General features: G+C 41.4%; 2 protein-coding genes across 2 annotated transcripts; one reads left to right on the top strand and one right to left on the bottom strand.

The window, feature by feature from the left end:
- Positions 1-401: 401 nt before the first annotated feature.
- slc35f2 (solute carrier family 35 member F2) lies at positions 402-22,825 on the bottom strand (the record flags this gene model as incomplete). The annotated part of the gene is given in 8 exon segments (NM_001126571.1): positions 402-431; positions 3,808-3,962; positions 5,994-6,046; positions 6,650-6,806; positions 11,347-11,506; positions 15,213-15,340; positions 18,607-18,782; positions 22,607-22,825. Coding segments are annotated over 8 exon segments (957 nt in total), but the record flags the coding sequence as incomplete, so codon positions are not given.
- An 18,081-nt stretch (positions 22,826-40,906) lies between these two features.
- cul5 (cullin 5) lies at positions 40,907-69,238 on the top strand. Its single transcript, NM_001079368.1, has 19 exons — positions 40,907-40,954; positions 50,075-50,184; positions 52,084-52,183; positions 53,690-53,866; positions 53,954-54,095; positions 55,321-55,466; positions 55,550-55,630; positions 56,314-56,407; positions 57,320-57,450; positions 59,163-59,270; positions 60,072-60,136; positions 60,461-60,593; positions 61,199-61,330; positions 61,529-61,652; positions 62,531-62,706; positions 63,254-63,415; positions 63,674-63,792; positions 64,607-64,730; positions 68,636-69,238. The coding sequence occupies exons 1-19, from the start codon at positions 40,931-40,933 to the stop codon at positions 68,828-68,830; spliced, it is 2,343 nt and encodes a 780-aa protein (NP_001072836.1). The 5' UTR covers positions 40,907-40,930; the 3' UTR covers positions 68,831-69,238.
- The last annotated feature ends 2,851 nt before the right edge of the window (positions 69,239-72,089 follow it).

Here is a 72,089-nt window from a genome sequence, read left to right as displayed (position 1 = left end):
AGCAACTGGATTTTTTTTTACAATAAAAAATGTGTAATTTCTATAAAGGCATTATCTGTATTGAAACAATAAAAAGAGTCTGTATTAAAAATAAATGGAATATGTTGTAAAACTGGGGGATATCTTCTAAAACTTCTTCATATAAAATAGTGTCTTGTGACTCCCTTATAGAAGGCAGCACAAAATAAAGGTGCTGCTGAACTTTAAAACAAGCTGCAGGCCTAGTGGGCGCTCACTGCAGAGGGTTCCCCGGGAATGTACTGTAAGTTATGGGCTGGCTCCTCCTGCGCCTCATCCTCTTTCTCTGGGCCGTCAGCGTTGTGGGCGTCTGGCTGCTCCGCCGGCGTTTCGGCGCTGTAAGTGGAAGTACTGCAGTACATTATGAATCCAACCATGATAACGACAAATGCCAGGATGTACAGTATAGAGAACTGGGAGGGAAGAAACAAGAGAAATTAGACAAAAGGGCAATTGCAGAAGTCTTAAAGGGGATGAAATGTATCAAGGTAATTGCCAGTGGCCCTGCACTGGTAAAAGTTGTGTATTTGTTTCAGAAAATCTACTATAGTTTATATAAATAAACGGATGTGTAGCCATGGGGGCAGCCATTCAAACTGAAATAGGGCACAGGTTTCATAGCAGATAACTGATAAACGTGGAGATAGATTTGTCGGATTTTCCACCAAATTCACAAACCTCTATCTCCACTTTTGTGAATTTGTCTTTTAAACAGACAGTTTTCAGATTGTCATTTTCCAAACATTTTTTTATGAATTTGAATTTGCCTTTAGCTGTTAGTAAATCTGTCGGTGCCATCAAACCCAGTCCCACAGCTACAGGAGCCTTGGAATAAGGATTTTACCCGCAGGATTTTGCATTTCATTTGACATTTGTCATTTCACTTTGGGGGCATTTCCTGAGGGGTAATTTTAGTTTGCCCAGGGAAACTATACATCATTTTTTTCAGAACAATCTGGGCTTTCTAGTGTTTTCTATATTTCTGTGTAATTCCACTTCCCAACATACCCGGTGAATAGAGGTCCAACAGGGCTAGGGCCCAGCGGGTTTTTATCCAGTGCCCTGTTGGGCCAGTCCAACCCTGTACCCCAATATCCCAGTTTGGGTGCCAGTGTGTATGTGCTGTTTGCTGATCACCAAGATGGCTGCTGGGAACAGGTGGGGGCCAATGCTGTTAGGCAGCTCTGTAGTTCTGGACATGCTATGGGGGCACAGATAAGTTGGGGCAAATGTCAGTGAAGTGATTAAAGAGGGGGCACTGTTGCTCAACTAAAAATGTGCCTGGGAGGCTTTACTTTTCCTTTTAATAAAAATGTTCACAATATATTCACTGAAAATGTTATTATGGCCTCACTAATTAAGCTAAAACTAGCATAATCATGCAAATGTGAGGTAAAAACTTATTATATATGATATAAATTAAACTTTTTTTAATCAGTGTTTTACTTGTTTATAAAATTTTAATGAGGCTTTTTGCACCTATTGTTCTAGGGTTAGACAGAAACTAGGCTGCTAATCCCCATTAATATGTTAACGATCCCCCACCTACCTTAGGTGTGAAATGGAGACTGGATGAAACAAAACAGAAGAGTTTAGAATTGGTCTGACAGAGTTACACTAAAAATGTCAGGGAAAAATGTCGTTAAAACGTCAAATTCACAAAAGCGTCTGTAAACTGTCTTTCTTTCACCAAAAACGGAAAAGTGGCGGTTGAGTCGGAATTTAGGCGGATTTCTGTTTGTGACTCTGGAGAAAGTGTTTTCCACCAGTTTTTCCACCACTTTTACTCCAAAAAAGGGCTCTCTCCATTTTTGTGAATTCTCCCCATAGGGACCATCCAAAAGCCAAGAACAGCCTTCATTTGGCACCTTTAGGAACCTTTTATATGCCTATGTAGCTCCCTTAACTCTTTTTACATTTGAATGTGGCACAAAAGTAAAAAAAAGGTTGGGGTTCCCAGATATAAAGTATAGTAGTCCTTCTGGAGCAACAGTACATTCTAATTACTTTCATTTCTTGGTATTACTGTTCCTTTCATCTTTACTGTGCATTTCCCTCATGTTATTGGCTGATGTGATTCAGCCTATTGGATCAATGATTAGCAAAAGAAAGGCAAAAAAGGGGGCATGCACACTACTGAGCATAGCCTGCGCCTCCCTGCTATGTATGATTTCTAAGCTGCGGGGCCAGGAGGCCCCCTGGCTTGCAAAGTGAATTAAAAAAAAACCAAGAATCTCTGCATTGCTACATTTTTGCAACCAATTTGCAAATATTGTTTAAAGACAAGATCTATTTTTTTTTCCCAAACTGTTACAAAAAAAAATGTGAACATTCCCTTTAGATAGTCCTATAGCACATAACAATTAAGTGCATCTTCCATATCCCCTTTACCCCACTGCTCCTACCATTGGAAACAACTGTAACAAAGAAAATCCCATGCACCTTTGGCTCGATAGGGTCATTGGCCTCACTCATTGTCATTGTTTGCCAGTCAGCAAATCATCACTCCCGATAACATGCAATGATTCCGGCCTCAGTAGGGGCCACAGTAAATAAAGAGCCCTACCCCCCCCCCCCCCCAGAGAGAACTAATTTAGAATCAGCACTAAGAAAGCAAAGAATGTTTATTATTAAGGAATTATTGTTATCTTGAGGAATGAAGGATCACGCAGGATGTTCCCTCTTATCTGTTGTACTTGGAAACCATTCAACAGGGCCATAGTATTACAAGTGTTGGGTCTTCCTGGAAGATAAGGTTCCAAATGAAAATAAACTGCTAAAGTTCAAACTATGAAGCGCAGTGCCAGGGTTTAAGGCTATGATTTGCAGATGTGGCGGATTTGCTTCACAAGCAGAAAGCCAGAGCGCTGGGGAAACAACTATCCTGTAGTATGGGGCCAATGGTCGCAGCAATAAAATGCAGTGGGCCCAAAGCTGGCAAGCTCTAATTACCCAACATATATAATAAAGGGCACTAAGTTTACACAGGAGTAGTAACCCATAGCAACCAATAAGATGTTTGTTTGCTTTTTAAACAGGTGGCTATTAAATGCTACCTGCTGATTGGTTGCTGTGGGTTACTGTACCTGGGCAAACGTAGTGTTAGAGACTAATGGGGTTATGGAATAAAAGGCACAAAAAGAAAAAAGCAAGATGGACCTGTGTGTGTACATTAGCAGTGACCTACCTGAAACACTATGACAATTTCCAGCCGGATGCAGGCATAGGGGAATTGGGGCACCAAAACATACAAATATGCATTTCAGAGCCAAAATACGCTGTGGCTCCGGGGTTGGGCTGGCCACTTGGCCAAGGGCAGTATTGTGAATTTACTAGCAATGTACTTGCCGGTAAACTTGTAAAATCTAGTCCTTCACCCTGGCCCACGTCTGGCTCACCCAAATCCTGTGTGAGCTCCTCCTGTAACACACTGGTCGCCTGCTCTGCCCTGCCACAGCTCTGCCCCATACGTCACGCCTCTGCCCCATACGTCACGCCTCTGCCCCATACGTCACGCCTCTGCCCCATACGTCACGCCTCTGCCCCATACGTCACGCCTCTGCCCCCTCACTGACCTACCCTCATCTGCCTGGTACTGTAAGTTTGAAAATGTGGCAACCCTAGGCTTGGTCCCCCTGCAGACCTGACTTCACCCACATCCACTTACCTTTCCTTTAACCCTAGAGTGTAGGTTTACGTCATTTCAATTTTTGGGGTGTAGATATTTTATCCCAAGCATTTACATTCCTTAAAGGCATTAGATCTCGTTATAAACTATATTTGACTTACACTGTACCCAAACAAAAAGAGGCCAAACAGGAGGCTGTACATATCAGCGGTCAAGATGCCCAGGTTTACAGAGGTAGCGCTTGAAATCCTTATGACCACTGGCATCACACTATAGAGACTGAACATGCAGAGGGCGAATGCAGCAAAGAGCAGGCCTGCAAAATAAAAGGGTACAGTTGTAACTCATGAAACCGTGTTTTTGGAACTATGGACTATGCAATGTGCCTTCCCACCAACCTGTCAGTAATGATTTTGCTGCCCCCACTGGTCTCCTTTATAGGATTCCATGGATGAAGAAGCTGAATGTTGTGGTGAGGGCACCCCCCATGAGGGTGGAAGTACAACGCTTCCTTTCTGTTACAGCCAAACGACTGCCCCACCACTGACCAGAGTGTGTTTCACTTTAACATGGCCTCAATGTTTATTTTTTTATTTTTAACATTACAGGGGTTGTTCACCATTGAGTTAACTTTTAGTATGATGTAGTGAGCAATATTCAAATACAATTTGCAGTTGATTTTTTATTATTTTTATTCTTTACCACAGTTATCTGGTTGCTAGGGTTTAAATTACCTTAGCAACCAGGGAGTGGTTTGAATGAGCATCTGGAATATGAATAGGAGATGGCCTGAATAGAAAAAAAAATAATAAAAGTAACAATAAAAATAAAATAGTAGCTTCACAGAGCAATTTTACGGTTGCTGGGGTCAGCGACCCCCAATTTAAGAGTTGGAGTCAGAAGAAGCTGGCTAATAATGAAAAAACTTTAAAAAATAATTAAAATTGGGTGAAAAGTTGCTTAGAATTGGCTATTCTGTAACATACTAAAAGTTAACATAAAGGTGAACAACCCATTTAAAAAAGCATGGTAACGTTTCAAAGCACAGTTCACATTAAGCAATTATACAACCAGCCAATAGAATTGAAAAGGGGAAATGCCACCAAAAACTGTAATTCTAAGCAATTTTCCACTGTATATTAATGAAACATTTTCAATTGTTTGAAATTGTTTGCAAATGGAATAGCTATTGAAATCAGTATTGATGTGGCTGTTTATATTCTCTGCACTGCTGGCTCTAACTCCTGAAGCAATGTAGCAGAGGTCACTGGAGAACTGACTGCTACATGGGTTCAAGAGTCTGAAAGCAGCATTCATTTACCTATTTCTGTTTGCAGGTTCCGAGTACATGGTTTGGAATTTCTTTGGGGGGGGGGGGTTAAAAAAAACAAAACAACAAAAACAAAAAACAACCGTTTGTGGGTTGAGGTCCTAAAACAAAATTTTACTTTATTACTGTGCTTTGATTACCCTTGAGGACAGCTGATCCCGGCCCCTAAGCCTTCCCGAGATGCAATTTCACAGGCTATTATTGTCACTGTCATTAAATGAAAGATTGTTCATATGATTCCCCCTCACATGCTACATTTCTGGGATTATTACCTGGCAAAGCATGGGAAGCAGAAGAATCTCAAGAGGCTGGAGTTTAACTGTGCACTCACATGCTATATATCTACATTATATATCTCCACTGACAGCAGTGCACCTACAGAATGCTGTAGCACATATTAAATTAAATGGCTAACCATTCCAGCAGCTTTATCATCTGTGTCAGAGGGCTGCTGTATGTGCCCAGAGGTACAGCAGCTGTACGGTGCCCTCCACTCCTGCCCTTTACTGCCAAACCCCTCACCAATGTTGCTATTCGTGCATGTGTACAGTACCCAGGGCATCAGCAGCCATCAAATAAAAGAATAACTTGCAGAGGTCTTAAAGGGGTAGATCTTCTTTTCAGCTTTCAAATAGGGGTAATTGATCCCCAGCAACCAAAAAACTATTGCTCTGCGAGGAAACAACTTTATTGCTATTGTGACAGATTATAATAATTTATCTTACTATTCAGGGCCTCTCCTAGTCATCTGTCTGGTTGCTATGTTAAATTGGGCCCTAGCCACCAGATAGCATCTGTGCAAAATCATTAAACAAAGACACAAAAATGTCTCAAATGGTCTCAGTCTGAATCAATCTAAAGTTATTTTAAAGGTGATCTGCTTCTTTAATAACTGTGGGGCAGCAAAGAGAAAGAATCAGGAGTGGAAGTGGATCCTACCAGGCTTACTACATAAGGTACAGCTATCTTGTTGTTTAATGCTCCGCATGCCTTTAAAATATTGTGTTAAAAACGTACCCACTTTCCAGTCCCACTGTATATTGCCAATGGCATTGTACTCCACGATCATGCTGGGAGAGAGGGAGAAAGCACAGAGTAAGAGCTATTGTACCCTTTAGAACATACACCCATGTCTCTAACAAGTTAGCTGACCCCTCAATAAGCATGCCCAATCCCGTAGCAGAACATCAGCTAATTACCCTGGGTATCCACACACTGAAGAAATGCAGCGGAATCACTCAGACAATGTGTTTATTTTCCACATTAGTACAGATATCTATGTTTCAGTCTATATTGGACGTATGCACATTGGACGTATGAAGCATTCATATAGTTTGCTCTTTCTGGCTGCGCCTTATCGTCCCACTATGGAATGTAATAATTATACTTCAAGGGATTCGGTCATGATTATTATGGAGTACTTTTTATTTCTAAATTACACTGTTTACATAACAAATATTGACAAATAGGATTTGTGCTGAAATTACATTCTGCCAATTATTTAAATATTTTTAAAAAATACATATTTTCCTATTCTTTTGCCATTATAAAGCACTAATTTTAAAGTTGGGCTATTTTCACTGACCTTACCACCACCCTCCTTCATAAACAGGGCAATTGTTTAAAGACAGTTAGTAATGAAAGAAATAAACAAACACCATACAGATACTTACAGTTGGATCCCACTAACAAAGGTTCCAAAGAGGCCCAGCATCCCAAGGAACTCCTCTCTGGTCAGGTTCTTCACAACATACTCCTCACACACATTGGAAACCGCATACAAAGCGGCACCCAAAATAACCAAGACATCCCCAATTAGCATGTCACTGGCTGCAGGAGAAAAACCAATAAGAGAATTCAGTAACTGGCACACATTCATTTTCTCTACACCCAAGGCTAAATCACAGGTGTCCAACCTTGGCACTGCAGTGTATCCCACACATTAAACAGCAACTATTTTTAAATAAGGTTTATTTTTCTCATCCAATTTGCTGTAACATACACTATAAAACAGCCCTTCCCAGACTGTGTGGCCAACGTTAAATGTAAAGTTGCCTTGAAATTCTAGGGAGAGGGCACGCCTTGCTCCCTGTAATACTTCACACATTATAAGCATTCTAAAAAAGGTATTTTGGTAAAACATAGCAGTCATATTTACATTTCCTTTTCAGGGTCTAACTTGCTGTGTAGGCAATGTAAGAGAGAAAAAATATTTGCAGAAAACTGTAACCCTAGTATAGGTAGTGTTGTTTCAACCATATGAAAGCCTAAAGTAAACATTTGGGCAGTTTGACCACCAAAAATTATTTGCCTCCTTTATGAATTCCCCCCCCCCTATTTTTAAGTCTTTATTTTAATGAAGCTATTGAAAGAACATGCAATAAACATGGTTCACAATTATGAATATGAATAGTCATGAATATGTGGTGTCTCTGTGATACATTGCAAAAATCTCAAGACAATATCAAGCCACGGGCTCCATATTTTAGCAAATTTATCTGGGCATCCTCGAGCTACTGCTCCCTCTATCAAGTCGAATGCCTTGTTGGCATACAGCGACATGAGCCAGCATTTCAGTGGTTTGATTAGGGATGTGTAAAGACTCTCCTAAGGTTAATAGCCATAGATTTGCCAGGCATAAAACCTGTCTGATCCATATTATGGAGAGGGCAATCTTAGCTAGCCTAGAGGCAAAAATCTTTGCTAGTATTTTTGTGCCCGTATCAATGAGCGATATTGGCCTATCAGGTTCACATAGCTCAGGGTCTTTGTCTATGAATTCCCCTTTTAATGCATATTTAATGGTTTCTGCCAAGTGCCAAATATAATTTGATAATTAAGATAATCTGATTCTGGGACTCAGCACAGTGCCACAGAGCCATTATCTCCAAGGTTTTGGGACTCAGCACAGTGCCACAGAGCCATTATCTCCAAGGTTCTGGGACTCAGCACAGTGCCACAGAGCCATTCTCTCCAATGTTTTGGGACTCAGCACAGAGCCATTATCGCCAAGGTTCTGGGGCTCGGCACAGTGCCACAGAGCCATTATCTCCAATGTTTTGGGACTCAGCACAGTGCCACAGAGCCATTATCTCCAAGGTTCTGGGACTCAGCACAGTGCCACAGAGCCATTATCTCCAAGGTTCTGGGACTCAGCACAGTGCCACAGAGCCATTATCTCCAATGTTTTGGGACTCAGCACAGTGCCACAGAGCCATTATCTCCAAGGTTCTGGGACTCAGCACAGTGCCACAGAGCCATTATCGCCAAGGTTCTGGGACTCCGCACAGAGCCATTATCGCCAAGGTTCTGGGGCTCGGCACAGTGCCACAGAGCAATTACCGCCAAAGTTCTGGGACTCAGTACAGTGCCACAGGGCCATTATCTCCAAGGTTCTGGGACTCAGCACAGTGCAACAGGGCCATTATCTCCAAGGTTCTGGGACGCAGCACAGTGCCACAGAGCCATTATCTCCAAGGTTCTGGGACTCAGCACAGTGCCACAGAGCCATTATCTCCAAACAGAAAAGATTTGGAACAGTGGTGAAGGATTGGCAAAACTAATGAAATGACTCCAAATAAAAACCCATGGGCCTCTACAATAAGAAAGACTAGGCAAAAATAAGATTTATGGGAGAGTTATATAGTTAAAGGGGTTGTTCACCGTCAATGTCCAAATCTTATTAAACCACTAACAATGTCAGAAGCATGTCAGAAAATCCAAATATTAGGCACCCCCCAGTGACTGTGTTCACTTGCCTGATTCTCTAGGCCGGTGCTCCTATTGGCAGAAACCTGCAATAGAGTGAAAAAGCTGGATTTTTTGTCAAAGTTCGGTTTCTCACTCTACTGCGCATGGGCAGCCGGCACAAAGTAACAAGAAGGAAGAGGATCGCTCACCTCCCTGTTCCCTGGGCCGGTTCAGTTTTCTGCTAACAGGAGCACTGGTCCAGGGTATACACTGAATACAATCACTGGGGGGGTGCCTAATATTTTGGCACCCCAAATGATGCAATCTTTCCTGCTCCTTTAAAAGGTAAGCAGGCAGCTTGAAGATCTAAGTTTTGCATAACTCTGTCTCTTAAAAAATGTATTGACGTAAAATCTGTGCTTACTCGTGTTCCCTTTGTACAATATTTCATTTTGTGTATCTTCAAATTACTTAGGGGAGGGTATTATGAGTAATGTATCAATGTTTGCAGATGACACAAAACTCTGCAGACCAGATCTTGACCAACTGGCAATCTGGGCAGCTAAGTGGCAGATGAGATTTAATGTGGATAAATGTGAGGTCATGCACCTGGGATGTAAAAATATGCAAGCCCCGTATACCCTTAATGGGACTGCACTAGGCAAATCCATAATGGAGAAGGACCTTGGAGTCCTTGTAGATAATAAACTTGGCTGTAGCAAGCAATGCCAGGCAGCAGCTGCAAAGGCAAACAAGGTTTTGAGCTGTATTAAAAGGAGTATAGATTCACGGGAGGAGGGGGTTATTCTTCCCCTTTACAGAGCGCTGGTAAGGCCCCATCTAGAATATGCTGTTCAGTTTTGGTCTCCAGTGCTCAAACGGGACATTACTGAGTTAGAGAGGGTCCAGAGAAGGGCAACTAAGCTGGTAAAGGGTATGGAAAGTCTCAGTTATGAAGAAAGACTGGCCAAGTTGGGTCTGTTTATACTGGAGAAGAGACGCTTAAGAGGTGACATGATAACTATGTATAAATATATAAAGGGATCATATAATAACCTCTCTAATGTTTTATTTACCAGTAGGTCCTTCCAACGGACTCGAGGGCACCCACTTCGTTTAGAAGAAGGGAGGTTCCATTTAAATATTCGGAAAGGATTTTTTACTGTGAGAGCTGTGAGGTTCTGGAATTCCCTCCCCGAATCAGTCGTGCTGGCTGATACATTATATAACTTTAAGAAGGGGCTGGATGGATTCTTAGCAAGTGAGGGAATACAGGGGTATGGGAGATAGCTCTCAGTACAAGTGAGGGAATACAGGGGTAGGGGGGATAGCTCGCAGTACAAGTGAGGGAATACAGAGGTAGGGGAGATAGCTCTCAGTACAAGTGAGGGAATACAGGGGTAGGGGAGATAGTTCTCAGTACAAGTGAGGGAATACAGGTGTATGGGAGATAGCTCTCAGTACAAGTGAGGGAATACAGGGGTATGGGAGATAGCTCTCAGTACAAGTGAGGGAATACAGGGGTAGGGGGGATAGCTCTCAGTACAAGTGAGGGAATACAGGGGTATGGGAGATAGCTCTCAGTACAAGTGAGGGGATACAGAGTTATGGGAGATAGCTCTTAGTACTAGTTGATCCAGGGACTGGTCCGATTGCCATCTTGGAGTCAGGAAGGAATTTTTTCCCCTCTGCGGCAAATTAGAGAGGCTTCAGATGGGGTTTTTTGCCTTCCTCTGGATCAACTAGTAGTTAGGCAGGTTATATAGAGGCATTATGGTTGAACTTGATGGACATATGTCTTTTTTCAACCCAACTTACTATGTGTAAAGATCAGAAACCATTCAGTGTAACAAAAATGCAATAAGAGAGGAAATCAGGAGGGTGGACAGTACTTTTCACATCACTGCACACTTATGGGAACCCCTGCAGTCAGTCCGTGACAACTGAAAATCTCAGCAGATGCCTCTACATGAACAGCCAAATCAGACAATATCTGACTGTTTGACCTGTTGCAGCTGGTGGGAAACCTAAAATTTGCAGCATTTATGAAAAGAATAATTAATACCAACAGTTTATATCATATTGAGAGGCCTATTAAAGAATCTCGCCAAACTGGGATATATATATATCAGTAAATATTGCCCATTTACATCTTTTCCCTTGAGCCGCCATTTAGTGATGGGCTGTGTGCTCCCTCAGAGACCAGAGAAAATAATTTAGTTCTAACTGTAACAAGAAGTAGTGTGAGAGTAAGAGAAATTGGTCCATTAATTGGCTTATTTGGCTGATGTGGCCTAACATGTATGTGTGGACTGTGAATCATATGATCCCAGGGGGCGGCCGTTAGTACTAAAAATGGCAATTTTCTATTTAGGAATAGCAAACGGCACATGCTACTAAAAAAGTACAAATGTATGAATCCGGGTTTTACATATGAGCTGTTTTATGAGATATATTTTTATAGAAACCTACATTGTTTGGGGATATAGTTTTCTTTTAAAACAGAGAAGGTCCCCAACTGGGTGTTTAAATGTATAGGGTAAGTAGTGTGGAGCACCATATTGCTTAATACATTATAATATCAACATTAAACTTGCCAAAAACATCAAAACACTGCAGCTTGCTAATGACCCTGGCCTATAAAAGAACAAGTATATTTTTTCAATGTAACATGACTAACCTTTTCCTTGTTCTCTTCCAGCCAACACATCTGCACCAACCATAGTCCCAACGCCCAACAGACAGACCACAACAGCAAGATAATGGATCAATCTGTATCTCGAGCGAAGAATGAACCAAGAAAGAGCCATCAGTACAGGAATCCCAACACAGTCCAGCAACTACACGGTCAAAAAGAAAGAGACGGAGAGTTCATGTTATGGCATGGTTATACAAATGTATCGGATTGCACTTCCAAAGATTAAAGGGCAGATTTATTCAAGAGATTCTCCCACAGCTAGATCTCAAATCAAAAAAGTCAAATCCCACATATTGACATTTTCTCAATTTCTTTTGTCAAAACATCTCAGGGACGCTAATTCTAGCCAAAGGACAGGGCGGTCATTATTTTTATAAGGAATTAAGAATGCTATAAATGGGCAATTAAAACTAGTCAATAGAAGCCGAAGGGAACCTTACACAACATGAGAATATTTTTCTCAGCTATTTAACTGAATGCCAAAAATTAACACTTTAGTGAAAAAACACAAGAACCAAACTTGGGATTCCAAATTGCGTCTTGATTTTTGATATTTGGGCCTCCTTTATTCTACAATACAATAGTTGTACCACTGGCCTGCATTAGATCCAGCTGTTCAGTTCCAGCTTTATAGCTATTTGGTCTGCACTGGAGAGGTAACTGGATCCACATGACCATTCCTATCTATAATGCAATACAGGAACCCATTGTAGACCCAATCTTCATGCAACCAAACAGATGTGATTCCCAAAGAAGCCTTGTCCTCCTGGCGACAAAGATGGAACCCACAGGGCATGCCCCTCATTTGCCCATCTTTAATAAGGCTGCCCTGGTACAACTGAGCCAAACCAGCTCAATGACATGCAAACAAAAGGAAGAGCACGAGCAATCAGCCTTTGCAACTTCCTTCTTTGTCCTTCTGTCCACATACAGAGAAGCTTTCTAAGAAGTGCTGCTTCAATGGTATTTATATTAACATTCATTGGTGGCTATTGGTTACTAGAACCGTGACACTTATCTTTACTATTACAAAAACTCCTCTGAAAGGTTCAGTAGATTATGAAGGGAATAGATTAAGGTGCTCACCAAGAATTCGTTGGCATTTACAGGTAGGTGGTGAAGCTGCCATAGGGTCTTGACTTAGGCTTTCTTCATATTTAGGTGCTCTTTATTCTCTTTTTTTTATTAAAAAGTAAAGTCTACAACGCATTCTGACGCGGCCCAACCTAAATAGCCTTTGATAGGGGCTCAGAGAAATCATTTTTAGCATTTTGAATGGAAAAAAAAAATAGATATATATGTATTTTGGAGCGCCCTGTTCTTAAGTTTACGGTCAGGGCCAGACTGGATCGGTGGGACACCAGGAAAAAAACCTGCTAAGCCCGCAGACACAGACCCTATCCCTACCTGTAAGTACTGTCACTCCACAGCCGGCTTTCCTCCCCCAATCTCAACAAAGTAAGACTAGGTGCGCGTGGGGGTGAGCAGGCAGACAGTGGGGGCCCCTGAGTGGGTGTGGGGGCCCCTGTGGCAGTAGCCCCTGTGGCAGTAGCCCCTGTGAGCCTCAGACACCCAGTCCAATGCAGTTTATAGCTGATGTCAAGAAACACATGTACAGACAACATTTGTCTAGTGCCTGCCCATATCTATTCAATATTGCTTCAAACTTTTTTCTTGTAAAGAGCCTGCACACCGGAATATTATTCAAAATCCTTTATTCTCAGTCAAAGCAATAAAACTGCCTAATGGTTCAAAAGACTTACTATAAAAGGAGATAAAACAGTCTAACTTATGCTGAAGAGTTATAAATACTAAAACTATAAATAAGGTAAAATTACTATAATCTTTTTAACACAGTATAAAGTATAAACAGAGTATAAAGCCAGGTCAGTATTTCCAAAATTCTAATTTAAACACCTTTGATGGCATACAGCCATCCCAGAAACTTAAAAATGGGCATCTACTTTGAGGCCACTGGGAGCACCACCAAACTTGGTGAGCAACATGCTGGGGATCACTGATGTAGAGAGGAATATTCTGAAACAATTAGCAACTGGTCTTCATTATTTATTATTTGTAGCTTTTTAATTATTTAGCCTTTTGTTCAGCAACTCAAGCAACCATCTGGTTGCTAGGGTCCAGATTACCTTTGCAACAAGGGATAGGTTGAATGAGAGACTGGAATATGAATAGGAGGGACCTGAATAAAGATAAGTAATAATAATAACAACAAACAACAGTAATATTAACAACAAAATTATAGCCTAACAAGCAATAGTTTTTTGGCTGCTGGGGCCAGTGACCCCCATTTGAAATATGGAAAATAAAATAATTAAAAAATTATAAAAAATTAAGACCAACTGACAAGTTGCTTAGAATTGGCCATTTTATAAGATACTAAAAGTTAACTTAATAGGTGAACCACCCCTTTACAACTCAGCAACAGAAAACAGGTAATGCATAGAAAATATTTAGACGGTTAGAGTTGCTTACACTCCAAAGTGAGCTGCAGACAAAACAACCCATCGTGCCAAGAGGTAACGTAATTCCTCTTCTGCCGATCCCATGCAATCAGTAGTAAACCAGTAACCAGCATCAGAATGTTATAAAAGGCTAACCAGGTTAGTCCTTTAAATCCTGAGTCAGGGAGGCAGTTGTAGGGTTACAGTGGGGTGGTGGTATGAGTGTTCTCTATCAGTGTGCTGATGTTCTGTGCAGCCCCGAGACAGAATGGAAATAGTGCTAACCCAAAGGCACAAGGCAAACACGAGCATGAATGGAGCTTTATATGAATCCCTGCTTCTGGGCACAGGTATCTGACCATTACTGAAGGTATCCAGCCACTGACTAATGACAGCTGGCCCAAACCCACAGCTACACAAGCTACAGAACCATGTACAGTTTTAGCCTAGACTAACAAACCAAGGATGGAAAATGCAGCTAAAATAAAATTGAATATGCAGTGTGGAAAGAATTATAATTATCTATTTTATGTTTTAAACTAGTGTTTATCTGCTTTTATGACAAAAATATTTTCTAAATTCGGCATTAAGAAATTGTAAAGGCCGAAAAAGCCTTCCAAAAAATCTGGCTAGAAATGCAGTATTTTATATACTCAGCTTACTCTGTACCAACCTAAAGATACAGTAGCCCTATAAAAGCAATAGCAATGTCTTCTAATCGGCCCACGTCAAGCTTCCCATCTTGGATCTTGTTAGGCCATCTTTGAGCATGTGCAGTGCCACTGACACTCAAGTCTGCTACTGTTGTGAAACTACATTTAGGGGCCGTCAGAAACACCAACACAGAAAGCGAGGCTACATCTGTCACAGGCGCTGATAATACGGGGACAGTTATTATTCAGTTCTTATGCAGAGTGGACCACTTTGTTGCCCGCCATATAACATGAACCTGAGCAATTTTATATTGTAGATATACAGTATATTAAGAGTCAGCCCCTGAACCTCAGTACCTGATAGTAGCCCAGAGCATGTGCAGTGCATAAGCAGAAAAGGAGATGGGAGCTACTGGGGGCTTCTTTGGAACTGAAGTGGACTTGGGCTGGTACAGAAGCTCAAGCATTAAACAATTAAATGTTGTACCAGGCCAATTTATACTGAATACATGGCGGCTTGTAATCATACAGGAAAAATACAGAAAAAGAAATACATTTTTTTAAAAAAAACAAAAAAATCCATAATGTTCCATTATCAATCTCTGGTATGTGACTACTACAGGTCATGTGATCTCAATACCCAGGTAGGTATCTTTTAAGAGAAAAAAATAGCTGAAACCAGGTGAACACAACATACATTTCCAAAAAAGGCACAAGTAACGTAGCCACTTACCTGCACGCTGGTAATGGAAGTAAACTGGTAAGCTTTAACTATGGAATAGTTGGCTTCAACATCCACGATGGCCAGCAATATATACTTCCACCATTTGTTTCTTACTATGTACAAAAGGCCATTCTCTCCTATTTGAGACAAGTATAAATATAGGAAAAGTCAGGAAAAGGTGATGTACCGTGCTAGCCAGTCAAAATGTTTACAGGGTAACCCTGTTGAAATAAAAAGTAACAAAAGTGGTATAAAGGCGATACCTTTATTGGCTAACTAAGATCCCCTTTTATATGACTTTGTTAACACCTTCCACACAGATATTCCTTTTTTCTGGTTATTTGATCTATGAACTGAATGTTGTATGTATATATATATCTTGGTATCTTGATAAAGGCTCTAGGCCAGAGCCGAAACGTTGATCTGATGAACGAATTTTATGAAAAAGACCCTGGAGTGCGCCTATTGTACGTGGTTTCATTGGATAATATTCCCTGGCAGCACCCGGGCAACTAAGAAGCATAATATAAGTTTGAAGTGCGGATTTTACTGTGGCTCTGTATATATATATCAGAGAGCACCACAGCTTCATTGTAATCAGCTTGAAAAAGGAACTAAAATGTTCTGAAAGCTTGCTATGCTTATCTTAGTTAGCCAATAAAGGTATCACCTTTATACTTTTTATTTCAACAGGGTTACCCTATAGCAGGGATCCCTAACCTTTTATACCCATGAGCCACAATTAAATGGAAAAAGTGTTGGGGAGCAACACAAGCATGAAAAAGGTTCCTGGGGGTGCCAATAAGAGCTATAATTGGCTACTTAATAGCCCCTATGTGGACTGGCAGCCTACAGAAGGCTGTTTGGCATTATACTTTGGTTTTTATTCAACCAAAACTTGCCTCCTTACTAGAAATTCAAAAATAAGCACCTGCTTTAAGGCCACTGGGAGCAACATCCAAGGGGTTGGGGAGCAACATGTTGCTCACGAGCCACTGGTTGGGGATCACTGCCCTATAGGAAAAGTCAATACGCCAATACTTTGGCCAATAAACTCAATTCCATAGATTTAATATTGTTTAATATTTTGAAGGGTAGGGTTCTGTGAAAGGATATAAAAACAGATGTCTTGCTTGTACTATGCATTACTAAGACATCTTCAGCCATACCAATTACATCACAGAATGGACTGTACAGATAAGGAGCACATACATACCAAGCCCACAAACTGACACTGGTAACCACTTTAACAGTATAGCTTACTGTGTAATTACTGTATGTACTGCATATTGAGATAAGTTTTCAAAATTCCATATATGCAGATATGAACAGAAGGAATGCCCTGCGCAAGCCATAAGCCAAAGTTCAACAAAGGCTGTAAAGCAATGGGTTGAGGATCTCAAATACAAGGCTGGAACTAGGCAGAGGGGGGGAAATAATTAGGGTGCAAAGCTAGAGTATTGCCGAGTAGGCTTTTTGTCACTTCGCCAATTGCAACTCCCACTGGAGGAAGTTATGGGCATTTCCGAAGGGAAAATTAATGCTCCTGTGCTCTTGCAGGCCCAATGGACCTTCTGGATGGGTAGTTAGGGACAGACAGTTTTTGAACATTTGCTGTACAAATCCGCTTCTGTAACAAGACACAGGCTTCTAAAGATGAAACCAATCATATTTTCTGTACACTACCAAATTTCAAATCTTTTCAGAAAATAAGCAAATATATCTTTCTACTCCAGACGTAAAAATTCATGTGCACTATTTTCATTTGGTGCCTCTGTACCCCACATAGTTTGGCACATCTATGTATACTGGGCATCAAACTGTTCAGTAGATCCCTGGCATTCATATTTAGGATGTTTTACGCTGCAATGTAATGAAATGTGGGGCATATAATGGGGTAAATTGCAAGCTTTGAGAATTTTCAGAAATTACAAAAAAATTAGCTTAGGTTTGCTGTTTGGTGCTTTGCCATACAAAGACATTTACCCATTTTTGATTCGGAGGAATGTGTATTTTCTGAAAATATGAGCTTTTCTGGGGCTGACTTACTTGCCACTTTTTTTATTTGCCACTTTTACCACACATAAATCAGGAAGTTTTTTTTCCAGATAAGGTGTCTTCCCATAATTTGGATCTCCTACCTTAAGTCTGCTAAAAATATTATTTAAACAGAAATTAAACCCAATAGGATTGTTTTACCCCCAATAAGGATTAATTATATCTTAGTTGGGATCAAATACAGGTACTGTTTTATTATTACAGAGAAAAGGGAATCATTTAACCATTAAATAAACCCAATAGGGCTGTTCTGCCCCCAATAAGGGGTAATTATATCTTAGTTGGGATCAAGTACAGGTACTGTTTTATTATTACAGAGAAAAGGGAATCATTTAACCATTAAATAAACCCAATAGGGCTGTTCTGCCCCCAATAAGGGGTAATTATATCTTAGTTGGGATCAAGTACAGGTACTGTTTTATTATTACAGAGAAAAGGGAATCATTTAACCATTAAATAAACCCAATAGGGCTGTTCTGCCCCCAATAAGGGGTAATTATATCTTAGTTGGGATCAAGTACAGGTACTGTTTTATTATTATAGAGAAAAGGGAATCATTTAACCATGAAATAAACCCAATAGGGCTGTTCTGCCCCCAATAAGGGGTAATTATATCTTAGTTGGGATCAAGTACAGGTACTGTTTTATTATTACAGGGAAAAATGAAATAATTTTTAAAAATTTGAATGATTTGATTAAAATGGAGTCTACCTGTAGAAGCTTTGAGGAGAATTTTTAGAATTTTCATACATTTTTATAGAAGCTGCTGAAGTTCAGAAAAGTATTCCCGTCTGGTTATTAGGACTAGAAAGACATGGTTACAAATTTTGGATTTGGCAGAACGTGTACTTTTCAAAAAAGCATGGTTTCCTAGGGCAAACCTAATGTTCTAGGATTTTTGGCTTTGGAATCTAAAGTATGCTGTATTCTCCCTGTAATGCTTTGAATATTCGGTAATATACTGCTGGGAGTTTTTGGTCTATAGAAGTCAGAAATCTCCAAAAATACTATACATATATGGTATTGGCACTTTTGAGAGACATAAGGCTCTGAATCAGTCAAATTTTTGTCCATTAAATTAAATATTTTTCTGGTATAAATCCCTAAATCATGAAAAATAGCAATTTTTCTTTTTTTTTTTTTTGGTATTTAGAGCTAAGTGAAAATAAACAAAAACTCAGGTTTAGAAAGCTCAGGGGCATTTCCCCTGGGAAATGGCCCTAAAGGGCACAGCACAAAATGTTAAAAGAATGACATTCCTATAACTTCATATAAAATATATCAGAGTGTTTATATTTGGAGGACATCGCTATTTGAACATGGAGGCTGGAACATCCACACCCACCCTTCCGAAACGCCAGCCAGACAGTGTAGACCAGGAAGAGCAGGCAGTAGTTGATGAAGCTCTGTAGCATTGGAGTGTCCACTTTATAGATCTCTGCCAAGTACTGACTGGTCACCGCTGTCCCACATATAAAGAGAGAGAGCATCTGGCCCAGAACCAGGATCTTCAACACTTTCCTAGGAAACAGAGCAAGGAACATAAATGATAATTTCAGAGCAAACAGGGTTATCACTATGTCACCCACTCAGGGAATCCTGCCTCGAATCCAATGTGTCTTGGAAAGTCACTAAGGCTCATGGCAACCCAGTGGCATATTTATTATAGTGTGTAAGGCAACATCACCATTGGTGTCACCCACAGAAACCAATCAATAATTAGATTTGAACTGTCATCTACAAGTTAGAAAAACAATTGGTTTAATTGCATTACTGGTCAGGCTAGGAAGGAAATCTTAGCAATGAATCGGTTAATTGTAGAGTTAATTATAGATTATAGACAAGCTCTGTCTGACACGCTGCTCCACCTAGCACTTACTCATTACCCAGGGGCTATTGTTATAGTTAAACTGTTAAACCAGCATGACAAGGAAACACATTTTCAGATGCCTTAAGTTACGTTTATTTAGCTATAGCTACTGCGGGCACTTCAATGTATTAAAAATAACATTCAGTATTATCAGCTATAGGTATGGAACCTCTTATTCAGAATCCTTAGGACCCAGGGTCTGACTGGGCCAGTAGGACACCAGAAAAAAACCTGGTGGGCACCGCCGGCCCAGACCCAATCCCCGCCGGGCACCAGTGCTCCCCAGGGCTGTAATAGCTCTCCCTCGAGCATGCATAGCTCTACATTTTGTACACGTGCTCAGGGAACGGGCTTAGGCAGCCGGTGGGGGTCCTTGTGGGGGCCCCTGGGGCACCAGGCCCGGTGGGCCCCGCACCCTCCAGTCCAACCCTGTCGGGGACCTGCAGCTTTCTGGATCTGAATCTTTCCATAATTTGGATCTCCATACCTTACAGGACAAGGCAACGCAAAATATAATTTTTTGCCTAATAAAAGAAACCAAAATTCTAACAGCTTTGCAATATACATTTATTACAAGTTTGTAATGGTTTTTGAGTTATTTGTATTTATAATTGCTATTATAAGCAGTGCTTGTCTGTCCTTTTCTATTCTCTGCCCTGGGGGCTGACAGACCTGTATTGCTGGAGGAGCAAGACCTTTGCAACATTGTTTAAAATGTAACAACCAGGAGTTCAGCAAATGCTGCTTTCAATAGCAATTACATTTACAAATAACGTTTAAAGCGCTACAAATTTTTAATTATTTCATATTGGAAAGTTTAGAATTATGTTTTCTTTCATTATGCAAAAAAATATTTTTGGGGTTGACATGCCCTTTAAGGCTATTAAAAAAGAATTTAAACATGAAATAAACCCAATAGGGCTGTTCTGCCCCAATAAGGGGTAATTATATCTTAGTTGGGATCAAGTACAGGTACTGTTTTATTATTACAGAGAAAAGGGAATCATTTAACCATGAAATAAACCCAATAGGGCTGTTCTGCCCCCAATAAGGGGTAATTATATCTTAGTTGGGATCAAGTACAGGTACTGTTTTATTATTACAGAGAAAAGGGAATCATTTAACCATGAAATAAACCCAATAGGGCTGTTCTGCCCCCAATAAGGGGTAATTATATCTTAGTTGGGATCAAGTACAGGTACTGTTTTATTATTACAGAGAAAAGGGAATCATTTAACCATGAAATAAACCCAATAGGATTGTTCTGCCTCCAATAAGGGGTAATTATATCTTAGTTGGGATCAAGTACAGGTACTGTTTTATTATTACAGAGAAAAGGGAATCATTTAACCATGAAATAAACCCAATAGGATTGTTCTGCCTCCAATAAGGGGTAATTATATCTTAGTTGGGATCAAGTACAGGTACTGTTTTATTATTACAGAGAAAAGGGAATCATTTAAACATGAAATAAACCCAATAGGACTGTTCTGCCCCCAATAAGGGGTAATTATATCTTAGTTGGGATCAAGTACAGGTACTGTTTTATTATTACAGAGAAAAGGGAATCATTTAACCATTAAATAAACCCAATAGGGCTGTTCTGCCCCCAATAAGGGGTAATTATATCTTAGTTGGGATCAAGTACAGGTACTGTTTTATTATTACTCAGAAAGGGGAAACTTTTAAAAATCTGAATTATTTGATTAAAATAAGGTTTATTGGAGATGGTCTATGCGTAATTCGAAGCTTTCTGTATAATGTGTTTCTGGATAACAGATACTATTGAGATTAGAGAAAGTAAACAAGATCGTAACCCTGTTGTATAAATTAAAAGGTCATGAAATAGTATTAATTACACATTGGGTATTACTGTATATACAGGTATCAGATCCCTTATCTGGAAACCCGTTATCCAGAAAGCTCTGAATTACGGAAAGATTGTGTCCCATAGACTCCATTTTAATCAAATAATTCAGAATTTTAAAACCGATTTCCTTTTTCTCTGTAGAAATAAGACAGTACCTTGTAACTGATGCCAACTAAGATATAAATAATCCTTATTGGATGCAGAACAATCCTATTGGGTTTAATTAATGTTTTATTGATTTTTTAGTAGAATTAAGGTATGGAGTTCCAAATTACGATTCTACCAATATCCATGGTCCCGAGCATTCTGGATAACAGGTCCTATACCTGTACACAAGGCAACGTTTCGGGCTTCAACCCAGCCCTTTATGAAGCCTTGATAAAGGGCTGGGTTGAAGCCCGAAACGTTGCCTTGTGCACTTTAGTAAAAGTCACTTTTTTCTTCAACATAACCGGAGTGCTGCTGTTTTCATTTTTATCTTGGATACTGTTTTACCCGGGCTGAGGGGTCAGCGTGCACCTGGGGCTACAACTAGCCGGTTTGTCCACTGTGTAGCACACCTTAATCAATTAGGTCCTATACCTGTACCACCCAAGGGAGCTAAAGGGCAAGAAGAAGCTCCACCTGGAACCTCAAAGATCAGTACCAATAGTAGTGCTCTTTAAAGGGTTAGTTCCCCTTAAGTCATTTTTTTTAGTATGATGTAAACAGGTTTTTGTTTTTTATTAAATCAATTTCATTTTTTGTTCTGCACTATTCAGGCTTGTAATGTCTACTGCTATGAGGATGCTTAGATACCCAAGCAACCAGGCAGCAGTTTTAAAGTTTAAACAGATGACGAATAGGAGAATATCATAAAAACAAACCCTCATTTCCAAAACGTTGCCGAGAACAGGGACCCCAACAAACAACCATCATCACGACCAAAACTTTCCAAAGTTGCTTTGGAAAGTTCCATATATCAAAAGTTCATTTAACTTCCCAAAACTTCATAAATCAAGTTTGCATGTGTCTGAAGAGAGAACAGGATATTTAATAAAGCGTGACGGTTTGGAAATAAATTGATTGAAAAGTTTATGATGCCATTTGTTATTATATAATGAAGTGCAATCAAATGCTTAAAGGGCAAGGGAAAGTCTGTGCCCCTTTGTCTTTGCTGGTTCTGACTCCTGAAACAATGTCTGTTCATTCAGCGGATGAACAGACATGGAATAGAACAAACTAATAGAACAGACTTCTGCTACACTGAACCTAAGTTTTTGATGCTATTTGTTATTATATAATGAAGTGCAATCAAATGCTTAAAGGGCAAGGGAAAGTCTGTGCCCCTTTGTCTTTGCTGGTTCTGACTCCTGAAACAATGTAGCAGAAGCCAGCGGATGAACAGACATGGAATAGAACAGACTTCTGCTACACTGAACCTAAGAACAGAAAGGGACATGCAGACACTGCTTCCATGGCTCTCTCCCCATACCCAAACACAGGCCAGCAGTCTCTATGGGAATGAGAGAGAGAGGGGTGAGCCAGCAGACGTGGCCCTAGCACCCTCCCTATGCTGCACCTGTATCGCTCCCATCCCAACACCTGCACCGCCGCAGCGCTTACCAGGAGAACAGCTTTCTGGCCAGGCAGCCCACACGCTCCCACATGGCTGCCTTGTTATCCGGGTTCCCCAGAGGTTCCCGGGCTTCTGCATCCTCCATCTTCCGCTGCATCCAGGGGAGCAGTGATAGCTTCAGCAGCTGCCCCTCTCTGCCACCTGCCTGGGACACCACTCACACACTGACATTAAGCGCCGGCACTGTAACCATATACTCCCCTGACATGCTGCTTCCAAAGGGGCGGTAATGAGGAGCAATACGGTAGGGATTCCGGCCTGACGTCATACTTTAAGTATTACGGTAAAGTGTCCAATGGAACGCACCTCTGCCACACGTGTTGGCTGTTGGAACGCACACTAGGCCTAATGAGAAGATCGCCGCAATGTGCCAGGCTTATAAATCGATCCCGAGTAACGCATTTCCAGTTATCAGGGGAACAGTGAGAGAAGATGAGATATAGCTATACCTGGCAGTTCCCGCCCAGGACATAAATTGTAGAAGTTTATGTGATGATGCCTTTGCATACTTACCTCTTTTATACCATAAATCACATTAACATTTTGATCAAACGTTAATATAAAGTTAGAGCTGTCAATCAAACATCCCTAACCAGGGGGGATTTGGGGTGCCCCAACACATTGCCAGAATTTTTAGCAATACCCTGAAGTGACATCACATACGTCATATATGTTTCCAGAAGTGACGTCACACAAATGCGCAAAATCGATGCTGAAGCTGAAAAGTTCTATCCGCGCATGTGCAAAAGAATCAAATGGCATAAGCAAATGCTTACTGAGCATGCATACCCCAAATTCACAGCAGGACTTTGTGAGACTTCAGCAAAATGCTGCTTGGAGATGGGAGATGGGAGAGTAAAAGTCCCCATACACGGCCCGTTTCTAGCTGCTGATATCGGTCCCTTAAGGTGGCCATACACGAGGCGATTTCGCTCGTTGTGCGATGAACGATTATATCGACAAACGATCGTATGGCGATCGAGTTCCCATACGATATGCCATCCACGGGCAACGATAATTCGGGAAAGATTTTGTCGCATCATTATCGTAAAATACCTACGATCGTACATCTACGTACGATCGATGTCGTTGACTTCTGCTGCTGGCAATCGTGACATGCGCAGAGAACAATCGTTGAAAGACAAATGTCTGACACTCACACCAACTGGCAGATTTTATCGTTAAACGACCAAAATTTTTAAACCTGGCCGATCGATTTTGGGGACGATAATGTCGGCTCGTTTGGTGGGCCGACGATCGTTCGTACACCACCAACTATACGATAACTTAACGATAGCATCGGATCGTTCGGGAATCGGTCGTTTGTAAGTAAAAAATCGGTCCGTGTATGGCCACCTTTAGACTGATTCGGCAGCTAATCAGCCTGTGTATGGGGGCTACCGACGGGCCTGCCCGACCAATATCTGGCCTGAAATCGGCCAGATCGCGATCAGGCAGGTTAGAAAATCTAGTCGGATCGGGAACCGACTGTCCCATTGCCGTCAATATAATTCGATCGTTTGGCCCTGGGGCCAAGGTAGGTGGGGATATCGGGTGAAGATCCGCTCGCTTGGCGATCTCGCCAAGCAACCGAATCTTAACGTGTGTGGGCGCCTTTACTTAAATAGTGTAACTCTTGAACAAATAGGGTTAACAGCTCTGCAAAGTGCTAATGTTTGATGGAGGTTTCCAGTTATTAACTATTATTACCAAGTCTGGACTGGGATTCAAAATTGGCCCTGGCATTTCAAGTACACAGACATGTCAAACCACCCCTCCCCATTTTCCCAGCGGTTTCTGGCTTCCTGCCCCAGCCTTCTGTCACTCTACCCCACTCACCTGATTTTCTAGCTCTCCTGTAAACAATACAGAGTACACATGCGCAGAAACATTCGGCAACGTCAAAGAAGCAATGTGTGCAGCGGCTTCAGATGAGTTTATGCGTAAGCGCGGTGACGTCACTTCTGGTGAGACTGGGCCCAATCTCACAGTACTGCTCTGATGGTGCAATATGTGCACAGAGGGCTCCAACTACAGCTTAAATGCTTGAAGAGGACCTTAAGCCTGGTAGGGGCACCATGGTGGCACAATGGTTAGCATTTCCGTCATGCAGCTCTGGGGTTCTAGATTGGATGTTAGACTAGGCACTATCTGCAAGCAGTTTGTATGATCTCCCTGTACCTGCATGGGTTTACACCAGGTACTTACGTTCCCTCCCACACTCTAAAAACATACATACAGTAATCTCTGTACAGCTCTGCCAAATATGTTAGCAATATATAAATAAATAATAGTAATGCCACACAGCTTTGACCCTCTCTGTTCCTGTTCATACTACCCCTCCCATAAACTATCCAAGCATATTTCATTAGAGCACTCCTCTAAGCTTCATTACACTTGCAATTTGCAGAAGCTACTGGGAATTTACTGGGGGTATAGAGCACTCAGACCCTCAGCATTTTTGTGCATGGCAGGGATTTGATGGCACAGTGCTGCTTCGCTAAACTCCCCCCCCCCCATACAAACACCCCTTGCCTCCTTGTATTGGGCATGTCAGAGATTATGACAATATTCACACATTTCTAAAAAGCACAGGCCAATAAAAGGTGGCAGGAGAGCCATGGAGGAACACAAGACTGTCCTTCCAGCTCTCAGCACTGAACATAATTTTCTTGAGATATCTACATGTTCGGTTATCCCCAGGGTTGCTTTTGGCACAGCGGAGATCACAGAGTGCCAGTACCTAAAACCAGCACTTTACATAATTTGCTAAGATACAATTTCCTACATTCCCTCTGGCTGACCTCCAGTTGTCCATATTATACATAGATATGCATGCCATAATCACAGACTTGCCCATATTGCACACTGATGTCATATAGAATACATACCATGTAAAAATTCTCTCTCTTGCTTTCTGAAGCACATGGCACAGGTTTCTCCGGCTTGGCACTAGCTGCAAAGTGCTCTCATGCGTATTAATAGTTTCCATGTTCAGCACTGGTATGACTTGGACTTCTGCCTGCCAAGCTACCAAAGAACCAGAAGATACAAAGTGCAAAAGCCTTAAGCCATAGTATGTCTTACACAGCCTGCCTCTTCCAATCATTAACTGTCCCTTACAAGGGTCACATAGAATCTGAATATATTCAAATAAGGACTGGGGTGACGGGATTAACTACAGCATAGAATGGTCACCAGATTGCATTACCATGATGAGACGGATTGTGAATGAAAAGAAACCATATTGTTACACTTACAGAGTGTATAACATTTATTTATAAGCTTTACATGGGAAATCAGCCAGTGTGCACAGAAAATATAGAGTAGGTGTTACTTTGTATTGTCCAAAAAATTATAAAATGCAAGCTTTTAGGACTTTTTAGGTCCCTGCTTGGCATGGTACCCCAGGCTTGTTATACACAGAAACTGAAAAATCACGAAGCAGGGACCTAAAAAATCCTGAAAGTACAAAATTGTTATCAATCTGACAAGTATGTGTAAAACCATTCGCATACAGATATTGATCAATGTCTCTCAGCCAGGGTGCTTTGTAGAGGTTAATGTAATTAACACCTAGCTGTGAGGTGATGGAAGTCCTGAATTGAGAGCAAGAAAGTCTTTTGAAGTATGTCTACTGGATGCAACCCCCAAGCAGTATCAGGGTATTATTAGCCATATTCATATCTAGGCATAAAACTTTTGTCCCTGTTAAAACTGTACTGTAGGGTATTGAATTTATGCATGAATTTATATCCCCATTCCTTTTGCTCCTGTTGTGTATTAAAGCTGCCCATTAGTACAGTGACTCAAAGATCAACACAGTGTTTATTGCAGAAATAGGAGATCTGTTTTTCCACAATTGGCATTGGATCTGTGGAAGTTCATCCGCTGGTTATTGTTTGTCCAGTTTCACCCACATATAGCCCTTTGGTGTGGCATTTCACACACAGGACATACAGAATGCTTGTACCTCTGTGTTGGCCCTGTATGGAGCATTTGCCAAATGATAGTAATTCATGGAAACCATTAAAATGTTTGTTTCCCTGTTCTGCCTACAGATAGCTGAGCAAAGCTAATTACTGAGTAGTTGCTCTGGGTTATTGCCTAATTGCAAATTTGCCTGGTAATTTGCCGGTAAATGAGCTTTTTTTTTAACATCTTCTAACATTTAAATATTGGTACCCTAATCACTGAAATAACCAATAAAATGTGTCCATTGATGAAATGAACAGATTTCCTTAGCTTAACAATTTGGAATCTGTGCGTATGTGGGGTGGTGCAGAGATGACAAAATTATGACAGATATCAATGAGATTGCGTGTACCAACCATTCGTTCTTCAGTATAAATGTTTGTTTCAATATATTACAGCAGTAAATATATATACTGTAGAGGCCCAAAAAAGGAATCACACAGATTTACAAGTTAAGTATTTATTTACTTTTCTTTTACATGTTGTACAACAACCAAAAACCTTAAAAAGAAGAGACTGTACAAAACAGCATACTTTTAACTTCTCTATAGCAAAGCTCTCTGCCTTGAATCCATAAAGACACTTATCTTCACTAACATTCAGTGCAATAAAACGGAATGTTTTGTAATGAAAGCTTCACACAGAATGAAGGATACACAAACGAATGTTCAGTGTATACAGAAACATATACAGTGGTGTGAAAAACTATTTGCCCCCTTCCTGATTTCTTATTCTTTTGCATGTTTTTCACACAAAATGTTTCTGATCATCAAACACATTTAACTATTAGTCAAAGATAACACAAGTAAACACAAAATGCAGTTTTTAAATGAGGGTTTTTATTATTTAGGAAGAAAAAAAATCCAAACCTACATGGCCCTGTGTGAAAAAGTAATTGCCCCCTGAACCTAATAACTGGTTGGGCCACCCTTAGCAGCAATAACTGCAATCAAGCGTTTGCGATAACTTGCAACGAGTCTTTTACAGCGCTCTGGAGGAATTTTGGCCCACTCATCTTTGCAGAATTGTTGTAATTCAGCTTTATTTGAGGGTTTTCTAGCATGAACAGCCTTTTTAAGGTCATGCCACAACATCTCAATAGGATTCAGGTCAGGACTTTGACTAGGCCACTCCAAAGTCTTCATTTTGTTTTTCTTCAGCCATTCAGAGGTGGATTTGCTGGTGTGTTTTGGGTCATTGTCCTGCTGCAGCACCCAAGATCGCTTCAGCTTGAGTTGACGAACAGATGGCCGGACATTCTCCTTCAGGATTTTTTGGTAGACAGTAGAATTCATGGTTCCATCTATCACAGCAAGCCTTCCAGGTCCTGAAGCAGCAAAACAACCCCAGACCATCACACTACCACCACCATATTTTACTGTTGGTATGATGTTCTTTTTCTGAAATGCTGTGTTACTTTTACGCCAGATGTAACGGGACACGCACCTTCCAAAAAGTTCAACTTTTGTCTCGTCGGCCCACAAGGTATTTTCTCAAAAGTCTTGGCAATCATTGAGATGTTTTTTAGCAAAATTGAGACAAGCCATAATGTTCTTTTTGCTTAAAAGTGGTTTGCGCCTTGGAAATCTGCCATGCAGGCCGTTTTTGCCCAGTCTCTTTCTTATGGTGGAGTCGTGAACACTGACCTTAATTGAGGCAAGTGAGGCCTGCAGTTCTTTAGATGTTGTCCTGGGGTCTTTTGTGGCCTCTCGGATGAGTTGTCTCTGCGCTCTTGGGGTAATTTTGGTCGGCCATGTTTTCCATGTTTTTGCCATTTGTGGATAATGGCTCTCACTGTGGTTCGCTGGAGTCCCAAAGCTTTAGAAATGGCTTTATAACCTTTACCAGACTGATAGATCTCAATTACTTTTGTTCTCATTTGTTCCTGAATTTCTTTGGATCTTGGCATGATGTCTAGCTTTTGAGGTGCTTTTGGTCTACTTCTCTGTGTCAGGTAGCTCCTATTTAAGTGCTTTCTTGATTGAAACAGGTGTGGCAGTAATCAGGCCTGGGGGTGACTACAGAAATTGATATTGAAATTGAAAATTGAAATTGATAAACCACAGTTAAGTTATTTTTTAACAAGGGGGGCAATCACTTTTTCACACAGGGCCATGTAGATTTGGAGTTTTTTTTCTCCCTTAATAACGTAAACCTTCATTTAAAAACTGCATTTTGTGTTCAATTATGTTATCTTTGACTAATAGTTAACGGTTTTTGATGAGCAGAAACATTTAAGTGTGACAAACATGCAAAAGAATAAGAAATCAGGAAGGGGGCAAATAGTTTTTCACACCACTGTATGTCACGTCCTCTTCCAGTTAGGGCTTCAACCGGAATACATACTAGAATAGCAGGCTGGCACTCCGGATCACTGAAATGTAAACATCTCAAAGCAGTTTAGTTAACATTAAAAGCATTCTTAGTTTATTGAATCCATACACAATATACACAAAGCCTTACACGTTTCATACCAGGGGCACTTAATCATAGGTAAAGGTGGCCATACATGAGCAGATCCGCTCGCTTGGCGATGTCGCCAAGCGAGCGGATCTTCCCCCGATATCCCCACCTATGGGTGGGCGATATCGGGGACCATTTAGGTAAAAAAAATAATAATCCGATCGTTTGGCCCTGGGGCCAAACGATCGGATTATGTGGGCGGCAATGGGGCAGTCGGATCGGGGACCGCATCAACGAGCCGATGCGGTCCCCGATCCGACCAGATTTTCTAACCTGGCCGATCGAGATCTGGCCAATTTCAGGCCAGATATCGGTCGGCCAGGCCGCTCTGCTCTCCCCATACACGGGCCGATTAGCTGCCGAATCGGTCCAAGGGACTGATATCGGCAGCTATAGTCGGCCCGTGTATGGCCACCTTAAGTTTGAACTCCAAAAAGCATTCACTATTTAAAGCAAAACTGACTAATCACATTCTAGAAAAGAATGACCAATCATGATTATTAAAGGACATACATTCCTATTGGTTACAGCAAAAAGGTTAAAACAAATGGATAATTGTACAAGATTGCAAAGAACTACATGTGTGAAAGAATGGTATCCACCATTAGGAACACTGTAAACATTAAGTTACACGTGATGCATATTCAAAATGTTGACCATCTGGTTGTCTTGTATTTAAATAGAAGGTCCATTTAGTCTCTCTTTTTATAAGTTCATTAGTAATATCACCTCCTCTGGGACCTGGGATAATTCTATCTATGCCTGTAAATGTCAGATAAGACAAGGACCCATTTGAACACTCAGAAAAATGCCTAACAACAGTTGTTTTACATTTACTATCAGTAATGCTTTAAATATGTTCTCTAATCCAATCTTTTAATTTTCTACTGGTTTGTCCTATGTATTGCTTATTGCATTTCTTGCATGTCAACAAATAGACAACATACTTTCTATTACAGTTAATGTAATGTCTTATTTGATAGGTTCTTTTGGAAATGAGGAGGTTAATGATTGAGTTTTATTAACAAAGTTGCAAGTAATACACTGTCTCGCGCCACATCCAAACATTCCTTTTGTGGATAACCAAGTTTCCCTTTGTCTGTGTGTTTGGATAAGGCTGGGAGACAATATATTACCCAAGGTTTCTGTTCTTCTACTCACATATCTATAACCATTGTTCAAATTTTGATTGGTCAAATGTCTAGCAATAATTTTTGTTATTTCATTATACTGTGGACTATAAGCAAGGATACAAGATAGAACCTCAGAGTTGTCTGTAGTTGCTGCTTTTTGAAAAGCTTTTTTTCATGTCTCTTGTAGGATATCCCCTATCTCTAAGTCTGTTATGCAATTCATTTGATTTTTGAATGAAATCTTCCTCATTAGAACAAATGCATCTTAAGGTGGCCATACACGCACCGATATTATCGTACGAAACCTCGTTTCGTACGATAATCGGTGCGTGTATGGCATGTCGGCGAGTCGACCGATATCGCAGGAAGCTGCCGATATCGGACGACTCGCCGATCGGACAAGTTTGAAAATTTTGATCGGGCGCCATAGAAGGCGCCTGACCAAAATTCTCCCTTCAGAGCTGAATCGGCAGAAGGAGGTAGAAATCCTATTGTTTCTACCTCCTTACCTGCCGATTCAGCCCTGAATGGTGTGTGGCGGATCTTACGATGTTTCGTGCGACCGATGGTCGTACGAAACATCGTCGGATCGCCACGTGTATGGCCACCTTTAGACACAAAAATTGACTTGAAAGGTATGTTACATATTAAATTCTGTGGGTGACAAGATTTAACATTTAATAAAGTATTTGTATCACAATCTTTAGGAAAAATGGTGGTAGTGTCACTCTTTTCAGTGGATGTGATATCCAAATAATTAATGAAATTTGGGTTAATTTCAAAAGTAAAGCTTTAATTATAATTATTTTTCAGTTAGTGCTTCAACTAGTCAATATCGCTTGAAAAGGTCATTTTCATTGACGGACATATTATACTTTCAATGATATTATATTATACTTTCAATTATACTTTTCATGATATGCTCAGTCATACTATAACAAAAAAATCTTTGAAAAACCTTTCCATGTATGGCCACCTTCAGTCTTTAACCTAAATATCATATGAGAAAGTATTTTGTGTTTGCGGCTTAAACAGAACCATTATTACTTCATTAAAGGAGAATGCAAGTCAAAATGTAAAAAGCATACTGCCCAAAAGTCCTCCTATTGTTTAGTAAAAACGCCACACTTTTGGCTCACCTAATCAAATATTTACTCAGTCACACTTACTCACATTTTCTAGAACAGACAGCCATCTCTAAAAAGGTATTCTCCTTCCTTTCCCTCCTTGCTTCATACTGCACATGTGTTTCATTCCCTCCCCCCCCTCCCCTCTGCCAGATCCACTTCTGATTGGCTGGTGGGCATGTGTAGCTCAGAACAGGAGACAGGATCAAGTTACACACATGCTCAGAAAATAGGAAGGCTGCCGCTGGCACCTACAGGAAGGGGAGAGAGATTTCAGTGATGTCACTGTAGGCTTCACACTGCTGTAGGCTGCCAGCACCATATCTCAGAGAAGCAAGCAGGGATCTGGGAATTTAGATATGCAGTAAGTACTTAAAAAGAATGCCTTTAGACTTACTTTTAATTTATATTAACCTTTCATTTTTAAGACCTAATCAAGGGCCAAATTCATGACACTAATGGTAGAAAGGATAAAAACAATTCATATTTGTGCTACAATACTTGCTCTCTCATTTTGAAAGAGTGAGTCCTGTAGCACAAATATGAATTTTTATTCTTTCTGTTGTTAGAGTAATAACTTAATGAAGTAATAAAGGTAAAGTTTTAAGCCACAAGCACAAAATATTTTCTCAGTTTGGATTTGAAACTGGTGGTAGACACCACGTGCATAGCTTTACATCAATATTTAAGGAGCCAGTATCAAGTTCCGTATTTTAAATATCCTATGTATCTAGCATAATCCTCTGGCAAACAACAGTGATTTGTCAGCTCTCCCTGATAATTATTTGTTGTACGAACTTTTCACTTTTTGTGAGCCATCAGTTTAATCATCAACCCTTGAGTAATGCAAACTAAAGAGGTTACGTATTTTTTTTAACCTGGTGTATTTATAATGTCATGACAAGATATGAGAAGTTTAAATATTCTCTCAGGACCCAAGCACTTGCCTAAAAAGAAAGAGGGTGGCATCAGGATTTGGCCAAAGCAGAATTTGCCTTGTTCTTATTATTCTATAATAAGCATATACTCTATATGCTTTATATACTTTTTATTACAAGGGTTTGATAGTGTAACACATACGCTACACAATGTATGCCCTCTTCCATTTTTTGCTGTACCTCATAGTCTTAGCTGCTGCAGATATCCTGGATCCTCCAATCTGAGACTTGTCTGTTGTACTGCCAATAGTGATGTGCCAGTTATCACTCCTGGGAATACATTTCCATTAGCAGGGATCTTTCCATCACTCTAGCTGACGCTGGAAAAAGTGGATGGTTGTGTTCGGCTAGCACATATCTTCTCACCCATAATTCAATTCCTATCAAATAGTAACATCTACTGATGTTACTGACTGTGAGTTTGACCTGCCACTTTGCAATTGATCTGTAGATGTTTCCGATTTACAATCACTCCACTATTGGTTGACTGGGACAGCTCAAACAGGGAAAGATGTGACGAACTGATTGGCTGGAAAGGTTGCATCCTGTGATGGTGTCATGTTAAATGTTAGCACCTTCTTTATTATGACCAATTCTATTGCCAGTGTTTATGGAGATTGGTTGTGTGCTTGTTTATGCAAAAAGTATACTTTAGGCTAGGCTAGGCCTTTTTTACCCTTCAACCACATTTGAAGCAGAAGGAAAGGTAAAAACTAAGTACGCTTTATCAGAAAGGTCTATGTAAATACAGCCATAAAAACTTACAGAACTGCTGCTCTGAGTCCTCAGTGAAATTAAACACCACATTTCTTTCCTTCTATTCTGTACACATGACTTTCTGTCAGACTTCCTTCTCTCAGAAAAATCCTTCAGGGCATCTGCTCTTTATTTTATTACTAAATATTAATATTCAAGACAGAGGGAATAAACTGTAAAATAAATAAAAACATATAGTTATTGAGAGTGAAAGACAAGGGGTTCCCTGCCTTACACAGCTTACAATCTTACTGGGTGATTAACATACAGATTTAATACATTCATAGTTTATTAAAAGCTTGAGAATTTTTGAAGTGGTTAAGATTTTGGGGATGTAATTCCCAAGATTAGAACCAACAAGAGATGAAGGTCTGAACCAAGCAGCAGTGGATATAGGTAGTGTACAAAGGTGGCAGAAAGCAATAGGTTAATAGTAGAGAGGCAGAAGGAAAGTGTTCATTATTGGTGGGGGGTCCCAGGTTAATCACTAACCTCAGGCCGCAGTTATTCTTTACTGAAAAACACACTGCCTGGGGTACAATTCTACTGAGCCCCCACTATCTTCTTTCATGTCTTGGGTATCCCTTGAGGCTGCCCAGAGCCTGTACTGTACAATAAAATCTAACCTTTTTTAGTAAAATCCAAACATTTACTTTACTGAGCATGCACAGCGCTCCCAGCAACCCCAAAGGATCCCTGGGAAAAGATCGTGGCACGCCACAGCCATACAGTGCAGTGTTTAATTATATTCAAGGTTGGGTGTTTAACAAATCACACCCACATATCACCATAAAAAGGGCAGAGAACTGAAGTTTCTTTCAGAAATGGAAAATTTACTTGTTACCCAGTTACTTGGACATGTAAATTGAACATGTAAATGTTACTAATTTCTGTATTTTCTACAAGGCCAGAGTAAAGTTTTTTACAGTGATAAAGTTAGGCAAAAGGGGGGAAATGTAAGGGGGTGATTAATTTTAGAGTAGGTACAATATGATAGGTTTGTAAGGGGTCTGGGGTGGCCATATAATGGGTTTAATGTACAGCCCTGCAGAATGGAACACTATCCTGGAGAAAAATCTGTTATTCATGCAGCTGTGGGTAGGGAAGTCAGTTAAGGCTGATGCCAGACGAGGCGTAGGGTGGATTTTTTCGGCAAGCGGAAAAGCGCTCGCTGAAAATTCAGCCCTACGCCTCCTACATGTGCCTGCACCGGAATTAATGGAATACGCTCGGGTGCAGGCACATGTAGCCGATATATGCATGAAAATGCGAGACTTTGCATTCTCTCACGTTTTTAGAGTGTATATCGGCTACATGTGCCTGCACCCAAGAGTATTCCATTCATTCCGGTGCAGGCACATGTAGGAGGCGTTGGGGCGGAATTTTCAGCAAGCGCTTTTCCGCTTGCCGAAAAAATCCGCCCTACGCCTCGTCTGGCATCAGCCTTATGGAAAACAAATTGTGACTGCATTACTTGTCACTTCCTCACCTTTCCACAGTGCTCCCTCTCTCCTCCCAACTCCCAGGCTTGTTGGACATGCACCTATGCTGAGGCTCCCACAATTATAAAGGCCCAAAACCCTGCTGAAGTGACCTCAGACTTAAGGTGGCCATACACATTCATATTTTAGTCTTCTTCCGACAAACGTTCAGATATCAGTCGTACGTTTCAATGCAACGATCTGAAACGTTCTGACTGAAATTGTAGGATAAAGCCCTTAAAATACAAATCGGAGGATGTTCTGAACATGAAATAGTTGGCAGACACCAATCGTAAGAAAGTGACTTCCATTGTAGGTCCCCCTAAGATATTGTCAGATACACAATACTTGCGTAGATTTTCCATTAGGCGACCCAAGTTTCTAACCTGACTAAACAACAAATTGCCTCCACATGGCCTGAAAACCATACAAAACTAGATTTCCTACGATTTTATTGGTAAGTGTATGGGCAGCTTAAAGGGTCATATTTAGCATGGCCGGACATGCAGTCAAGTAGTTCCTAAAACCCAGTATGGTGAGTTGACCCACTTACCCCATGTAATTAATGGGAAAGGCCTATACCACCAGAAAAGAGGATGACCAACTCTGTGTTCACATACCTCCCAGCTGTCCCAATTTTCGCGGGACTGTGCCGATTTTAACAGCTCAGATTGCAATCCTGGATTCTTACTGAAAAGTCCCTCATTTCTCTTTGATCTCCTGCACTGAATGCTTAAAAAGATACAAAGTTTCTCAAACTTAATTAAACAAGTAGGTTTTGGCAGAGAGCCCATTAAACGTAACAAGCAACACCTGCACTTAGATACAATTGTAACTAATAAGCTAAACAGGTGCATTGGGGGAACTGAGACTTGCAGCTTAAAGGGCATTTTCAACTGTAAGACATAAAACAAGACCCCAAAACCCCCAGAAATGTGTTCAACCTTTAAATAACCTGCCACATTTTGTAAAATGGGAGTGGTATTTAGGTTGTGTGGTATTTAGGTTGTGTGGTTGCAAAAGGGGCATGGCTAAAAATCATTTTCGCCACACTATGAGCAGTAGTGATGTGTGGGTCGAGAAATACTCGACCTGCACCCGACCCTAAGCCGCCCGCTCCCAACTAGAACCTGACCCGGCTTCCTCCCTCTATTTATAGACCCATGCCCCGCAGTGATGTCACAAAAGGGGACGGGGCTTGCCAGGCGCGTGCCTATTAATTAGCCGGAAGTGTAAGGTTGCAGGCGGGGAGTGTGAGCAGAAGTGCTCAACCTGAACCCGTCTGCAACCCGTAGTTGGTGTGGCAAGGTCGGCCCGAACCCGCAGGTCTCATAGGCACACAGCCGGCCCGCACATCACTAACGCCAAGCATTTCTTTTTGTCCCTCTTTCCACTTTTCAAATGTTAGAAGGTATGCAACTCTATATTAGTAAGCCACGCAGGATCCCTCAGTGCCCTTACACCTGAGCCTGGCAGTACAGTTACACAAGCGCCCAGTGGTGCCCATACACCTGAGCCTGGCAGAAGTTACACAAGTAACAAGTAAGAGCCCAGTGCTGCCAATACACCTGAGGCTGGCAGTATAGTTACACAAGTAACAAGTAAGAGCCCAGTGCTGCCCATACAAGTAACATGTAAGAGCCCAGTGGTGCCCATACAAGTAACATGTAAGAGCCCAGTGGTGCCCATACAAGTAACATGTAAGAGCCCAGTGCTGCCCATACAAGTAACATGTAAGAGCCCAGTGCTGCCCATACAAGTAACATGTAAGAGCCCAGTGGTGCCCATACAAGTAACATGTAAGAGCCCAGTGCTGCCCATACACCTCAGCCTGGCAGTATAGTTACACAAGTAACATGTAAGAGCCCAGTGCTGCCCATACACCTCAGCCTGGCAGTATAGTTACACAAGTAACATGTAAGAGCCCAGTGGTGCCCATACACCTCAGCCTGGCAGTATAGTTACACAAGTAACATGTAAGAGCCCAGTGCTGCCCATACACCTCAGCCTGGCAGTATAGTTACACAAGTAACATGTAAGAGCCCAGTGGTGCCCATACACCTCAGCCTGGCAGTATAGTTACACAAGTAACATGTAAGAGCCCAGTGCTGCCCATACAAGTAACATGTAAGAGCCCAGTGGTGCCCATACACCTCAGCCTGGCAGTATAGTTACACAAGTAACATTTAAGAGCCCAGTGCTGCCCATACAAGTAACATGTAAGAGCCCAGTGGTGCCCATACAAGTAACATGTAAGAGCCCAGTGCTGCCCATACAAGTAACATGTAAGAGCCCAGTGGTGCCCATACAAGTAACATGTAAGAGCCCAGTGCTGCCCATACAAGTAACATGTAAGAGCCCAGTGGTGCCCATACAAGTAACATGTAAGAGCCCAGTGCTGCCCATACACCTCAGCCTGGCAGTATAGTTACACAAGTAACATGTAAGAGCCCAGTGGTGCCCATACACCTCAGCCTGGCAGTATAGTTACACAAGTAACATGTAAGAGCCCAGTGCTGCCCATACACCTCAGCCTGGCAGTATAGTTACACAGGTAACATGTAAGAGCCCAGTGCTGCCCATACAAGTAACATGTAAGAGCCCAGTGGTGCCCATACAAGTAACATGTAAGAGCCCAGTGCTGCCCATACAAGTAACATGTAAGAGCCCAGTGGTGCCCATACACCTCAGCGTGGCAGTATAGTTACACAAGTAACATTTAAGAGCCCAGTGCTGCCCATACAAGTAACATGTAAGAGCCCAGTGGTGCCCATACAAGTAACATGTAAGAGCCCAGTGCTGCCCATACAAGTAACATGTAAGAGCCCAGTGGTGCCCATACAAGTAACATGTAAGAGCCCAGTGCTGCCCATACAAGTAACATGTAAGAGCCCAGTGGTGCCCATACAAGTAACATGTAAGAGCCCAGTGCTGCCCATACAAGTAACATGTAAGAGCCCAGTGGTGCCCATACACCTCAGCCTGGCAGTATAGTTACACAAGTAACATTTAAGAGCCCAGTGCTGCCCATACAAGTAACATGTAAGAGCCCAGTGGTGCCCATACAAGTAACATGTAAGAGCCCAGTGGTGCCCATACAAGTAACATGTAAGAGCCCAGTGCTGCCCATACAAGTAACATGTAAGAGCCCAGTGCTGCCCATACAAGTAACATGTAAGAGCCCAGTGGTGCCCATACAAGTAACATGTAAGAGCCCAGTGCTGCCCATACACCTCAGCCTGGCAGTATAGTTACACAAGTAACATGTAAGAGCCCAGTGGTGCCCATACACCTCAGCCTGGCAGTATAGTTACACAAGTAACATGTAAGAGCCCAGTGCTGCCCATACACCTCAGCCTGGCAGTATAGTTACACAAGTAACATGTAAGAGCCCAGTGCTGCCCATACAAGTAACATGTAAGAGCCCAGTGGTGCCCATACAAGTAACATGTAAGAGCCCAGTGCTGCCCATACAAGTAACATGTAAGAGCCCAGTGGTGGCCATACACCTCAGCCTGGCAGTATAGTTACACAAGTAACATTTAAGAGCCCAGTGCTGCCCATACAAGTAACATGTAAGAGCCCAGTGGTGCCCATACAAGTAACATGTAAGAGCCCAGTGCTGCCCATACAAGTAACATGTAAGAGCCCAGTGGTGCCCATACAAGTAACATGTAAGAGCCCAGTGCTGCCCATACAAGTAACATGTAAGAGCCCAGTGGTGCCCATACAAGTAACATGTAAGAGCCCAGTGCTGCCCATACAAGTAACATGTAAGAGCCCAGTGGTGCCCATACACCTCAGCCTGGCAGTATAGTTACACAAGTAACATTTAAGAGCCCAGTGCTGCCCATACAAGTAACATGTAAGAGCCCAGTGGTGCCCATACAAGTAACATGTAAGAGCCCAGTGGTGCCCATACAAGTAACATGTAAGAGCCCAGTGCTGCCCATACAAGTAACATGTAAGAGCCCAGTGCTGCCCATACAAGTAACATGTAAGAGCCCAGTGGTGCCCATACAAGTAACATGTAAGAGCCCAGTGCTGCCCATACACCTCAGCCTGGCAGTATAGTTACACAAGTAACATGTAAGAGCCCAGTGCTGCCCATACACCTCAGCCTGGCAGTATAGTTACACAAGTAACATGTAAGAGCCCAGTGCTGCCCATACACCTCAGCCTGGCAGTATAGTTACACAAGTAACATGTAAGAGCCCAGTGGTGCCCATACACCTCAGCCTGGCAGTATAGTTACACAAGTAACATGTAAGAGCCCAGTGGTGCCCATACAAGTAACATGTAAGAGCCCAGTGGTGCCCATACAAGTAACATGTAAGAGCCCAGTGCTGCCCATACAAGTAACATGTAAGAGCCCAGTGCTGCCCATACAAGTAACATGTAAGAGCCCAGTGGTGCCCATACAAGTAACATGTAAGAGCCCAGTGCTGCCCATACACCTCAGCCTGGCAGTATAGTTACACAAGTAACATGTAAGTGCCCAGTGCTGCCCATACACCTCAGCCTGGCAGTACAGTTACACAAGTAACATGTAAGAGCCCAGTGGTGCCCATACACCTCAGCCTGGCAGTATAGTTACACAAGTAACATGTAAGAGCCCAGTGCTGCCCATACAAGTAACATGTAAGAGCCCAGTGGTGCCCATACAAGTAACATGTAAGAGCCCAGTGCTGCCCATACAAGTAACATTTAAGAGCCCAGTGCTGCCCATACAAGTAACATGTAAGAGCCCAGTGCTGCCCATACAAGTAACATTTAAGAGCCCAGTGCTGCCCATACAAGTAACATGTAAGAGCCCAGTGCTGCCCATACAAGTAACATGTAAGAGCCCAGTGCTGCCCATACAAGTAACATGTAAGAGCCCAGTGCTGCCCATACAAGTAACATGTAAGAGCCCAGTGGTGCCCATACAAGTAACATGTAAGAGCCCAGTGCTGCCCATACACCTCAGCCTGGCAGTACAGTTACACAAGTAACATGTAAGAGCCCAGTGGTGCCCATACACCTCAGCCTGGCAGTATAGTTACACAAGTAACATGTAAGAGCCCAGTGCTGCCCATACAAGTAACATGTAAGAGCCCAGTGGTGCCCATACAAGTAACATGTAAGAGCCCAGTGCTGCCCATACAAGTAACATTTAAGAGCCCAGTGCTGCCCATACAAGTAACATGTAAGAGCCCAGTGCTGCCCATACAAGTAACATGTAAGAGCCCAGTGGTGCCCATACAAGTAACATGTAAGAGCCCAGTGCTGCCCATACACCTCAGCCTGGCAGTATAGTTACACAAGTAACATGTAAGAGCCCAGTGCTGCCCATACACCTCAGCCTGGCAGTATAGTTACACAAGTAACATGTAAGAGCCCAGTGCTGCCCATACACCTCAGCCTGGCAGTATAGTTACACAAGTAACATGTAAGAGCCCAGTGGTGCCCATACACCTCAGCCTGGCAGTATAGTTACACAAGTAACATGTAAGAGCCCAGTGCTGCCCATACAAGTAACATGTAAGAGCCCAGTGGTGCCCATACACCTCAGCCTGGCAGTATAGTTACACAAGTAACATGTAAGAGCCCAGTGGTGCCCATACAAGTAACATGTAAGAGCCCAGTGGTGCCCATACAAGTAACATGTAAGAGCCCAGTGGTGCCCATACAAGTAACATGTAAGAGCCCAGTGCTGCCCATACAAGTAACATGTAAGAGCCCAGTGCTGCCCATACAAGTAACATGTAAGAGCCCAGTGGTGCCCATACAAGTAACATGTAAGAGCCCAGTGCTGCCCATACACCTCAGCCTGGCAGTACAGTTACACAAGTAACATGTAAGAGCCCAGTGGTGCCCATACACCTCAGCCTGGCAGTATAGTTACACAAGTAACATGTAAGAGCCCAGTGCTGCCCATACACCTCAGCCTGGCAGTATAGTTACACAAGTAACATGTAAGAGCCCAGTGCTGCCCATACAAGTAACATGTAAGAGCCCAGTGCTGCCCATACAAGTAACATGTAAGAGCCCAGTGGTGCCCATACACCTCAGCCTGGCAGTATAGTTACACAAGTAACATGTAAGAGCCCAGTGCTGCCCATACACCTCAGCCTGGCAGTATAGTTACACAAGTAACATGTAAGAGCCCAGTGCTGCCCATACAAGTAACATGTAAGAGCCCAGTGCTGCCCATACAAGTAACATGTAAGAGCCCAGTGCTGCCCATACAAGTAACATGTAAGAGCCCAGTGCTGCCCATACAAGTAACATGTAAGAGCCCAGTGCTGCCCATACACCTCAGCCTGGCAGTATAGTTACACAAGTAACATGTAAGAGCCCAGTGGTGCCCCACGTGACCCGGCGGCGGCGGAGCCGCTAATCTCGCGTTGGGCCTGAGATCTCGCGGGATCCGGCGGGAAGACAAGTTGAGGGAACATGGCGACGTCTAATTTGTTAAAGGTAAGAGGAGCCACCTCTCTGTACTGTCCGCTGCTCGTATGCCGTGGGAGGTCGGGACACACAGCCCAGCCCCACCCCGGTTCCGGCAGCCTTGGTTAGTAAGCCGGTCAGTGCGTGTCAGCCCCCCTGGCCGCTGCATTTGCCCATTACCGATCTTCCCATCCCCCGCATATCTGCACACCGGTAGCTGTGTGGGGATAGAAAGCTGCACACCCAATGGGTTATTGGGGGAGCGCAAAGCTGCCGCTTTCCTGCTGTGGCTGCTGCTTCCTACAGGGGGCGTTGCGTTGAGTATGTGAGCTTTGAGTTCCAGTCTAATGCAGTTATATAGGGGGGAGAGGGGGGTTTTCTTAGGTAGAGAGAAGTTTAAGGAGTTCAGGTAATTGATTTCAGAGATCACTGTGGGTGTGAGTTGTAGTTCACCAACAGCTAAATGTGGATATCTCTGATCTAAAATAGCTACCACTTGATTGACAGCTAAACACACCCCCAGGGGCCCCAGAGGTGGAGGGGCCCAAGCCTAATGTCTTCTGTTTTATGCCAACCTGGCCCCTGTGCAAATCCTGCGCTACCTCCTCTAAACTGGAGAGAGTTGGGTACAGGTAATAAGCAGGACTACTGGCCTCTGGGTGTTTCCTAACTGACAACACCAGCACTTGGATCAGAACGCACCAGCACTTGGATCAGAACGCACCAGCACTTGGATCAGAACGCACCAGCACTTGGATCAGAACGCACCAGCACTTGGATCAGAACGCACCAGCACTTGGATCAGAACGCACCAGCACTTGGATCAGAACGCAACCAGCACTTGGATCAGAACGCACCAGCACTTGGATCAGAACGCACCAGCACTTGGATCAGAACGCACCAGCACTTGGATCAGAACGCACCAGCACTTGGATCAGAACGCACCAGCACTTGGATCAGAACGCACCAGCACTTGGATCAGAACGCACCAGCACTTGGATCAGAACGCACCAGCACTTGGATCAGAACGCACCAGCACTTGGATCAGAACGCACCAGCACTTGGATCAGAACGCACCAGCACTTGGATCAGAACGCACCAGCACTTGGATCAGAACGCACCAGCACTTGGATCAGAACGCACCAGCACTTGGATCAGAACGCACCAGCACTTGGATCAGAACACACCAGCACTTGGATCAGGACCCCAAGCCAACCTGGATCTGAACAGCAGCCACCAACATCCCACTGACAGAATAATGCTGTTTGGGTGCTGGAAGCTGAACTTCAGCATCGTCTGGAGAGTGGGCTTGCCCTTTAATACTAGCCACGTATGGAATCCACATCCTGGTTTATTAGCAATTAATTTAGATGCTATATGATTTATGTGAAGCCATGCAGCATGCATCTAAAGCAGGAGTAGGGAACCTATGGCTCGAGCGCCAGATGCGGCTCTTTTGATGGATGCATCTGGCTCAGTGCCAAATCTTTAATAAAAAAAATAATGGGGGGCGTGGCCTGCACTCGGCGGATAGAAGGCGTGTTCTAAGCCATGTCCGGCATCCTTGGGACCCACCCTACCTTGCCCCGCAGCATCCGTGGCCAAACATATTGCATGGCTCTCACGGAATTACATTTTAAAATATGTGGTGTTTATGGCTCTCTCAGCCAAAAAGGTTCCCAACCCCTGGTCTAAAGTAATTGCTAAATAGCCATGCAGGATGTGGATTCAATTAGTGATACAGGAATTTATTATTATTATTAACATTTATTTATAAAGCGCCAACATATCCCGCAGCGCTGTACAATAAGTGGGTTACATACATTGGACATACAGAGTAACATATAAAGCATTCAATAACCGATACAAAAGGTGAAGAGAGCCCTGCCCAAAAGAGCTTACAATCTACAAGGAGAAAGGGTTGAAACACAAGGAATCAGTTCTTTGCAAACAATTTGCGGGGAAAATTCTCAAAATGCATTAAAGTCAACGGGCGGTTTTCCACAGATACAGCGCAACCTTTTTTTGTTTGTTTTATTGGTCTTTGGAGTCCGAGGTGGCTGTTTTTTTCATGGTGAAACCTGGCAAAAAGATTTTGCTCATCACTAGATTCAATATGAGCCCAGTACAGGTATGGGACCTGTTATTCAGAATGCTTGGGACCCGGGGTTTTCCAGATAAGGCATCTTTCCCTTAAGTCTGCTAAAAATCGATTAAATAAACCCAATAGGACTGGACCAATAAATTCTACCTGCTGATTGGTTGCTCCTGGGCAAACTTAGTGCATTACATAATCCCTAATAAGCCTAAAGGTTAGCCAAGCGAGCGGCTCTTCTCCCGATATCCCCCACCTACAGGTGGGCGAAATCGGGAGAATCCAGGCTAATTCGATCGTTTGGCCTTGGGGCCCTGATCCGACTAGATTTTATAACCTGCCCGATCGAGATCTGGCCGATTTCAGGCCAGATATCGGTCGGGCAGGCCCGTCGGTAGTGCCCATACACAGGCCGGGCCTAAATGGATGAGCTAATTTGTTCCACTATATTCTGCCCGTTGTATCAATTATTATTCATATCTGCATTTTGGCATAGTCACATTCCATTTCTCCTGCTGAATAGGGAGTACAAGGGAATGATGTGTGTCATTCCCTCCACACTGTGCGATAACAAGATGCTTTACTGGAAAACACGCGGCAAGTAACTTTCTAAAAGGACGGTTGCGACGACTAATCAAAGCATTGGGCAAATACTTTTAAGGCAAAATTATAAATAGCGTGCAAAGACAAAGTAAAAAAAAAAGGTCTAATTTCTGGTGTCCGTATGGCTTTAAGATGGCTTTACATGTATGAACACTGATCTTTTCTACAATCATATCTCCAAAATAGAAAACATAATGTCCGACTGTTTGACTGTTCATGTGGTATACATTGGCATCTATATGGGTACGGCTTCCTTCATTGGCTCCACTCAAGGGTCATAGTAATTTTAAGGAGTGGTAACAAGCTATCCCTTACTGCTTCAGTGCTGCCATCTTTAATAAGTGTTCATTTAAAGGAAGATGGAAAGGTAAAAACTAAGTAAGCTTTATCAGAAAGGTCTATGTAAATACAGCCATAAGCACTTACAGTAATGCTGCACTGAGTCCTCTATCAAAAGAAACACAGGATTTCTTGTCTCTTTTTTTGTAAACATGATGTTCCAGTGTCTGACTTCCTCTCTCAGAAACATCTTTAATTCCCGGGGCCAGAGTCTGTGCAGTTCTCTCCTCTCTCTTCCCCTCTCCCCCTCCCACCAGAATGCTAAGAACTCCCTCCCCCCTCCCTTAGGATTGTGTGATCTTAGCTATAATGGCTAGAGCTGCAGTAGGAAGCTACTTAAAATGGCAGCTGCTATTTTAGACGATAATAGAAGAAAGCTTCTAAAGCTGTTTTGGTTTCTGCAGAATAAATATTTTGTGCTAGGTGGCACTAATGTGGCTAATCTATTGGCAGTAAAATGCCAAAATGGCTTTCCTTCTCCTTTAAAGCATCTAAATAAATGCCTTGTGTAGATTTGGAATGAATGCATATTACTTTCCTATGTCTACCTAGTTGGCAGGCCTTAATGGTAGTAAATTTGGGATTGTACACTTATGTGTTCTAAATATTTGGGAACTATAGCAGGATCACTGTGAGTATGAAAATGACTTTGTTAAGCATTAAAGATATTCCTGTGTCTGATTTCCATAGCACTAGACTGTAAAGCCTGAGTGTGACTGTGAAAGTGGCAAGCTATAATCTGTATTGACTTGATACTGATTGGTCCAGCTTCAGTTTGTATAAAAATGCTGGTATAAATGAACCACATTTTGTGACTTTTGGAAGCAAAGTAAGACATGACAGCCAAAGGCAGCGAGTTTTTTACACCGACTATGCAGTTTAGTCAGTGGGTCTTGAATATGAGAATGACAAACATTGTACACAAGTTCACAAATACAGGTCATGTCCACAGAATGAAAGTCACCGGTCATAGACTGTCCTAAAAATATGCCTGCTGCTGGAGCAGTCTTCTGCAAGTGCTCGGCATAGCTTTACTAGCACAGCCACACCATTATTAGAATAGAATATATCTTTATTGTCATTGTCACATAGTAAACAACGAGATTTGAAACAAGCAACAACTAGAGCATTATTAGAGCATTGATAGAGAATACGTCTTCAAGGACTTTAACCGAAAAGTCATTACCATATGCAAGGCAACCCGCTGGCAAGCCCGCAGCATACTGGACACCTTGAACATCCCTAACGCATACTAAGCTTGGTTCTGTGCTAGAACTAATGTTGGATTGGTTGTAGTAAGACAGAATCTATCTAAACAGATTGAATATTGAACAGATCCAAAACATAGGTTGCAATTGACCGAGTGAAAAGAGGTAACTGTTTTCGAAAGGCCTTTGCTGCTGTACTCCCACTGAAAATCCACCCGACAGGCTGCCCTGAATGATATCTGGTCATAAATTGGCCAGGTGTTGAACGGATAGGTTTGATTTTCCCGTCCGATCGTGGACCACATCGGCTCATTGATGTGAACCTTGGTCCTACAGGGCCTATGTCCGCTGTTGTAATTCAGTCTTGGCCCTAGGCTCAAATGATTGATTTAGCTCGATATCACCCACTTTCTGTGGGCAAATCGGAGAAGATCCACTTGTTTGGCGACTTTGCCTTAGGTGCAAACTTAGGTGGTTTTAGAGTTTTTTGGGGGGTTTTGACATTGTCATTTGTGCAACAATATGAAAAAGTTGTGGTTTTCATGTTTTATCTTCCATGTTCTTTTTTTGTTTGTGGAAATGAGTTTAGTCGTAGTTTCAAAAACATAAAAAATCCAAATGTTGATACATGGACCTCTAGGGTTCCATAAATATCTAGGGTAGCAAATAGGTGTTATCCACAAATCTTGCCCTAACTGAGTGCCAGGCTGCACCTTTCCAGACAATGCTACAGTTTGGGAACCATAACTCCCGCACAAGCCATAATAGAATATGTAGTAAAATATCTCGGGCAACAAATATATGTTATTTCCCAAACTCATCCTAATTTTATTTTTTTAAAGAGATTCTGTCATGATTTTTATGGGGTACTTTTTATTTCAAAATTACACTGTTTACACAGCAAATAATTCAATCTACCATTTAAAATGTTATTCTTGAACCAACAAATTTATTTTTTTTTGTAGTTGTAATATTGGTGTGTAGCCAGCGCTACACATTAGAACTGCTTTCAGCTAACCTATTGTTTCTCCTACTCTCATGTAACTGGAGGAGTCCCAAGCTGGACTTGGATTTCTTACTATTGAGTGCTATTCTCATACCTACTGGGAGCTGCTATCTTGCTCCCTTCCCATTGTTCTGCTGTTTGGCTGCTGGGGGGGGATATCACTCCAACTTGCAGCGCAGCAGTAAAGTGTGACTGAAGTTTATCGGAGCACAGGTCACATGGCTGTGGCACCCTGGATAATGAAGAATATGGCTAGCACCATGTGACATTTCAAAATTAAATATAAAAAATCTGTGTTTTTTAAAAACAGATTACAATGCAGGATTCTGCTGGAGAAGCTCTATTAACTGATGCGTTTTGAAAAAAACATGTTTTCCATGACAGTATGACAGTGAACTTTAATTGGTACATCTGCATTTAGTATGGATACCACTTACTGTGTAAAACCGCTGCTGTACCAGTCACACACATTTCCAAAAGCATGCTGGAACGCAACTAGACAATTAGGCATGGCTTGGGAACCTTTGCAATTAAAAGATTTTAATGACACTAATTACCTTTATTTGATGTTAAGGAGGTGCCATAGTCACTGACAGACGGTGATCCGATTACTTTCACTTGCTACATGTACTACTTTCTTATTATGAATGTAAATCCTGCTAAAGGGTTTTTATATTCATTTGGTACATATGGTCTTACTTGGCTTATGTGCTTTATGGCAAAACTACTGCAAACTATGGCATATACCTTCAGTGCCTCCTGTACTTAATTCATATGCATAAGATTATTTTATTCATAAGTCAGGCTACTCTGGTTTTAGTGTGTGTTTTGTAAGATTATTTACTATAGCTTCAGAACAAGAATTTATCTAAACAAGGAAGGCGTAAAAAGAGACTATGAAACATGAAAATGTTCTTGACCCTTAATGTAAAATCAGTGTTAGGTAATCCGGAAACCGGTTATCCAGAAAGTTCAGAATTACAAAAAGACCATCTCCCATAGACTCCATTATAAGCAAATAATTAAAATTTTTAAAAATGATTTCCTTTTTCTCTGTAATAATAAAACAGTACCTTGTACTTGATCCCAACTAAGATATAATTACACCTTATTGGGGCAGAACAATCCTATTGGGTTTATGTAATGGTTAAATGATTTCCTTTTCTCTGTAATAATAAAACAGTACCTGTACTTGATCCCAACTAAGATATAATTACCCCTTATTGGGGGCAGAACAGCCCTATTGGGTTTATTTAATGGTTAAATGATTCCCTTTCTCTGTAATAATAAAACAGTACCTGTACTTGATCCCAACTAAGATATAATTACCCCTTATTGGGGGCAGAACAGCCCTATTGGGTTTATTTAATGGTTAAATGATTCCCTTTTCTCTGTAATAATAAAACAGTACCTGTACTTGATCCCAACTAAGATATAATTACCCCTTATTGGGGGCAGAAGAGTCCTATTGGGTTTATTTAATGGTTAAATGATTCCTCTTTCTCTGTAATAATAAAACAGTACCTGTACTTGATCCCAACTAAGATATAATTACCCCTTATTGGGGGCAGAACAGCCCTATTGGGTTTATTTAATGGTTAAATGATTCCCTTTTCTCTGTAATAATAAAACAGTACCTGTACTTGATCCCAACTAAGATATAATTACCCCTTATTGGGGGCAGAAGAGTCCTATTGGGTTTATTTAATGGTTAAATGATTCCCTTTTCTCTGTAATAATAAAACAGTACCTGTACTTGATCCCAACTAAGATATAATTACCCCTTTTTGGGGGCAGAACAGTCCTATTGGGTTTATTCAATATTTGAATGATTTTTAGTAGACTTAAGTTATGGAGATCCAAATTACAGAAAAATCCCTTATCCAGAAAACCCCAGGTCCCGAGCTTTCTGGATAACAGGTCCCATACCTGTAATTGGATGCCAGTATGGAAGAGTTTAATGTCGTATTGGTTGGGCATTTGGTTTCCCTTCCTTCATGTATGGCAGGGATCCCAGGCAACTTGTAGCCATTCCTGAGATTAGTCGCCCACAGTAGCCGAAGTTTAACCTCAGGCAACTGATCTCTGTGTGCCATTGCCCTTAAGGCCCTCAAAACACTGTGCTTGCTGTGCCCTTGCAGTTGTGTTCCTGCACTTCTCCCCGCAGTGAGTTGCATATTGAACCCCATTTTGCAAAGGTATGGGGACGTCATGCTGAGCACTGAAAATAATGCTAGGTACAATTCTGCACAGTAGCATCATATGCAATGCCCCTTGCGACTGCAATGGTCTTGGCATTCTGGTAAAAAAAACACTGAGAAAAAAACATGGCACTTGCTCACTGCACTTGTGGGCGTAAATGGATCCCCATTATTTATAAATGTACAGTAAGTGTTAAACATTTGGTATCCTTACTGCTATTTAATAGGTTGGTGCACAGTAGATATTGTTCCCATTTAGCACCCTCAGCTAGACATATGGGAGAGCTAATTATGACAGCCCTTCGTTAAGGCTTCTAGCTCTGTGTAACTGAAAGGGAACGGGCCCATAGCTGGACTGGTCACGGCGCTGGCCTATTTATAGCCTGCTGCATAGCAGCCCTGTGTAGCTATTTCTGGGAAATGCCTGTTGCAGTCTGTGCAAAACCTAAAATATAACCCTGCCCAAAAATTTCTATCACTGTAGCTGCGCACAGATGTATATTGGCTTGATTCATTCGATTATCACATAAACATTTATGGCAGGGAGAAAACATTTCCAAAACAATTTTTAAAAGTAATTGGACTTAAACAATTTCTGTACCTTACATTTTAGCCATTCATGGAAACTGGCGAAATGACATGTACTGTTTTATTATTACAGAGAAAAGGGAATCATTTAACTATTAAATAATCCCAATAGGGCTGTTCTGCCCCCAATAAGGGGTAATTATATCTTAGTTGGGATCAAGTACAGGTACTGTTTTATTATTACAGAGAAAAGGGAATCATTTAACCATTAAATAAACCCAATAGGACTGGTCTGCCCCAATAAGGGGTAATTATATCTTAGTTGGGATCAAGTACAGGTACTGTTTTATTATTACAGAGAAAAGGGAATCATTTAACCATTAAATAAACCCAATAGGACTGGTCTGCCCCAATAAGGGGTAATTATATCTTAGTTGGGATCAAGTACAGGTACTGTTTTATTATTACAGAGAAAAGGGAATCATTTAACCATTAAATAAACCCAATAGGGCTGTTCTGCCCCCAATAAGGGGTAATTATATCTTAGTTGGGATCAAGTACAGGTACTGTTTTATTATTACAGAGAAAAGGGAATCATTTAACCATTAAATAAACCCAATAGGGCTGTTCTGCCCCAATAAGGGGTAATTATATCTTAGTTGGGATCAAGTACAGGTACTGTTTTATTATTACAGAGAAAAGGGAATCATTTAACCATTAAATAAACCCAATAGAGCTGTTCTGCCCCCAATAAGGGGTAATTATATCCTAGTTGGGATCAAGTACAGGTACTGTTTTATCACAGAGAAAAAGGAAATAATTTTTAAAAATCAAAATTATTTGCAAAAAATGGAGTCTATGGAAGGAAGCCTTTCTGGATACAGGGTTTCAGATAATGGATCCCATACCTGCAATGTCTATAGGAACATGTCATTATAAATTTGCTCTTGCTGACTTTTATAATTGTACTTGATATTTTATTGCTGTTTCTGTACAGAGATGTGTATGTGCACATGTATGATCACATACAAGTAATTAAGCAGGCCTTGTTCAATCAGCTAAAGGTGTCGATATGAAAGAATAACATTGGCTTGAAGTTAAATGAAAGTTTTATTTTACAGATGTAGGACCAAGGAACTATAGCTAAATGGCATTTGCTTTCTCTTACAGAATAAAGGTTCCCTTCAATTTGAGGACAAATGGGACTTTATGAGACCTATAGTTCTGAAACTTTTACGCCAGGAATCCGTCACAAAACAGCAATGGTTCGATTTGTTCTCGTAAGTATTAAGAGAAAAACTGTGCTAGTTAAAGTGATGGAGGAGAAACAATTTCCTGTAATGCCTAAAAGATAATCAAGGTGTGTATTAAAGGGCATTTGAAGGTAAATTTACCCTTTATATTACTCCTCCATGGAATCCTGCTTCCCACTCATGTACAGTGGCACAGTATGTTGCTGACTGATGACAAATATGCTTTAAACATTATTAAGCATCCACTGCACTTAATGGATTTATTATATTAATAACCATTCCTCTTTTAAACCATACTGACCTCAGATAATGGAGTTTGTAAATAAGGCAAGAAATGGCCTCACCAGGACCCCATAGCATGGGAATGGCATTTACAGGGTGAACACATATTTGGCCATGGTCTAGTAACCTGTAACAACCAACCAGATGTTTGTTTTTAGCTTACAAGTCAAATTGGCTATTATTATTATTATTAATAAAAAATAGACTTCTAAAAAAGTATTTAGGTCATTGGCAATTTTAATGCTTGAGTTACAGGAAAAAGGTTCCTGCATTAATTTGCTTCACATGCACGCAGGATCCCACAAGACAAAGCAGGATCAATCCTATGTATACAAACACTGTTCTGAGCAGTGTACACACAAGGCTATACTGCCCTAAATGTGTAGTAGCAAAGGTGGTTCTTAGTATTGTCTATGGCAGGGTATTTTCTGGCATTTTGTAGTTGCAACTAAGATTCTCGTTATATGGCAGCGCAAAAATCAATGCATCACAACTTAATAATCAGCTCTGTAGCTTTATTTTACAAAGAAACCTCATTTTCTGCTTGATGATTTCTGACAACCCCTAAGCTAAAGACCCCCATACACGGGCCGTTAGAAGCTGCCGATATCGGTCCCTTGGACTGATTCGGCAGCTAATCGGCCCGTGTATGGGCAGAAACGAGCGACCTGGCCGACCGATATCTGGCCTGAAATTGGCCAGATATCGATCGGCCAGGTTAGAAAATCCAGTCGGATCGGGGACTGCATCGGCTCGTTGATGCGGTCCCTGAACCGACTGCCCATGGCCGCAAACGATCAGATTATTTTTTTTTAAAGCAACTTGCTACCCGATATCACCCACCCGTAGGTGGGGATATCGGGTAAAGATCCGCTCGTTGGCGACATCGCCAAGCGAGCGGATCTTATAGTGTATGGGGACCTCTAGTTCTCAACAGCTGCCTGGAACACAGTGAGTATGTGCAGTGCCACTGACACTCAAAAAATAAACAAGATCCAAGCCAGTACACTGCTGTTTACAGCGTTGAAGGCCTGAATCATTACTATTATTGGGCTGCTGAAGCTCCATTCAGTATATAATATACAGCATGTCTATCTGTATTCATTATTAGGTTTTACATCTCCTCTAATATTTTGTAATGCCAGCAAGCACCATTTCATTTAAGTAATATGTTATGTACAAACATAATATTTAACATGACTTGTCAAAAGAAGATTCTGCTTTCTGTTTTGCTTAACTTTAGTGTTAATGTGACATGGCAGAGGTATTTATATCAGGGGTGTCAGTTTCAGGGCTGCTTGAAGATCTTGAAAATTGATGCGTGCAGGAGTTAGAGGCAGCCACATTTGCCTGACTTTATTTAATGTGGTGTTGACACCTCTAAACAACGCTGGAGTTATATCAAATAATTGACATCACTCACAGGCTGTGCAGAATTATTTAAGAGGTAGAACTTACACTGGTAGAAATACCATACATAAAATAGGATGATTGGAGGGTATTTAAATGCAATCATCAGGCTTGCATTGGTTTCATGCTGTCATAATACATGCATTACTTACTACTTTCTATTATGATATAATGATAGAGCGTAGAAGTGGATTCAGAGGTATCTGTTAAACACTCCTGGATTTTGTTTTGCAGAGATGTACATGCAGTTTGCCTATGGGATGACAAGGGCCCTGCAAAAATTCATCAGGCTTTAAAAGAAGACATCCTTGATTTTATAAAGCAAGCTCAGGCTGTAAGTTGCCCATTAATTATTTGGACTTGGAAATGGTGTTATTTACTAGTGTTGGAGACCTTAGTAACCCCCTCCATGGTATACTGGGCTTTTTTTTCCACTAGTAGGGACCAGTATACTCCTTCATAAGTACATGCCTGGCAGCTGCATTATTTTCACCACCCAATACAGCACAGTCTACACTTGGTTTCTGGTAAAACTTTATCCATATTAATTTCGGTCCTGTTCTGGTCTTCACTGGATTGTAAAGGGTACAAACTGTGTGAAAAATAATATAGCGCCAATGAATTGTCCTCATCTAAATATAGAAGGAATGTGTTTTAAAAATTATTTTGGGCAGAATAAGATTTTAAATAAAATTCTTGGTAGCCCAGTAGTGAACTAATGTCTTCTATAACATTTACTGGCTAATGCAGTTTATGTATCTTCATTCAATGGGAAATTTCCATCCTGTTTTTCTTACCTGTACCTTACAGAGACATGGTATTGTGTACATTTACATTACTGCTGATTGGTTGGACAGTTTGGGCCTCACTTGCACTAGCATTTGCATCACAGACAGATCTATTGCTTTTATACATTACTAATTAAAAAAAAATGCTTATCTTCTGTTATCATTTGTTAAGATAAATGCTGAATCCTGAGCAGATTGCACCAAATGCGACTTATAGCCTCTGCAGGCCAATTCAACAAGTAAACTTCAAACGTAAAGCTGTATATTTAAATGAATTGATGGGTAGGGGCAAGTGTATCCATGTGGGTGTGTAGAGTGCAAGAAACTACTGCTGCTCCTATCTGGGCAAGCAATAATATCATGACCACCACCTATGAGTAGGGGCAAATGTATCCATATGGGTATGGACAGCAATAAGAGAGCCTCTGCACTCACCCATTATCAAAATGTTTGTCCATATATTGTAATATATTCAAGCTGGCCAACTACGTCACAGTCACCCCTGGTCTGGCTAGTCCTACACTCACTTTCATCTGATTCGTTAAGAGTTCTACTGCTTCTTTATACATTTAACAAAGGGACTGAGTTTTACCTGCATCTTACTTGCTTTCAAGGTTAAAACCCCCAAATGGAAGCACTTTTATTGGCTGCACTGGGATCACCTGACTGTAGCAGGGAAGGGTGGGAGGGTATGGGCCTAAAGGGCAGGCAGTAATAGACTGCAGGAAACTGCTGCTGCTCCTACTTGTGCAAGCAATAATAAAGAGCACCACCACCAGAAGGAAAATAGTAGGAAGATCTAAACACACCACCCTGCTGAATACTATTAAATGTTGCTTCTCGGCCTGTAACTGTGAAAGCAGTTACAGGCATATATCTGGCATAATACTGGTGTAATAACTTCCTGGATTGTGCCATGTACAAGTCACCCAAAATTGCTGCCCATGAGTAGGAGCAAAGTGCAACATATAAGGGGGAGCATTTATGTGAGATATTTGACTTTATATTTACATGTTGTATCTTTATCTTGTTTTTCTGCTTTTGTGCTTCAGAGGGTACTAAGCCATCAAGATGACACTGCATTACTTAAAGCTTACATTGTAGAGTGGCGCAAGTTCTTCACGCAATGTGACATCTTACCAAAGCCTTTTTGTCAACTAGAAATCACTTTAATGGGAAAGCAAGGCAGCAACAAAAAATCCAACGTAGAAGATAGTATTGTACGAAAGGTAAGCTTATTCTAATGAATGGCTATAGTTTTAAATGAGAATCATTTCTTTGTACGTACTACTTACACCGTTTCTTTTCTCTTGCAGCTGATGCTGGACACATGGAATGAATCTATTTTTTCTAATATAAAAAATCGACTTCAGGATAGCGCAATGAAATTGGTCCATGCCGAGCGACTAGGAGAGGCTTTTGATTCTCAACTTGTAATAGGAGTGAGGGAGTCATATGGTATGTGCTGGATACAGTTTTTTTTTTTTATCCTTGTAGATTGATACAGAAAGCGTACACTGGGAGCTCTTGAAATGTATGTGCTTGTCAGACGGTTTATTTCTTGGTTTTTGGGTTTTCATATTAAAGTGAGCTGATGGGTTTAGCAATTGTTTTACTTATCCGCTTGAAATTTTATACAAACCTCTACATCTGTTTGATTTTATTGCACATGTTCATATGTGTCTAACAGAAAGCAGAGTGGTCAAAATACCGCTATCCATTAGCTGTCTCTTATTTGCTTTAATATATCCCTCAGTGGGTTGCACCAGTAAGGAGTATGGTATGTCATGGCATTTTGACTGCTATTGTGCTTATAGGGAATACCATCATAATATCTGGGCTCAGTGGAAATAAGGCAGTGAGCTCAATGTATATGACAGGCAGTGTGCTACATAACAAACTCTTTGCCACTTGTCATGTGAAGCTTGTAACACTGACCAAATTATGTGCCTAAAAATATGTAATGTTTAGCAGAGTAGATTTAAAAATAAAATACAGCTGGGTTATAATTTGCTTTCTACTTGGTCTTAAGGTGGCCATGTAATGGGAGGTCCACTTGTTTGGCAAGGTTGGTAAATGATCGGATCTTTTATTATTATTATTACTATAGCGCCTTCAATTTACGCAGCGCTTTACAGAATAAAGGGGTACAAAAGACAGAACAGTTAACATATACATATAAACGATTCACAAAAATGGTTTACAGTTACATTTGGATGAGGATCGGAGACACTAGGGGGAGGGCCCTGCTCGCAAGAACTTACATTATAAAAGGGAGGGTGGCTGAGACATAAGGTCAGGGTAACTTGCATGACTTTGCCTGATGTGGCTATTTTTGTGTTGGGCCACATTGAGCTGATTTGATCATTTGGCCCTCTCATCAAAGATGGGATCATAACTGAGGCGAATGCAAGCTGTCGGAAAAGGAAAGCATCAACACACCAATGCAGTCCTCCTTCTGATAGGATTTTCAAACCTGCACAATAAATATCTGAAAGTCAGGGAGGGCCCATACATGATCAGCTGACAACTTGGTCTGAAGGGGCCAAATCAGCAGCTTAAATCTGGCCGTGTATGGCCAGTAGCTTAACGTTTCAAAGGGCAGTATGTAGCTTTTCATGCTAGCTGGGAGGGATATTTGTGTTAGAATAGAGTTTTCACTCTCTGGTTCTTCTGTTCTTAGTTAATTTATGTTCTAATCCGGAAGACAAACTCCAGATCTACAGGGATAATTTCGAAAAAGCCTACTTGGATTCAACAGAGCGTTTCTACCGCACACAGGCCCCTTCCTATTTGCAGCAGAATGGGGTACAGAACTATATGAAATATGTAAGTATAAAGAGACAGAGCGGCACACCTTCAACGTGCGGCAAGTGACCCAAAGTTTGTAACCCCTGTCATCTTCTGAACAGGCAGACGCTAAACTAAAGGAAGAAGAGAACAGAGCGCTCCGTTATCTAGAGACACGACGGGAATGTAACTCTGTGCAGGCAGTAGGTATACCGATACGCTTCTGTCAGCGTAGATTCACCTGACTGAGAAGCTTGCTGTATAATGAGCTGCTGCTTATCTTACACTCTTATCGGGCTGCAGGGAGTGGGTTTGTTTATACAGAGGCTTCTTAGTGATTTGTTTTGTTTTTGATTGTTCTGGTACAGACAGGAAGTAAAATGCTGCTTTACATTCAGTTTCAGTTTTTGCAAAAATTTTATGTGTAGTGTGGTTTTGGACGTCATTATCTAAATTAACAAAACCACAAAGTGTATAATATAACATTATAAGCTTCAGTTGGGTCAGACAGGAGCTATACTGTATATTCTGTTCAGAGTTTAGAATGTGCAGTTTTTATATATGTGTATATATGTATATATGCCCTCCGATTTCCTAGCCCAGGCCCACTGCTGCCCTCTGCTGGCACCACCAACATCATGCTGCCAAATCTAATGTGGTCATCGGTTTGATGTCAGCTATGGGTGACCAAAGGAAGCAAGTGGATGGGAAGAGATGGTAGGGAGTAAAGGAGATAAATTATTTCAAGTGTGTTACTTGACATGGAAGATCGTAGCCTCTGGCTAATGATATAACAATGTCCCTGTCCAAATGCTTTATTTATTTATTCATTAACATCTTTGGTTCAGCAAGCTATCCTTACTGTTTTTTTCATTTGTGTTTTCAGTTAATGGAATGTTGTGTAAATGCTCTTGTGACGTCCTTCAAAGAGACAATTTTAGCTGAATGTCAAGGCATGATCAAGCGCAATGAAACGGAAAGTGAGTACAACTGCTTTATTCCTCTGTAGCTTGTTTTATCTATGTGCTTTTGCTTGATTGGTTCATCTAAACAAAAATGGTAGTTGTTGACTCCTTGACTCTAGTCTGCAGTGTGGCCTCCAGATAGGTGCATGGTTTTATTTCAGTTGCAGCCCAGTACTGCTCATACCAGTTGTAACAGGTAGATTTTAGTTGTGCCACATTGCCAAAGGCATTATTGTGTCTAAAGCCAACGCCACCTTGCAAAGGGCTTTTCCATGTAGTACTTACCCAGTGGCACCCAAGGTGCTTTCATTCATGTGACATAAGGAGCAAGGGTTAGTTACAGTAGGTAATCTGTAATTTTATTTAAAAGTTGATATTGTTCCTTAAAAAGAAGGTAAGACTGGAATTATGCTTTAAAGGAGAAGGAAAGTCATTTTAGCATTTTACTGCCAATAGATTTGCCACATTAGTGCCACATAGAACAATATATTTATTCTGCAGAGAGCATTACCATACCTGAGTAAACAGCTTTAGAAGCTTTCTCCGTTTGCTTAAGGTAGCAGCTGCCATTTTAAGTATCTGCCTGCCTGCAGTCTAGCCGTTATACACATTCCTAAGGGAGGGGGGAGGAGTTCTTATCATTCTAGTGGGAGGGGGAGCGGGGGAGGGGAGGGAGAAGAGAACTGTGCAGACTCTGGCAAAGTCAGACACTGGAACATTATGTTTACAAAAAAAGAGACAAGAAATCCTGTGTTTCTTTTGATAAGAGGACTCTCGTTTTTGTGAGTACTTATGGCTGTATTTACCTTTCTGATAAAGCTTACTTAGTTTTTACCTTTCTTTCTCTTTTAAATTTGATGGTAACTTGATTATAGTTTAAAAAAAACCTTATTTGACACTATAAATATTTATTGAATTTCATTACAGAGCTGCATTTAATGTTTTCCCTTATGGATAAAGTCCCTAATGGAATAGAACCCATGTTAAAAGATCTAGAAGAGCACATTGTAAGTGCTGGCTTGGCTGACATGGTGGCTGCTGCAGAAACCATTACTACTGTAAGTAACAATACTGTTTGCCATTTTCAAAGATACACAGAGTAGACAAAGCCATTGAACTTCTTGCTTCCCATGTAAATTGGCTGTATATGGCTTAACAATACAGTAAATGATGAGTAAAGCATCCTGTTAACATTTTAACTGCATTACCAAGTGCTCTGTGTGAGCTCTGCACTGCAATATGATCACTTTCTGTTTATTTACCTTTACTCCAACTATACATGTAATCCAGTTCTGAGTCACCCTTTGCACTCACCCTAGATGAAGTGCCTGTACTGTAAGGATTTGCATGTAAGCAGCACTCTGTGTTGTTGCTTCCTGGGGTGATGTGCATCCCAGTGTCTGAAAGGCACAGGTCAAGTCATGCTTTATAATAAAACCCCTTTATACCAGTTTAATCCCCTGCAGAGGCTCCCTCTTGAACCACACCATCTACACACCAAATACAGCTTTGCATGTTTGAACCTCATAATAAATGGCAGAGTAGGGTAACAGGGTTGGCTCTCGCCATGTCTGAACACTGTTGGTAATTTTACCTACCAGAACCTTATCTTTTACAACAAGACTCGGAGATAAGGTGGTTAGCAGAAACGACTGCTATAATGTAAAAAACAAAAATAGTATTGGAAAGCATTCAGCCACCCAGCATGAAATGTATCACAGAAGGCTTCAAATGTGACTTTGCAAGTCACAGCTTTTTATAGGCTCCTTCTTTATTATTTAGATATTTGCAAATGGCATGACATGCACATAGTTACTTGTCAGAGGTCCATAAACATTTTTACCCGTGAGCAACATTTATGTAAAAAAAAAAAGTTGGGGGCTGTTATTATGGTTGTTGGGTTGTCTCAGGTGACACCTGTGGGGGTTTCAGGCTGGTTCAGACTGGCAATATGTGGATTTTAGCAAATGCCAGAGGGGCTGCTGTAAGATGCGATAGACAGTCATTATTTATTGGGCTGGTGTAGGCCATTTGCAACTCTGTATAGTTGTAATACCAAGGCTTATTTTGAGTCTGGACCTGGACTTAGGTGTCCCTTCAGAACTTACCCATCATCAGTGAGTGTCCCCAATACCACTGGACCCCCTCTCTCTGGCAGAGATTGCCAACTAGTAGCAAGAACATTTAAAGCCAATATGGCCTTGGCTTTAACTGCACATACCACTTTAATCCCCAGCAGAGGGCCCTACCAAACCTCACCATCCACACACTTCAATACAGCCTTGCTTCCTTAGACCTTACAGTAAAAGGCAGTGCAGCACAGCAGGGTCAATGGCTGCCATGTCTGACCACTGCATGCCAACCAGGACTGTGTGCATTTGAAACTGATATGGTCCTGGCTTCCGTTGTGCATACTTTTGTCTGCTGGATATCAAGGGCAGAGGAAGTCAGTCTGTCATACATGAGGCACAGGGGAGCAGGGCCATATTGGTGTTGGTTGGGAGGTGTGGGGGGGAGGGAGGCCTCTGCAGGTGAAAAAAAAAATGGTACAGAGGAGATTCCTTCCCCCTTACATTAGAATGTTACCCTGCTTCACATAAACCAAAATGAATTAATACTCTAGATTTAACATGGTGTAATGCCACTTTATGTGCCCCGCCCCCCACACTCACATAACTGCTTTGCTGTTGCACACTGTTTTCTGCATTACAACAAAAGAAGGGTTTCTTTAGTACTAATACCATGCTTTTTTTTGTTTACTTGTCTCAAGGATTCTGAAAAATATGTTGAACAATTACTGACCCTGTTTAATAGATTTAGTAAACTAGTAAAAGAAGCCTTCCAGGACGATCCACGGTTTCTCACTGCACGAGATAAGGTAATATAACATTTTTTAGTATTACATTTTATTGTTGTTTTACGTAAATGTTGAGTATGTTGGCCCAACATATATAAAGGTAAAATAAATCCACTTTCTAAAGCTATTCCATTACTTTTGAAGGCATTGCTGGGCACAGAAAATAATTTCTATGGAAATTAGAATTTGTAAACAGAATTGAGAGCAACAGTGGTTGTGTGGCCAAGCTTCCAATAGAGTAGCACCATGGTCCTATTACTGACATACCAAGTATTCATTGGCTGGACTGTATAAAAATGATGTTGTACTGAACCGTCTATTTCATGGAGGGGGAGAGTAAAGAGAGATACAATTAAAACATAACTTTTATAGATGCATACATGTAGATATATGTGCAAACAATTTAACGTCTGTTTTTGTGGCAATTTGATTTACAGGTTAATGACGTTTAATTGAAATAAATATGTGATACTGTTTCTGCATTTTGTATGATAATAGGTGCTCAGTGGACCCATTCTAGCTCGTTAATCTCAGTTGTGCCCTATAATAGGTATATAGGTTCTTTGGGATGAGATTTATATTATGGACAAAGAGAGAAAGAGGGTGTCACCGAGATAAGGTCAAATCTGAAAGAAAAATTGTTGCATCTTTAGAGAAGCTGTTAATATATGTACTGCACAAATATACATACAAAATAAAACCTGGTGTAATCATTGCATTGGACTTCAGAGATCTGTGCCAGTGTGCCAATTCAATAAATATTACATTTCTGCCAAGCATTAAGTGTCCAGTTTAAATTTTCCCTGTTTCCCTTTATTTCAGGCATACAAAGCTGTTGTAAATGATGCAACAATATTTAAACTTGAATTGCCACTAAAGCAGAAAGGGTAAGTCACATGTGTCTTTAATTGTTATTCTCTTTGATTTATATATTTCTCAGGCTAAATGATTTTGTGTTATACTTATTTATAAGGAACAAATTAAGAATAGCTGGGAGAGGCGAGGGCTGTCGTGATAGATCCTCAGACAAGGGTAGAGATAAGGGCAGGGGTTAGAAATAAATTGATGTACAGGTAAGGTTCCATAGTACCTCTTCCCATTATGACAATATAATGTATATTATTTTGGTAGGAGCATCCTGGATCTATAAATCCAAAATGTGGTGTTAGTAACAATCATTATTCTTATTATGGGATTCTTTCTCATTTAAGGGTGGGTCTGAAAACACAGCCGGAGTCCAAGTGCCCAGAGTTGCTCGCTAACTATTGTGATATGTTGTTACGGAAAACGCCACTCAGTAAGAAACTGACTTCTGAGGAAATCGAGGCAAAGTTGAAGGAAGTGGTATGTACAGAACACATTTTGTGTCCTTCTTACACTATGATTTGGGCTTTGTTGCATTCAAAGGTAAATGGTAACCTTAACGTTATTCAGCATTTGGCATCTGATGAGCAGTACACCAGCTTCCTTCACCTACCGGGCTCTGTAGGACTAAGTAGGCTGTATAGAGACTGAATATGAAACAGCAGAAACTCAACTTACCTTTTAGGCAAACCAATTAATTCACTAAGGCCCCCAGACAACAGCAAGCTAGTGGCACAGATGCTCATAGCCGCAAAAACTCTATAAGAAAATGACGTGTCACCCTTCCCAACTCAGGCTTGTTATGAAGGAGAGAGATCTTTCTCTGATATGTGTAAGAGGGGCTGAAACCAATCATTATACAGCAGGTTAAGAGATGGTGTTGGTTACAACTGTGCTATACTGCAGAAAACCATAGAAGAGCTACACCCTTGATGTAACACCAATAGACCGATAGAATTGAATGACAATGGGTTAAACTCAATTTACATGTTCTTTTCTGATTTCCTACCTGTAAACATATTTGGAATAAATTAATTACTGGAATAAAAAAAAATATAACGGACTGTATTTGTTTTCCCCTGCAGCTGTTGGTGCTAAAATATGTGCAGAACAAGGATGTGTTCATGAGGTACCACAAGGCTCACCTGACACGCCGCCTCATTTTAGATATCTCCGCCGACAGTGAAATAGAAGAAAACATGGTGGAGTGGCTCAGGGTAACTATCACTTGAGCTGTTCAAACTGACATTAGACAGTGCCCAAACAGTGGGCACTGTAAATGGAGCAAGTTTAGGGAAACCCATAGTAGACTGATTGCAGGTAGCTAGTCGCTGGTAAAGTAAATATCTGTAGGGCAAGAATCTTTCACTGTGTAACATACTACATTTCTTTGTTCTGTTGTGTATATCTTTTAGGAGGTGGGCATGCCAGCTGATTATGTAAATAAACTAGCCAGAATGTTCCAGGACATCAAAGTATCAGAAGACTTAAACCAGGCTTTCAAAGAAATGCATAAAAATAATAAATTAGCCCTGCCAGGTAAGTTTGGAATTGGGTTTAAAACAATTGTTATTATTTCCTGGTATTTATATTGTGCTGACACTTTTCTGCAGTGCTTTACAGAGATTATACCATTCATATAAGGCCATGCCCCTAGGACACTAGGATCAGTTTTATCAGGAGCCAAAAGACCTGCCTGTTCTTTTTTTTTTTTTTTTTTTTGTGGGTGTGGGAGGAAACCAGAACTAGGGGTAGGCAGAAGGGGCACGTGCCTAGGTCACAGCTGAGAGGGGGAGCTAGAACCCTAGGCATATACCTCTGCTGCCTCCACTACCTTCAGCCCTGGGGGTCAGGTATGCTGAGTGAGGAGCTGTGCCATTGACTGAATGGTGGAGCAGAGATCAGTGGCAGCACCAGAAAATAGGTGAGAATGTTAAGAAAAAGAGACTTGCTGAGTAAGGGAGAGAGAGTTGCGACATGGAAGGGGGGTGGGTCGATAAATGAGATTTTCCCTTGGGTATCCTGGTGTGGTGGCCCTTCTATAAATGGAGGAAACCCATGGGGAGAATATGGTGCCCAAGCCGGAATCAAAATAAGGCCCCCACCCCAGTAAGGCCGAAGTGCTACTCGCTGAGCCCACCCTCATTATAAATATGACCATTGTTTATTTTTTGCCCTTACTTCCACTTCCATAATCAGGACCAAAAACACCTCATTTTCAGGCTGGTAAGCACTTGTATTGGGGGTTTTTTGTTAAATTGACAGTGTGTGGCACTTTTCACATGTCTAGTCCTTACTAGGACTAAAAGTTCTTTATACGGGGTATTTATCTGGATAGAGTAAATTAATTAACTATCTTCTTCTTCAACAGTGCATTTTATTTACCTGCTTTTTTTTTTTTTTTTAATTATGGCCAGCTGACTCTGTGAATATTAAAATTTTGAATGCCGGTGCTTGGTCACGGAGCTCGGAAAAGGTATTTGTGTCCCTTCCCACTGAGCTCGAGGACCTCATTCCTGAAGTAGAGGAGTTTTACAAGAAAAACCACAGCGGCAGAAAGCTTCACTGGCACCATCTTATGTCCAATGGCATTGTGAGTATCTGCTCTGCACGGCATATTAGTGAATTGAGTTGCTAAGGGCTTTCCATGTATAAAGCACTTAAAAAAAGAAAAAAAACACAGAAATTCCTAGTAAATCACTGTAATCGGTTCCTTTAAAAATTATGAATAAATTCAATTTTTTATGTTCAAATCCAGCTGCAAAAAAGTTCTTTCTTTCTGCATCATTTGAAATCCTGGCAGGGGAGGAGGGGCTAAAACATTGACGTTACAAATGGTAACAACTTCTCCACAGCTTGCAGGAACTACATAACCCACAATGCATTGCACTGTGATTTTCCTTTCCTTATTGACATCACATGTGCAGGGAATTGTGGGATTGGGAGGAAGCAGGCTAAAGGCAGCCTGAGGACAGGCAACTACTGTTACATTTTATTTGAGTCTCAAAGTAGTCAGCCAGATCATTAGGGTGTAATTTGTTATTGCAAAGTTTTTGGTGCTTTTTCAGAATCTCTCTCTCTCTTTGTATAATGGACCAGTCCTGTAATGTTGAACTGGATGGCACGCCACTGTTTTACAGATAACATTTAAGAATGAGGTTGGCCAGTACGACTTGGAAGTTACCACTTTCCAGCTGGCAGTTCTGTTTGCTTGGAACCAAAGGCCGAGAGAAAAAATCAGCTTTGAAAATCTTAAACTGGCAACAGAGTTACCTGATGCTGAGCTTAGGAGAACTCTGTGGGTAAGTGTAAATGTGTTAGTATCGGTGTGTGTCATTGGCTAAACTGAACCTGCATGGCTGTGAGTTGTTGCATGGTAAGCCAGCCAAATCATTGCCATGTACGTGTTCTATGTGGGATCCAAGTGTTTGGTTCTTAATCACCTGGGGGCCTGTTCAGTAAATTGCAGACTGTATAGGGGCAGAGGCACTCCAAGGCTGACTAGATTTTGGGTTGCCCTTGGCATAACTGCTTACAATTGTTTCATTTTCTCTGTTTAGTCTCTTGTAGCATTTCCAAAGCTGAAACGCCAAGTATTATCCTATGAACCGACGGTAAATTCCCCAAAAGACTTCACAGAGGGTACCCTCTTCTCTGTAAATCAGGAGTTCAGCCTAATGTAAGTCATGTTTACATGTTTAATGCTGCTTGGTATCTTGTTTAATAGCTGCTTCACTAAACACTGCTGAATGTCTGTGCACCTTGGGTGGATCTATAAGCATTCTACTTGCACTGCTCCGGCTTTCATTTACAGGGCAACTTTACCTTTATTTTGTCTAATGCAGATATCCATAGGTACATTATAAACTGTTTCCCCTAGCTTCTGTGTCAATCTGCCAGGTTCAGCTCTGTAAAAGCTTCTCTTGTTCTTAAGGTGGCCATACACATAAAGATCTGCTCGCCTGGCAAGGTCGCCAAGCGAGTGGCTCTTCTCCCGATATCCCCACCTACGGATGGGCAACATCGGGGAATTTAGGCTAATTTGGTTGTTTGGCCCTGGGGCCAAGCGATCGAATTATAATGACTGGAATAGGCGAGCCGATGCGGTCCCCAATCAGACTGAATTTTTTAAGCTGCAGAATCAGTCCAAGGGACCAATATTGCCAGCTTCAATAGGCAGGTTGGCCATAACCTTATCTCCTGCCTAGCCCTCCCTAAATGTGATCAAACCCTTACAAGCAGAAACTCTTGAGTGGTGACTTTGTGGCTCCATGGCCTTATGTTACCTTTGGCTTTGTCAGTCATTTGTGGCCTATAATGGGAATGTCCAGGAAAGTGGTGGTAAAACGTGCTTTTGCACTAGCACAATAATTGGAATCCCCCACTCTTCCCTTTACCCACAATCTGGCACAGTTAGACAGGAAGGTGCTCCCAATGAATCACTAAGTGCTACTGTTTTATCACTTCATCATGACTGTGTGTTCTAATCCTAGAAAAAATGGAAAGGTTCAGAAACGGGGTAAGATCAACTTAATCGGCCGCTTGCAGCTGACCACGGAAAGGATGCGAGAAGAAGAGAATGAAGGCATTGTGCAGCTAAGGATATTAAGGACACAGGTACAGTATGTCCTGGCTATTAGATGGGAGTCACAAAGGGAGCCATGTCCAACACTGACATTTAGGGCAGAGGTGCTGGCACGTTTTGCTCCCTGTGCTATTTACTAGCTCATAGGAAGGGGGGAGTAAAGCAGAAAAAAATACCCCACCATAGACTTTTATGATAGTTGGACTGATTCTGCCAGTATGGCATCTTTAATGTTCAGCTGTTGTGAGTACACAGTTGTATAGTTAGTACAGCTAGAGTTAAAAGGAAGTCACTGGACTTAGCCCCCTGTGGTTAACACATGAAAGTGTTAAAGAAACTAACAATAGGGCTCTAGAAGAATTTTGGGAGTTAAACCCTGGAACTGCCCCTACTGATGTAGTGTGGGAGGCTGGGAAAGCCACCCTTAGGGGTGCCCTCACCTCCGCAATTAAAGGGGTCAGGAAAAAGGCAAAAGAGGAACTAGAGGAGAGACAAAATAACCTAACGGAAGCAGAGAAACAATACATTATCCATACAGGCCCAGACACCCTACGTACTTTTAGGGCGGCACAAACCGCATTAGAAGAGACCAGAATTAAACTAACACAGAAAAAGCTGCTTTATGCTACGCAGAGAACGTTTGATCAAGGGGAAAAAAATGGCAAAATCCTTGCATATCTCTCCAAAGCCCAAGCCCCTTCGAACACCATCACTAAGATCACATCCATGAATGGGGACATAATTACTGAGGTATCCCACATAACCAATATCTTTGCACAATACTACAAACAGCTTTACACCACTGAAGCCAACTATACCCCACTGCAGCTATCAAACTACATGGATACCATCCCCATCCCCCGATTATCCCTACTACTTAGGGCCCAACTCAACAGTCCCATCACACTAGTGGAGGTAGAGGAGGCAATAACCTCGCTTCAACTCAATAAAACACCAGGCCCAGATGGATTCCCTGCTGACTGGTATAAGACATCTGCAGAACTTATCTCCCCCTGGCTCCACAAAACTTTGCTTGACGCAACAGAAAATAATAAACTACCTCGCTCCTTTAACACGGCCCTTATTGTGGTCATCCCCAAAGATGGTAAGGACCCATTGGAGTGCGGCTCTTACAGACCTATCTCCCTCCTCAATGTAGATGCAAAAATCTTTGCAAAAATCCTCTCTAACAGACTGAAACTAGTAGTTGAGGAACTAATTGAGCCTGACCAAACAGGCTTTATGCCAAACAGATCCACCAATATAAACATCCGTAGGCTGTTCACTAATATCCATGCCGACCACACCAACAAAGGTTCCCGTGTAGTAGTCTCACTTGACGCAGCCAAAGCCTTCGACTCCGTCGAATGGCCCTATCTCCTGAAACTCCTTGAGAGGTTTGGCCTGGGTGAGCAGTTTGTTAAATGGGTGGGAATGCTATATGAAGCACCAACAGCAAAGGTTATGGTAAATAGACACCTATCCCCAGAGTTCTCTCTAGCTAGAGGTACCCGGCAAGGTTGCCCACTGTCACCTCTCCTATTTGCCCTAGCAATAGAGCCCCTTGCCATTCTGATCCGACACTCTGCAGCCATAACAGGTCTCAAACTGGGGGCTGTGGAGGAACGCATATCTTTATATGCTGATGATGTTTTACTGTATTTGGACTCCCCTGGTGCCTCACTACAGACAGTCCTAGGCATAGTCCAAAACTTTGGGGACTTCTCCGGCCTGCGAATCAATTGGGAAAAATCCAGCGTATTCCCCATAGACTCAAATATTGATCCAAATATCTTCCCTCCTACTCCCTTGCAGTGGGTTGACACATTTAAATACCTGGGTATCCAAATAAGAAAAGAGCTGAGCGACTTCATCCCCAACAACTTAGACCCCATTCTTAAAGCCATGAAAGAGAAGCTGCTGGTGTGGGCCAATCTCCCCTTATCCATCTGGGGTAGAATCAGTCTGTTAAAAATGATATTCCTTCCTAAATTTCTCTATATTCTCCACAACTCACCTATTTCCATTCCACCCAAATTTTTTGCCCCTCTAGATAAAGCACAGACTGCCTTTCTGTGGGCCAACAAACCTCCCAGATTTTCCAGAGCCAAACTTAGAGCACCAATCACGGAAGGCGGTCTAGGTCTCCCACATTGGCAATTTTACTTCCTAGCAGCACAGGTCTATTACGTCCAATGGTGGTTCTCCCCAGATCTCACTAACCCCAATGTTCCACTCCAGGCAACCCTAGCTAGCTCAATGGAGTCTCTGAAGTATATCCCATTTCGTAAACCATTAGATATCCTAACCAACCACCCAGTCATTGTGACACCCTACAAAGCATGGCAAAAGATATTACAATTATACAAACTGAAACCTCCAATCCTATCCCCGGGCCTGCCATTGTGGGGAAACTCCTACTTACCCAACTTCCAACAAATTGCCCCATACTGGGTGTGGCCGCACTGGGGCATACGTAAACTGGGAGATGTGACCAATGCTGGGGCCCTGCTACCTAGGAGCCAGATCAAACACATAGATACTGGAGACCTATTACCCTGGTTCTCATACTTACAACTCCAACAGGCCTTCCGACACCAATTCCAAAGAACCATAGTCCCCTTTGTGCTTACTAAGCTTGAAACCACCCTTCGAAACCCCTCCCCCAAAAAGCTGATCACCACAGTATACTCTCTGCTCCTCTCTACGCTCCAATCGCCCTTTCTCACAGCCCAAAAAGCTTGGTGCCAAGACATACCGGAGCTGCACAACGAAGACTGGGAGGAAGCGACAGACAGGGCCTATGACTATTTGATCTCTACAAGAGACAAACTAATCCAATTCAAAATCATTCATAAACTCCATCTGACCCCCTTACGGTTATATCGAATGGGAATTTGTGATTCGCCTCAGTGCCCTAAATGTGGTGCCCCTGAAGCCGACTATTTTCACCTAATGTGGTTATGCCCACAAATACACTACTTTTGGGACCAGGTCCTTGACCACATCCAAAATGCAACATCTTTACCTAAAATACTCGATCCCAAGATTTGTTTATTTGGCATTATAGATGATATTATTCCTAAATCAGCATCGCGCATCCTCTTTAGAACATTATTGTTTTATGCCAGGAAATGTATCCTCTTGCAATGGATGGCACACTCTCCCCCGACAGTCCCTACTTCGCTCAATTTACTTAAAGCCCTTCTGCCACTGATACAACTCACACAGCAAGGGGATGCCCCCAAAAATATGACAAAGTATGGGGAGGATGGGTCGAGGCTATGGAATAGCATCACATAATCTTGTCCCAAAGAATCCGAATCCCACTGAGAACCCCAGAGTCCACTTCACCCTCTCTGACGGAAGCCTTAACATTACCTTGAGTAGGTTGTTACTGATTATATAAGTCAATGTACTGTATATATCCTGACATGAACAGAATTCGCTTGTAGAACCAATGTCATTATGTTTAATGTTGTTTTATGTTACAAATGCATAAATAAAAACCTTTGAAAAAAAAAAAGGAAGTCACTGGATGGGAAGGAGATGCTGCCTTCCATTAATTAAGGCACACATTTCAGCATTGTGGCAGCCTAAATATAGGATTGAAGGGCCATCCCTAAAGTTGTTACCCTAAGCCTGGGCCTTTGTGGCCTTTCCACAAATTTGGGCCTGGCTGCTTCAGTGTAGGCTGTACTAGCAGCAATGCAAGTATATTTGTTTTACTTCGGGGATGGTCAACCTGTGGCCCTTCAAATGGTGTTTAGCTACATGTGGGTTTTGACAAATGCCGGAGGGGCTGCTGTAAGATGCCATAGACAGTCACTATTTATTGGGGATGTTTGGGCCTTTGTGCACTTGAAATGCCAAGGGCTATTTTTAATATATATATATTTTCGGGTCATGCGTAAACACCCTTATTTTCCCATTCCAGGAGGCTATTATTCAAATCATGAAGATGAGGAAGAAAATTACTAACGCCCAGCTCCAGACTGAACTTGTAGAAATTTTAAAAAACATGTTTTTGCCACAGAAGAAAATGATAAAAGAGCAAATTGAATGGCTCATAGAACACAAGTACATCAAGAGAGACGAATCCGACATTAACACCTTCATATACATGGCGTAATATGGACAGCCTATCGGTTGGTATGGAAAATTGCCCACAAGTCCTTGGAGCCGGCCATCTCAATCATTCATGCTGAAAGCGAACTCCTGACTTTTGTAATGTGTAACTATTACAACCCCCTGCCTTATTTTAAGGACAAAAAAAAAATATCATTGCCAATGTCATATTGACAGCATGACACTGTCTTCTTCTCCATGTTTCTTTGACCAGCATGCAGTTTTAATGCAAACTCCTTTATGAAGAACTCGTTGTGAGCTTGTAAAGTAGATTTCATTTGGTTCGACCAGAGAAACCTAGTTGGTCCCCTCTCCCCCCCCAGCGGACGAGGACATCACATTTTCATGCACTGAGGAACTGCTCGAATTGTAGTTTTGTGTTTAAAGAAAAAACAAAAATACAAAAAAAAAAGAAGGCACCCCCTCCTTGCGATATAGCACTTTCACATCCAAGTATTGCATTCATTTAACATCAGTTCCCAATCTTCCCCGCACAACTTTTTTGTGAATCTTTTATGCATATCATAGTTTCAGGTGGTTTGTTGTAGTAAATATGTTGAATCATGAACAACGCTTTTGATATTACTTCTAAAATAGCTTTTCAGGTTGGAATCCCTTTGGAAAAGAAAAAATAATAACGCAGCAGCAAAATGTAGAACTTCTTAGCATTTTATGTAGTTTTGGGGTTTTATTTCCCTTTTTCTGTAACATGCTCATTTATGCGATATATTCCTTGTTGACTCCTATGTTGACTGAGCCACACCCTTGTACTTGATAAGTATAGGAATCTGTAACTTGTGAATAGGGTATCCTACCTCTGTAGGCAACCTCCTGTCCATCCAATTCATGATAGAAACAAATGTGTCATTTCATTCCCAAATACATGATTTGGAAAGTCCACTATCAGGCTCTATCAGATCTGTCCTTAGTGTATTTGCTGGCCCCCAGTCTGCCTAAGTGTGTTTTAATAACAGTAATGGGGACCATCCTGCTGGCATGGATGCATCAAATATGGCAGAGCCAATGCATGTATGGATAGGGTCTGCTTTAGGACCTTGTATGTGTGTGTGTATATATTTATATATATATATATATATACAGAGAAAAACAGAGCACACCCTAATAGTAATCAACTGCCCCGGGTGCTTGCAAAAAACATGTATAAAGCAAGACAGTGAGCCGCACACACAGGGACTTAGTTAGAAAACAAAAAAATTTTTATTAATGAAAAAAATCCAACGTTTCGAGCACCAACTGTGCTCTTCAAACCACGTGGTTTGTCCCTGAGGAAGAGCACAGTTGGTGCTCGAAACGTTGGATTTTTTTCATTAATAAAAATTTTTTTGTTTTCTAACTAAGTCCCTGTGTGTGCGGCTCACTGTCTTGCTTTATATATATATATATATATATATATATATATATATATATATATATATATATATAATATATACACAAGAGTCACAAATATCCAGAAATTATATCCTTATAAACGGTGCTTACTGATGTCGTCAGTTATAATCGGTGCTTTGTGATGTAGTTTCTGTCACATGACTCACTGGAACGGTGTATTATAAAGAATAATGCACTCGCTGTTGTAAAATATGAGGATATTAGAAGTCACCCCAGTGTTCCATGACCTATATCGTCATAAAACTCCTTGGTGACGTATAATATTCTTAGAATTTACAACAGGGGTTCCATTATTCACTATATATATATATATATATATATATATATATATATATATATATATATATAATATATATATAATATACACACACACACACATACATATACATGGCTATAAGCCTTGAAACCATGCTGTGATTTGAATGTTAGTGTTGCGAGAGGGGGAAGTTGATTAATACCCACCCATATGATTTAATGTAAAAATGCTGTTCTGATCACTTCTGCAGTATAAAATTTTATTTTTAGATTTTATGATATTAGCGGTTGTACACGTTTGATATCACAAATGTGTAACAATTGTGTCCTCTACTTTTGCATCCAGGCAGGGTCTGCAAAGAATGCCAACATTTGTTACTGGTGCAAGAAGTGTCTGCTGAAGCTTCTCGTCTCGGTTCTTGTCACTGAGCAGACAAACATCAGGGACACTTGCTGCATCAGTAAATTAAAGGGTAGTTCACCTAAGTTAACTTTTAGTATATTATAGAATGGACAGTTCTTAGCAACTTTTCCATTGGTCTTCATTTTTTATTTAGTTTTCAAATTTCCTTTCTTCTTCTGACTCTTTCCAGCTTTCAAATGGGGGTCAGCCAAAAAAACTATTGTCATTACTACTTTTTAATTATTTTTGTATTTAGGCCCTTTTTTATTCATATTCCAGTCTCTCATTCATACCACTGCCTGGTTGCTGGGTAATTTAGACCCTAGCAACCAGATAGGTGCTGAAATTCCAACCTGGAGAGCTACACAAGTAGCTTAATCATTAAAACAACACTAATAATAAAAAATGAAGACCAACTGCAAATTGTCTCAGAATAGCACTCTCTTCATCATGCTAAAAGTTAATTTTAAGGTAAACAACGCTTTTTTTTTATGTTTTGTCCGACTACTGCCTGTACAGAACAGCAAGGGACAGTGCTTTGCCAACTCTCTGGGTGCCAAGGCAACCACCCCACCACAGTGAGGTGATGCCGGGGAGGGGGTTGTTGGGTGGTGTGACGTCACACATTGAATTGCCACTCCCCCAGCCGACTGGCAACTTTAGTTAAAGAAAGCCGAACCAGAGGTAGGCAGGCAGAGAGAGGGATGTGCCAAATGCCCCTTCTGTTGCACCCTAGGTACATGTCTCTTCTGCCTACCCCTAGTTCCGGCCCTGGCAGAGGGTGATCCTGTTACACACAATTACATTAAATAATATGTTTGGGTATTTTATTGCATATGTGGATTTGTGCAAAAACCTAGAGACTGTCTCCCAGAAAGGGCAAAGTGATGGACACTCGGCACACACTGTACTGGCACCTATCTGTCTGGAGAAGAAATACATGGAAAGAATGCCTAGCATAACATTAACTATTAATGAAACATAGTATTTACGTTGAGCCCTCATAGCCCAGACATATTAAACAGATTTTTGTTTTGCTTATGCATTTTTAAAGGAACAGTGTAAAAATGACTCAGTTCTCATGAGGCCTTTCCCCCCAAATGTTTGTTTTTTGATGATGATGATGATGATGATAAAATATCTATTTATACAAGTGGGATTGCCGTCAGGATGACACTGTGTGTAAGTTATATAT

This window comes from Xenopus tropicalis, chromosome 2 (genome assembly GCF_000004195.4).
Source record: "Xenopus tropicalis strain Nigerian chromosome 2, UCB_Xtro_10.0, whole genome shotgun sequence".
Classification (NCBI taxonomy): domain Eukaryota; kingdom Metazoa; phylum Chordata; class Amphibia; order Anura; family Pipidae; genus Xenopus; species Xenopus tropicalis.
This window is presented reverse-complemented; position numbering and strand designations above follow the sequence as displayed.

Excerpts from the sequence above, each read along its gene's own strand:
- cul5 (NM_001079368.1), top strand. The coding sequence starts at position 40,931 with ATGGCGACGTCTAATTTGTTAAAG. Across the intron at positions 55,631-56,313 it reads AATGTAACTCTGTGCAGGCA|TTAATGGAATGTTGTGTAAA; the intron begins GTAGGTATACCG and ends TTGTGTTTTCAG. Across the intron at positions 63,793-64,606 it reads AATCAGGAGTTCAGCCTAAT|AAAAAATGGAAAGGTTCAGA; the intron begins GTAAGTCATGTT and ends TTCTAATCCTAG.